We start from the raw sequence: 71,625 nt of genomic DNA on the forward strand, positions 1-71,625 counted from the left end.
CTGATTAACCTTTTTCCAAACCCCTTACCTACCTTTTCCTCTCCTTATAAAAAGGTTGGCTTGAGATGAGATGTTAAGATGAGGTTTGAGGGTACATAACCCACCATCTTCTCAGATCACTGGCATCTGAATAAAGCACCCATAAAGATTCAATCCTTGTCTCTACTTAAGGGTTCTGGTGGTGACAGGCAGCATGAAGGCCAATTTTTCTGGTTTAATATTCTGGCAATGATGGTAAGATACTTTTGAAACTCTCTGGTAAGTCTGGGTATTTGGCAGGAGTCCCATTGGCTGTCTGGACTGGGAGGTCCTGGGGGCCAGATTTGGAGACTCCCGAGAAGCTGCCAGGTGATTTCACTAGAGGACTCTCCAATTCTCAACACTCCCCATTGCCTTCACTTTCAATTGAATTGCTGTGTTTTCTGATAGAATTGCAGTCCCAGGTTACGACTTAGAATGGCCATCAAGAATTAAGGTGCCTTCATTTTAATTAATGCTTATTTCATTTACAATTTTAGATATGAAGCCAAAAAAACTTATAAGACATTTTTATATGCCAATGACCAATATGTGAGAAGTGGGAAAACATTATAGATACATTTAAAAGCTAAATAAAAATATTTTATATAAAAAAAGAATTAAGGTGCCTTTTGGCTTGTGTGATATTACAGAGCTCTGCCTGGGAGAATGGCAGGGAGGGAGCCATCGTTTCAGGAAACAGCCCTTGGGGTGAATTTCTTCTGGTTTGTGTGATAATTAATAGAAGGGTCAGACCAGATTGCTGGGAGAAGGCAGGGGGCAGAGAGAAAACCCCAAGGCAGAACAGAAGGTTAATAGCAGCCTGCTCTCCCTGGAAAGGAGGGGCCTCCAGAGAAGGGAGGCTGCCTGAGGTAACTGAGCAGATCGTGACTCAGCAAAGGGAGCTTATACAGAGCATGTGTGGTTCAGACTTCTGTCCCCTTGATTGATTGCCCTATCGTCACCTTGAGCCATCTGGTATCTTGTGGCTATAAAGTAGCACATGGAAGGCACAGATTTGTCAACAAGCAGTAAGATTTCTTAGTTTGTGCTTGAATCTAGCAAAAGGAGTCTTTTTGTACTTTTCAAAGAAACTAAATCATACCGTCCAGGGGTGTCCAGCCTGCTTGAGAACCGTGGCAGCCACTTGTGAGTTTTTATAGGAAGCTGAAAAGTTTTCCTTGGGACAGCCTATTACCATTTGTTGAACCCACCAACTGTTGAGCCTGCTAAGAAAAAAAATTGTGGCTCACTGCTGGAAGAATGAGCAGGTACCAAGCAATTAAAAACTGTAAGTTAAATCCTGTCTCCCTTCTGGACCCTGACTCGGCCATGCTAATACATGACTGTACTGAAATAATTGATGAAGTTTATTCTAGCAGAATTGATTTAAAAGAGAGTGAATGTGTATCTAGAAGGAAAGAGAACTCTCAAACTCCAATCAAAATGAAATTAAGCATGCAAGAGAAATTTTAAATTACTAGAAGCTGTTCAGGTACCTTCAGAGGCGGCAGTTATGCACTGTACCCCAGGCATCAGAAAGGAGACTGTGAAGTTGCTAAAGGAAACAATCTGGCTGATCAAGCAACAAATGAAGCTGCTAAAGGAATGTTTGTAATGCCTTTTCTAGACGTGTCTCAATTTGACCCTGAATATTCAGCCGCAGACTTAGAGAAAGCTAAGAGCTGAGGTTTTGGACCATCTATATTAAACCATGGCTCACAGGTCCTGGAATTTCTAAAGCCATATGTGCCAAAAGAACAGTCCTAAGACAGATCCTCAACAGAAAAACAAAGGGAAACAATACCAAGGGCAGTACCTATTTGAGGACTGGCAAAAAGACTTTACTCAGATGCTGCAGGCCCAAGGATGGATACATTTGCTAGTCTTTGTTGATTTTTTCAGGATAGGTGGAGGCCTTATCTACTAGAACTTGTCTACTAGAACTGAGAGATCCTCAGAGATAATGAAAGCCCTACTGAAGGAAATAACCCCTCACTTTGGCCTACCTGGCAGCATCCAGAGCAATAATGGACATGCTTTTGTTTTAGAAATTACACAGAAGGTTAGCAAATTTTTAGGACTCAAGTAGAGACTCCACCCAACACAGAGACCTCAGACTCTTGGGAAGATAGAGAAAATGAATCACATTTTGAAGAAAAATGTAGCCAAACTGTGTCAAGAAACTTATCTCCATTGATATAAAGTTTTACTTATTGCCCTGCTCTGGATAAGGGTGGCTCCTCGAAATGGGATTCAGTTGAGTCCTTACAAAATTTTGTATGAGAAGCCATTTCAGGCTGTGATTGAGGTGGGGGATAGGTATGTATATCAAGAAGTGAAGGTAAAGGACTTCCAGCCTAGGTAGATACACATTACCTCTTTGCACAACCAAAGGTGGACAACAACAAATTTAAAAATAAAAAATAGCCAGAACTGCCAGAAAATTGAACCATATCGAAGTCCAACAACCAAGGAGTTAACGAGAAAATTTCACTCAGACTGGGAGGAGGGCGAGACAGGTAGTCAAGGCTGAGAGGATGTGCAGCAAGGTAGCAGCTGGTGGATGGGGGCAGGTAAGGCAACTGTGAGGGGACCAGGTGGTCCCACATTTGTGTGCAGATAAACCAGGAGGATCACCTGGAGAGCAACACAGGCCATGCTACCCAGAGTTCCAGTGGAAGGAAATAAAGCCTCAAACCCTCTGGTTGTAAAAATCTGTAGGGGTTATGGCAGTGGGAGAAACTCTTAGCCTCATAGGAGAGTTCATTGGAGAGAGACCCACAAGGTCCTACAATATACACAAACCCACCCATGGGAATCAGCACCAGAAGGGTTCAATTTGTTTGTGGATAGCGGGGGAAGTGACTGAAAGCTGGCAGAGAGGCGATCAAGCAGTATTGTTCCCTTTGTGACCCCTCCCCCACATACAGAGCCACAGCGCAGTGACATGGGTTGCTCTACTCTGGGGAATACCTAAGGCTCCACCCCTTAAAACATAGTAAGTGTGTCAAGACAAAAGAATATGGCCCAAATGAAAGAACAGATCAAAGCTCCTAAAACAGATCTAAACAATGAAGAGATAGCTAACCTATCACATGCAGAGTTCAAAACACTGGTAAGCAGGATGCTCATAGAAATGGTTGAGTGGGATCACAAAACGAAGGAAAAACTGAAAGCTATTCAAAGTGAAACAAAGAAAAATATACAGGGAACCAACAGTGATGGGAAAGAAACCAGGACTCAAATCAATGATTTGAAGCAGAAGGAAGAAATAAACATACAACCTAAACAGAATGGAGAAACAAGAATTCAAGAAAATGAGAAGAGGCTTAGGAACCTCTGGCAACTTTAAACATTCCAACATCTGAATCATAGGGGTGCCAGAAGGAGAAGAGGTAGAGCAAGAAATTGAAAACTCTTTTTGAAAAACTAATGAAGGAGAACTTCCCCAATCTGGCAAAGGAAATAGACTTCCAGGAAGTACAGGAAGCTCTGAGAGTCCCAAATAAGTGGGAACCAAGGAAGCACACACCAAGAGAGATCATCATTACATTACCCAAGATTAAAATGAAGGAGAGAATTTTAAAAGCAGCAAGAGAAAGGGAGACAGTTATCTACCAAGGAGTTCCCTTAAGGCTATCAGCTGATTTCTCAAAAGAAATATTGCAGGCAAGGAGGGGCTGGAAAGAAGTATTCCAAGTCATGAAAGGCAAGGACCTACATCCAAGATTGCTCTATCCAGCAAAGTTTTCATTTAGAATGAAAGGGCAGATAAAATACTTCCCAGATAAGGTCAAGTTGAAGGAGTTCATCATCACCAAGCCCTTATTATATGAAATGTTAAAGGGACTTACATAAGAAAAAGATGATCAAAACTATGAATAGTAAAATGACAACAAACTCAGAACTATCAACAACTGAACCTAAACAAAACAAAACAAAACAAGAACAAACTAAGCAAAGAACTAGAACAGGAACAGAATCACAGAAATGGAGATCACATGGAAGTTATCAGGAGGGAGGGAGAAGGCAGAGAATGGATGGAAAAAGTACAGGGAATAAGAAGCATAAATGGTAGGTACAAAACAGACAGGGGGAGGTTAAGAATAGTATAGGAGATGGAGAAGCCAAAGGTGTATGTATGACCCATGGACATGAACTAAAGGTGGACAGGGGGGAATGCTGAGGGGGGGCATGCAGGGCAGAGGGGAATGAAGGGGAGAAAAAAATGGGACAACTATAATAGCATAATCAATAAAATGTATTTTTTAAAAAGAAGTGAAGGTAAAGAACTATGTAGAACATTTAAGTCAGACCTTAGCTGTGATTAATGAATTTAGCTGTGTTAGAGATTACTCCCTCACAGGTTTGATACATTTCTTTGAGCTCGGAAATAAGGTGTACTGTGGGACATGAAAGACAGGATCCTCAGAAAGCCCACTAGGAGAAAAATGGACTAGAACCTATGTTGAACAAATTTTCATTTCATGTTTTGTAGGCATTTGTACTCTCCTGGAAACATAATTGAGGACCTATGATAACTCTAAAGGACAGGGACATTTTTCTTTTAAAAAACTCTAATATAGCCCTGGCTGGTGTGGTTCTATGGATTGAGCATTGGCCTATGAAATGAAAGGTTGCTGGTTTGATTCCCAGTCAGGGCACACGCTTGGGTTTTGGGCCAGGTCCCTGTTGAGGATGTGCGAGAGGCAACTGATCGATATTTCTCTCCCTCTCTTTCTCCCTCTCTCCCTTCTCTCTAAAAAGAAATAAAATCTTCAAAAAAAATTTTTTAAACCCCACTAATGTAGCCCCAGCTGGGAAATGTGAAACTTTTGTCAGTTGTGCTGAAAACTGTCTTAGATGAATTGCAACACCACCACTAATGTATCTTATGCATTTAAACACATCCAATTGCCTGCAGGATGGTTTTTAATGTGGAAGAACTTTTTATTCAAACCAAATGATTTTTAAATAATCTTATGTGCTTTTATGTTGTTTTAGTTTGTATTTCTTTAATTAAACTGATCTTATTAAAATAAGATAAATAAAAACTAGCAGAATGATAGGGGAAATCAAGAGTTAAAGATTTTAGCTTCAGTCATAGTTGATAGGCTTAAGCAGTTAATGCACACGGAAAGCTGTTACTCCAGGAACTGGAATGCAGGACCTATGTGACTTCAGGACAACAGCAAACAATTCAACCTTTTTGCCTCAGGGGGTCTGCAAGCAGTGGAGATGGTGTCTGAGCCCTGGTGTTCCAGGGAGTGGATGTCAGTGACACTGATAAAGAATATTGATCAACAGATAAAGAAGTACTAGGAAAATTGCCTCTGGACTGCAACTCTTATCTGATTAACCTTTTTTCCAACCCCCTTAATACCCTTTCTTCTCCTTATAAAAAGATTGACTTGAGATGAGATGTTAAGGTGATTTTTGAGGGTAATAACCCACCATCTTCTCCATCACTGGCATCTGAATAAAGCACCCATAAAGATTCAATCCTTGCCTCTACTTATTTGTTCTGGTAGTGACAGGCAGCACAAATGCTGACTTTTCCAGTTTCACTTTTTTAAAAGATTTTACTTATTTTCTTTTTAGACAGAGTGGAAGGGAGAGAGAAAGAGAAGGAGAGAAACATCAATGTATGGTTGCTTCTTCTATGCCCCCTACTGGGGACCTGGCCCACAACCCAAGTATGTGCCCTGACTGGAAATCAAACCAGTGACCCTTTGGTTTGCAGGGTGGCACTCAGTCCACTGAGCCACACCAACCAGGTAAGTTTCACATTTTCAGACAATTCACCCAGCAGAAGCAGTGTGTTGCTATAGCAAATTTCACCTCAGATTCCACTTGGAAGAGCTGAAGCTTAATTACTAGAAATGTGTTTTACTTTGGTTAGGGAGAGGGATTCTTACCTGAGAATGAAAACTGCTTTTTATTGCAGTAAAAAGGGGGGCATAATCTCCTATACAAAGTTATCTTGAAATTACTCACCTGTTAGTGTCTCAGGTTATCTCCTCTGCTGCATAAGAATAGTGGCTGTTATCTCACAAATTGTGTTTCAGTCAGGATCCCTAAAGGGAACAAGCTACACTCAAAATGATTTGAGGAGAGTTTGTTTTTATTTTTAAAATTTTTATAGGAGTTTATTTGTGCCAAACTGACAACATATGATGGAAGTAAGCTCTCAAATGCTCCCAAGAAACTTTATTTTTAAAAGGCCTAATTACAAATGCCTGCACAGGGACAGGGACCCTTACAGGACAATGTGGAAAAGTAGGGCTTGCAGCAGCAGAGGTTTTTTTTTTTTAATTTGAAAAATAATATTTATTTATTTATTTAATTAAATTTTTAAAATATGTTTTCTTGATTATGCTATTACATTTGTCCCATTTCCCTCTTTCACTCCCCTCCACCCTGCACACCCCCTCCCACTCACATTCCCCACCTTTAGTTCATGTCCATGTGTCATATATATGTTCTTTGGCTTCTACATTTCCCATACTATTCTTACCCTCCCCCTGTCTATTTTCTACCTACCATCTATGCTACTTATTCCCTACACTTTTTCCCCTTCTCTCCCCCTCCCACTCCCCTGTTGCTAACCCTCCATGTGATCTCCATTTCTGTGATTCTGTTCCTGTTCTGGTTGTTTGCTTAGTTTGTTTTGTTTTTGTTTTAGATGTGGTAGTTAATAATTGTGAGTTTGCTGTCATTTTACTGTACCTATTTTTTATCTTCTTTTTCTTGGATAAATCCCTTTAACATTTCATATAATAAGGGCTTAGTGATGATGAACTCCTTCAACTTGACCTTATCTGGGAAGTATTTTATCTGCCCTTCCATTCTAAATGAAAGCTTTGCTGGATAGAGCAGTCTTGGATGTAGGTCCTTGCCTTTCATGACTTGGAATACTTCCTTCCAGCCCCTTCTTGCCTGCAAGGTCTCTTTTGAGAAATCAGCTGACAGTCTGATGGCAACTTCTTTGTAGGTAACTGCCTCCTTATCTCTTGCTGCTTCTAGGATTCTCTCCTTCATTTTAATCTTGGGTAATGTAATTATGATGTGCCTTGCTGTGTTCCTTCTTGGGTCCCACTTCTTTGGGACTCTCTGAACTTCCTGGACTTCCTGGAAGTCTATTTCCTTGGCCAGATTGAGGAAATTCTCCTCTATTATTTATTCAAATAAGTTTTCTACTTGTTGCTCTTCCTCTTCTGGCACCCATATAATTCAGATGTTGGAACGTTTAAAGATGCCCTGGAAGTTCCTAAGCCTCTCCTCATTTTTTAAAATACTTATTTTTTCATTCTTTTCTGATTGGATGTTTCTTTCTTCTTTCCTTCTGGTCCACACCATTGATTTGAGTCCTAGTTTCCTTCCCATCACTATTGGTTCCCTGTACATTTTTCTTTATTTCACTTAGTGTAGGCTTCATTTTTTTCATCAAATTTGTGACCAAATTCAACCAATTCTGTGAACATCCTGATTACCAGTGTTTTGAACTGTGCATCTTATAGGTTGACTATCTCTTCATCACCTAGTTGTATTTTGGGGGGATCTTTGATCTGTTCTTTCGTTTGGGCCATTTTTTCATCTTAGTGCCTGTTACGTTGAGAGACAGAGACTTAGGTATTCACCCAGGTGGGGTATCCCATGTCACTGGGTTGTGACACTGTGTGGACAAGGGGTCTGAGAGGGAATAATGGCACTTGCTCCTCTCTCTGCCGGATTTCAGTCACTTCCCCTACTATCCACAAGCAAATTGAACCTTTCTGGTGTATATCCCCATGTTGATGTGTTTGTGTACATTCTAGGACCCTGTGGGTCTCTCCAATGAACTCCCCTGTGAGGCTGGGAGTTTCTCCCACAGCAGCAGTTTTTACCACCTTTGGGCCCAAAGGGATAAGAAGAAGGAAGAGAGGTTACCAGAACCTAGAAGGGGAAAGCCTTGTGGATCAAGATATCTTAAGAGAACAGTGACATTTTGTCAGGTGCCTGTTGTGGGAGTATGTTTTGGAATGGGTGCAGGTCAGCCTTCAGGGGAGAAAGCAAGATGAAGAATGGTGAGGAGTGAGTCCGGAGGGCCAAACACAGGATTTCAGCACAAGCTGTTTAGGAGGATGAAGTGAATCAGTGCTTCAGAGCATTCCTTGCACGTGGACAGTACCATATACGGGTACTGTTACATCAACCAGCAATATTATGTCATTTTGTTTTAGATGCATTTTGTTTCTTGAGCTACTCTAGTGGTTTTTCCTTTTAAAAAGAAAGGTGATCCCATTTACAATTTATTGTTATAACTTCTATGTTTGGTCTTATGTTATCTTGTTTAATATTATAACTTCTGTGCTGTATGATTTTTTATGATTTCCTTTGTCTTCTCTTTTTCAGTATACAAACTATTTTGTTTCTTTTGTTTTCTCCAGTGTTTTCCAAGTTTTATGTCTTACTTTTAAATACTATTGGTGGTTATTTCTAAGTTTCCCAAAAGTGATCTTTAACCTACATTTGTCTAAAGAGCGAACTCAAGTATGAAGTAGGAAACACACGGCTGATTACTGACCCAAGAGAAACATTTGATGCCTCCAGCAATTTGTTGCTGAAACAAAGGAAGGGAAAACTCCCACACCTGGGAACTCAAAGGGGGTTGTTCCAACAATACACAGGAAGATTCTAGTTTCCTTGGGTTTTTCAGTTGGTACAGAGTTAGCCCTGTGTCCCACTATCATTGCAGCAAAACACAGGTTCCCTCCGTCTTTCTGCCTTCTTAGTGGAAAGTATTCCCACAGGCAGCCCCACAAGGCAGGGTCAGTTCAACTGCTCCTGACAAGTGAACACTGAAGAACACAGAGCAAACCAGACATCATTAGTGAGACCAAGCACGGCTCCAGGAGCTACTGATAGGCTATTTTAATACATAGTCATAAGAATCAGGAAAAGAAGAAGAAAATTTGAGTGAGAAGAATTTTTTAGGAGTAAAATGTGAGGAGAAAGGTAACAGGAGAGAATAGGTACATAAAGGAGTGCAGGAAATAGAGTAACTAAGGAGGATCAGCCTTGCCTGGACAGTCTTCCTAGATACTGCTTTCCTTTCAGCAAAATGAGAGCGTGTTCACTTTGGACAATTATTCCCTTCCTGTTATCGATTAGTCAGTCCACAAGCATTTTCTGAGCACCCACCATGTATGAGGCAGTGGGCTATAACTCAGGAACCACTGGGAATGGATGGACATTCCCAGTCCAAAAGCAAGGACTCATGTAGTAACAAGAGATACCATTGCCTAAGCTGCAAGCAGGTTAAAATGATGAAAGAACATGCAAGTTCCAACTCATCTTGGAGGTCGCTCTGATACCCAAGCAACCTCTTACCTGTCGGCTTCATTCCTACTCTGGTAATTTTTCTTTTTTTAAAAAAAGAGTTTATTTACTTATTTTTTAGAGAGAGGGAGGGAGGGGGAAAAAGAGGGAGAGAAACATCGACCAGTTGCCTCTCATACTTGCCCTGACTGGGGACCAATCCTGCAAACCAGGCATGAGCCCTCACTGGGAATTGAATCGGGATCCTTTCACTTTGCGGGACTATGCCCAGCCAGCTGAGCCACACCGGTCAGGGGATGGTTATTTTTCATTAGCAGGTCCCATAAATTTCTGAACTTCAGTGATTGCATCTTTTATCAGAAAACAGGGTAAAAAGAGGCTTCCGGGTGGTACTCTCCTGGCGCGTTCTGGAAGCACAGTGGTTGCCATGGAGGTACTGGGCGAGTACGTAGGCTTGGACGGTCAGCGGCAGCAGCTACGGGTGCCTTGTGAGGCGCCGGGCGACGACGCCGACCCTTTCCGGGGCCTATTGTCCGGCGTGGCCCAGATGAGAGAGCTGGTGGCCGAGCTCTTGGGCCCCCTGGAACAGCGGGAAGCGCGGAGCAGGGTGGCGGTGGCTCCAGACGAGGCCTTGGACGGTGATGATGAAGATGATGCAGAAGATGAAAATAACATTGATAACAGAACTAACTCAGATGGACCATCTGCAAAACGGCCAAAACCACCATCTTAACAATAGCTTTTTATGAGTTTTAACAGACTGCTGCCTTGCTTCGGCAGCACATACACTGAATTGGAACAATATGAAGAGGATTAGCATGGCCCCTGCGCACACAAATGCACAAAGCGTTCCAAAAAAAAAGACTGCAACTCTATCTTAGTTATCACTGACATTTAAGGAAGACTTCTGTTTTAATTTGTTTTGTTTCCCTGGGACACTTTTGTTAAAGAAAAGCAAACTTTATTCTGTTTCCAGCCAAGAAAGATACAATAAATGTTTAGAAATCAATCTGTTTTCTTGAATAAATTTCAGACCATGGAAATAATAGAGAACACTTTCTAATGTAAAAAAAAAAAAAAGAAAAAGAAAAAAAGAAAACAGGGTAAAAAGAAAATGGGATAAAGAGGTCCTGGGCAGATAAAACAAGGGACATCCAATATAACAGTCCCCAGAGTGAGGCCACCCTTTCTCCCATGAGTGCTCAGGCTTCAGGGGAAGGATGCCCGTTCCATAGTTTTGATCATTCAGTGACCAAATACATGTGAGATGTCTATGTGAGATGTACATGTGAGATGTTTAAATTCAAAGCACTTGGAAGGCACAGCTCCCCACCCCGAGCCCGCCCCTGCTCTGCTGTCTCTAAATTGTCGGAGCTGTAGTACAAGGGTCATGATCACTGAATTTTGCTGCCATGACTCAAAAACAATGTTCACCATAAGCACCATGTTTCAGTACAAATGTGGTTGGTGTGCTGAGGCCAGCTTTTGAGAAAAGTAGGTTGAAAGGCAAAGAAAGACCTCTGGTTTTGGAGTCTTCTAAGAGATATGGCCCCACCTCCAAGTGAGGGTTACTGGCCCTCCACATGGGCAGAGCCATGCTGGGATACGTCAGCACTGGAGTAGAGGTGACTAAGGTCTTCCAGTGGCCCAGACGTAGGCAGACCTGCAGATCTGTCAGGGTGAAAGAGGGAGGAGCAAATTGCTGACGATAATATGGGGACTGTTACATATTCTTGCTTGTACATAGGATAATTCCCACTATAGTCAATCACCTGACTGTAAACCCTTGAACCTGGGGTTCCCACTTGGTAGGCTTGCAGGCCCAGGGCTTCAGGTCAATTGTGTGGTCATTCCACAACAAAATGCAGATTGTCAGCTTAATTTTCTAAGAGCTGTTACTTCTCCAGAAACTGGTCACCACAAATGCCTCACAGGGAGACAAAAAGTCTCTATAAGGAAGTGGAGAGCATGAGTCCTTGTCATGGGCCTTCAGTCAGGACTGTGACACGTTGCAAAAGAAGGAGGATTAGCAATCTCCTTGGTGCCCCACTACTTCTCCCCTGGTCTGCAAAAGCTAAAGGCAAATGTACACTTTTATAAACAGAAAAGTTAACATATACAGAAACATAAAGAAGAGACAACATTTATTCTTGTAAATTGCTGGAATCCTTCCCTCAAATAATTCAATACCCTTACAACACAATAAAGTACAGAACTCTGGTTTAATTTACTCTAGAATATAAGCATTTTACTGAATGCCACGTTTTTTAATAGTTGGGTCATGATTTTTCCTTTTATTGAATATTTTTGGGTGACATTGGTTATTAACATTATATAGGTTTCAGGTGTAGAATTCTATAATACATCATCTGTAAACTGTATTGTGTGGTCACCACCCTAAGTGAAGTCTCCTTCCATCACCTTTTATCCCCCCGAGACCCACTTCTACCTCTCCCCACTCTCCGCCACATTTACAAATATAATTCCCACAACCTTTTTGAAATGTTAGTTTAGCAAGTATTTGGACAGCAGAAACAACTAAAATAGCACCACATATATGTGCAGCAGGACACAATGGCTGTGCTCAGTGTAACGTACATACCCTTCCTCCCCAGAGTATCCCCCATCAGGATGTTCAAAGTCCCAGGGTCCTTGGCGTGGATTAGGAGGATAAAGAAGGTTTATGTTCCACCCTTCTAAGTCATCTTAACAAAATATTAGCCCAGAAAATAAACAATTCTTCTGAAACCAACTGAGGCACAAGTGATACTTAACCTATAAAGAATAACAAGAAAACAAATTTAGTTATGAGATCCTGAAACTCAGAAAGGGCATGAGACAGAGCAAAGATATGCTTGCTCAAGATCAGCTGTGACTAGAGGAAAGGTGTCTACGCCAGAAGATGTCCCTCTGGGGGGAACACGGCCGCATTGGGGTTCCCTGCACTCTGTGGCAACCATCCTAGGAAAAGGCAGGGCATAGGCTCTGGAGCCAACACATCCGGATCCAAATCCCAAACTTCCTACTATATAGCCATGGCACTTGGAGCAATTCACTTAATCTTCTTCCCTCAGTTTCTTTATCAGTAAAATGGAAACGATGTGAACAGTACCTATGTCGCAGGCACTCTATGACCAAATGAGATGGTCCCTGAGATGGGCCTGGCATTGGTAAGCACTAGAAAAATGTTGGTTATTCTATTAACACATCTGTCTCCATCTATCAACGTTCCATGCAAGTTCTAACAATTTCCAGGGCTCCTTCAGTGGCAGCTGCCCCTGGTGTGGCTGCCCCACATCACTCCTCCCTGGCCTTATCCTGACCCTCGGCCTATTGTTCACTGTGCTACTTTGTGGCAGCTGCATCAAGGACTACCACAGAGGCCAAATAGAGGTCTGCATTGCAATGGACATCTCAGTGCAATAACCATCTCCCTGGTCTTAGTGCCTGCTCATGTCCTTCAGTTTGGCACCAGTTCTTTCTGCAACTTCGTCTCTCTGAATTAGCTGCTTTGAAACTCAGAAACTTCCATGGACACCCCCTGTAACCGCTCCACAGTTTTAGTCCAACCTACACAATGCTGAAAATTCTTCTTGGGTGAATCTGGTTTTGTGGTGTGTGGTATTGCTGTACGGTAGAAGTCTGATGCCACCCCATACCGGCCTCTGGAGGAGGGGGAACTCTAAGTGGAACTCTGAGACATATGCTTTCCTTGGGCCATGCCTTCTCCGTTCCTGAAGAGTAACCACAGAGTGCTTCCTGCAGCCAAAGACTCTGTGCCCAAGTGCTGCAGTCCTCGTGCTCCCTCTCCACTTGTGCTGGGAGCCTCAGTTTCGCCTCCTTTATGGAAACATGATGACAGGCACACTCCCTCTCTTCTTACAGCTGTTTCATACCAAAATTTTATATTACTTTCTTCCTTCAAAAAAAAATCATTAGGACCCTGACTAGTGTGGCTCAGTAGGGTGGGTGTCATCCCGCAAACCAAAAGGCCATGGGTTCAATTCCTGGTCAGGGCAGATGCCTGGGTTTTGAGCCAGACCCCCAGCTCGGGGCATGAGAGAGGCAACCAATCAGTTTTTCTTGCTCATCTGTTTTTCTCCTTCTCTTTCTTCCTCCCTCCCCCTCTCTCTAAAAAAATAAAAATTGAAAATAAAATCCTAAAACATATCATTAGGTAGACTATATAGAACAAAATAAAACTGTGCATTAGTGGTTTTCCCATTCCCAAACAGAAACCAAACAATCTTATGTTTAAAACACTGCCTTTGCCTTAGACATGCAAGCAAGCAAATAAACAAACCATATCTGAAGTCTGTGAGATCAGTAATAATGACAACACTAACTAATCCTTCTGGAAAATACCTCTGTTCTGGGCTTTGTTCTAAGCACTTTATAGGCATAAATTCATTTAATCTCCACAACAGCTCTATGAGTTAGGAACTTCTATTAACCCCACTACACTGACAAAGAAGCTGAGGCCCCAAAATATTAGTTACTATCCTGAAGTTACACAGCTAGTAATCTGCATAGCTGGGATTCATTTCTGTGGAGTCTGGCACTGGGGTTGCTTCTGTAACAAAGCAATTGAACATATGCAGTCCTGTACCCTCAGGATAGAGGCTGGCTCCACACAAGACTTCTCTTTTAAAAAATCTGAAAACTGGGATGGACCTCAATGTCCAGGTTGTAAGATGTGAAATCAGGAGTGCTCTCTTACCTTTTCTAGAAATAAGATGACAGCCAGCTGACAAAGCTGACACGGAGGAAAGCAGAGGGGTAGCCCAGGTAATAAGACTCCTTAATGAACTCATGCTCAAGGCTGGGTAAGATGATCAGATTGTGATGAAAAAGATGTTCTCACCTCAAGTAGCAAGGGTTCCTGGCTGTCATTGAATCTGTGATCGAAAACAATTCCAGTCAATACATAGAAAGCTTTGGGATCCTGAATTATGTAACTTTCAAAGGAAGGCACTGAACAATAGCCTAGAACTAACAGAGAGAAAAATCCAATCAGTGAATGGCTGCAGGGAGGCAAATGCTATACAACTAACCTTTTTCTGCCTAAGATGATGTAAAATTGCAGTTTCTCAGCTAAGGGGTGGTGGATCTCATTCATTTACTCATTCATTCTGCACACATATGAGCACATCCAAGATGCCCAGAGTTATGCTAGGCAGTGGGAATACAAAGTAAATGGTAATGGTCTAAATCTCTTTGCAGTTCTGAAAGGTCTTGTATTCCCATCATTTTTAGCTAGGTCACACACTTAGGGCTACAGTAGATGGAACACAATAATTGTCTATGTTAATGAGGAAATTGGCTATTGCTCCATTTCAGCCTTCTCTTCATAATCATAGCAACCTAAGGTGGGGAATAAAATGATGAAAAAATTTAGATAATTTGATGGGAGAAATAATTTCTACAATCAACCGCATTCATATTTGACTGAAGATTTAATCCTTTCTGAAGATAATTCTTCCTCAGAATGTCAAAGGCATTACAACATAATTTAATGTGCAGTGTTGTTGGGTGTAATGTCTGATTCCTTGTTGGTAGAGTTTTCCTTCTCTAAAAGCTTATAGGAATTCTAGTCTTGGATCCCTGGTTCAGAAACGTCATTAAGCCCTGGCCAGACAGCTCAGTTGATTGGAGCGTTGTCCTGATGCACCAAGGTTGCGGATTCCATCAGGCGTTAGGGCACTGACAAGAATCTATCAATGAGTGCATAGATGGGCGGAGAAACAAATGGATGTTTCTCTGTCACTTTCTCTCTCCCCTTCCTGGCTCTCTAAAATCAACAAATTAAAAACAATTTTAGAAAAAAGAAATGTCATTAATATGTATTCAAGTTCACCCTTTTTCATTTCCCTGCTTGGAACTAGTAATCTGGTTCAATCTGAAAATATAGATTATTTTCAGAAATCTTTTCTATATTGTCTTGTTTTCCTCCCCTCAGTTGTCTCTCATTCTTCCTTCTAGAAATCCTAGTAGATGAAGGTGTGGTTTCCAGATATGACCTTCATTGTCTTTCATATTTTCCATTTCTTTGTCCTTTTGCTTTGCATTCTCATAGGCTTGCTTGACTTTATCTTCTAGATCATGAATTGGACTTTAAACATGTCCATTCTATTATTTATATGACAGTTATTTTGAAAATCACTTTTACTTTCTAAGTATTTTTTCTGTTTCTTTCATTGCTTCCTTTCCGTGGGAGTTTGGTTTTGTTTTGGAGTGGCAATATTTTCTCAGATGTCTCTGAATATACTAATGAGAATTTCTTATTAACTAGATTTTTAAAAGAGGGCGTGCATATGGTAAAAAATTCTAATGATACTAAAGGTTAAACAGTGAAGAGTCATTCACCTACCACAGGCCCCCAATTCCTTCATTATGACATAATCCTGTAAGCCAATTTCTTGTGTTTAAAAAAAGGTCTATAATTCATGCTTATGGCCATGATGGAGTAATGGAGACTGGATTTATCATTCTACTATACATAACAAGAAAACTAGACAAAAAAATTAAGTTTTTAAGGTAAGGGACAATAAGTAGCCCAGCATTATGATTCTTAAGAAATGAAAAACAAACAAGATGACCACTGATTGCCCTGGTTTTCTGTCTGAGGGCATATTTCAGACCACAGAACAGGAAGGGGAATCCCACACAGAACACAGATCTGTGGCTGAGCTGATAGACAGAGATTAGAGTTCAAAGTGTCTGAAGTGGTTTAAAGTGGCAGGGCAGAGTTCCAAAGAGGAGACGGTGATGTGAAGAAATAGTTGTAGAAATCTGCATAGGGGACCCCTTTAATGAATACTAAGACACACCACTGCCTAGGGTGACCAGGAAGGTATGGTGCCCAGAGTCCAGGAGGCATTTGATATCTGACCAGCCTGTGTGGAGAGTCCTTGGTGACTTGAGACATTCAGAAGAGACCCCAGAAGAGCCACACCTTAGCAGTAGGATAAATTATCTTCAAAGTAAAAGTTATTCACCTTCCTTCCAAAAAAGGTTAAAAACAAGTCTTCAAAGGCTTGTTGATGAGCCAGGCCATGTCTCTTAACCCCTCTTCCATATTTTGTCTTTTTATCTCTTTTCATGTTGCATTCTGAAACTTTTCTTCAGGTCTATCTTCCAGTTCATTAGTTTTAGCTTCAGCTGAGTTTTTACATTTTAATTATTTTATTTTTCATTTCTAGAAGTTTTATTTGTTATTTTTATAGTGACATGCTATTTACAAACACTTTCAGGCTGTCTTTTGTTTCTTTAAATCAAGAGAACAGTTATTTTAGAATGTGAGACTAATTCTATTATCTGAAATCTTTCTAGTTCTATTTTCTGCTGTCTATTGTTAATACTTATCACCCTTCGTGCCTTATTTCCTAGTGTGCGCTCATTAGTGTGTGATGCAATTGCAATGGCCCTTCCTTTGAGATACAGAATGATGGTTATGTTCCTCCAGAGAAGATTTACATTTTTGTCTGATAGTCCAAGTCTCACTCCGTAGCTTGAAAGGGTTTTGTTTTTGTTTTGACAATCAGGTGATTGGAATTTCAGCTACAAATCTCAGGGATGGGAGACCTTGCCACTGTGCCCACTTTCCCGGCAGTCCCTCAGGGGTGGAAGTGAGGCATGTTTTCTTCCTAAGCCTATAGGCATTCGGGTCCCAGCTTTAAGGGAAGATAGTCTCCTGTGAGATGTCCCACCATGAAAAAATGAGCCTTAACTTTTTCTTTTTCCCTCTGTGCCTTACAAGGCTATGAAAACTATAGCTTAGTTTTCCCTCATACGATGCGTGTTTCAGCAGAAGCAGTTTTGAGACTCAACTGACATCTTTGAATTATTTCCTTCACCTAGATTTCTTTTCATTTAGGAAAATATCCAAAACTATGGAAATATATTAACAACATAGTAAGTAAAAATCAGGCTACAAAATAGTTCATAGAGGATGCTCCTATTTTTGTTTATTTACATGGTTGGAAAAAGGCAGGAGGAGTATATACCAAGATTTTAAATACCATTTATATCTGGGTGATAAGATTATGAGTGAATTTTCCTTTTTTCCTATATACGGGTTTGTCATTGTTATTGTTGTTGTTTTGTTTCTTTAGCCTTGTTTATGTTTCTCCTCTCTCTCTCTCTCTCTCAGACACGCACACATTTTATTAAAATGTGAAAATATACATACACAAAGGTATACAAACACAAATGTTTAGATTAATAAACAATTTTAAAATTAACATCTATGTAATTACCCTTTGGATCAAGCAACGAAATATTTTTACCCTAGATTTTTAAATCTATTATCCTTATCATCTATTTAATTCTTTAATGTTTTCAAGAAAAATGTTTTTAATATATATCCAACACTTGTTTTGCAACAAGAGGGTTAGTCTAAATAATCTAATCTGCCATGTTACCAGAAATGGAACAGCAATAATCTCTTTCCCAGAAATTCCCAGGCAAAATCTGTGTTTCCTTGACTCTTATTGAGTTAAGTGTCCTCCCTGAACAAATCACTATAACCAGCAGACTCTCAAGTTCAGGCTGGTGTAGACACAAGTTACATGAACTATCCTGAGCCCAGGGTGGAGCCATTATGGACTGAAAGTAGGGGAGGGATCGAGACCCCAGGGAAAAATAAGCCCCCAGGTTGTGCATATATCAACAGGGTGAAAAGATGCTTGGAAGAAAAAAATAGAGTCTACCACAGTTTGGAAGGGACTGTTAAATTACTGTTTGTCATTGCTTCTGGGGTACAGGATTTGCTTAGAAGAATGGCATGAAGAGGCAAATTTAATTTTTTTTTCATGCCATTAAGTTTATTTACAAACATATCTAGTATGTTGAGTTCAACAGTTTGATCCATTTTTTCAAAGAGACTGCACCACTTAAAATGCTCTTCTTCATATCTGTTTTATGGATTAACTAAAACATCCTTATTTTTTAAGCAGTTGGTGTCTTACAATAAGGAAAGGTGCAGCAAATCCAGATCCAAAATACGAAGTCATCATAGCTAGTAACCGCCACTTGTTTTCCACCGAAAACGGCAAATTCTTCCCTGGACCTTCCTCATAGTGGCTTCTACGGACCACAGAGGTTGTGAATCTCCGAGTGCTCTGTCCCAACATTTTGCTGTTGGAAGCCCAGTCCGGATGAACAAGTCTACTTCAACTTCTTGGCTGCCCGACTTCCATTCAGATAAATCCTCTGCCGGATTTGGGTGTTATTCTGATTGTAAATTATTGTTGTAAATTATTGTTTTTCTAATCTTGGTTGTACGAGGAGGTACGGTACGTCCATCTATTCCTCCATCTTGCCAGAAGAGTCGCAAATTTAATTTTAATTCGTTATCATTCTACATTGTTTGAAATTGTCAATTCAAAAAATTCTTGTATTTATTGTAAGTTTTAAGGGGTTTATTGTTAAATGTTTAAATTCCAGAAAAATACATTCCAAATCATTAACAAAGAAATTCTTCTGGGAAGTGGAATTTGGGATGGGAATTTCAACCTTTTACTTAAACATGGTACTGTTTTCATGTATCATTTTGTAATAAGTCAAGAGAGAGCAAAGGAACACAGGGAGCTGTTTGAGGACAGGAATCACTCTTCCAGAGAATAGCCAGAGAAGAGACTGCAATGGAAACAGCAGGGAGGTAGAAATAAAGATTGTGGTATCACAGATCCAAACTACAAGAGATTTCCAAATAGGTAGATGAAGACATCCCTGTTGCAGTGGGAGAAATAGAATGAAGACTGTGAAGAAAGCATTGGATTTGGCAATTAGCGAGTCATTAATTTTCTTAGCAGGTATCAACATAGTACCGAAGGAAGAACATAGATCACAAGTTAAGAAATGAGTAGGAAGTAATATAATAGAAACAAACTTTCAAGACATTTATCAAGAAAAAAATTAAATTGCTTGAGGCAGAATCTTAAAGGGAAGACAGAATAGGAAACATTTTCTTTTAAAATGGAGGTGATTAACAAAACAAACAAACAAGCAAAATATAACCAGACACTGAAATAGAGAACAGTTTGACAGCGACCAGGTGGGAGAGGGGAGGGAATTTCAGGGGAAAGGGGGAAGGGTTTACACGAATAAAGGACACATGGACAAAAACAAGGGGGGCGGGTAGAAACGGGAGGGAGGTGGGGAGGGCTGGGGGGGTGGGCTGAGATAGGAGTAAAAGGCAGAAAACTGTACTTGAACAACAATTAAAATAAAAAAAATTAAAAATAAAAACATTTTAAAAAACAAAGTGGAGGTGATTGAAAGTGAAAAAATATTCAGCCCAGTAGGAAAGACTGAATGTTTAGGGAGAGGGAGAAACTACTGATTGAGAAAGAAACAAAATAGGCAGGAGGGCCTTTGACTAATCATTTCTCATGCCAAAATTTATCTTGAATTCATCTACATATTCCCATCTCCCTAATTCAAGCCATCATTATCTTTTTCCTCTGGAATATCTGCAAATATACCGTTCCCATCATTCTTCCAGAAAATAGCCAGAGAAACCACTCTCTCTTTTTTATATATATTTTGTTTTTGCTATTACAGTTGTCTCAATTTTTCTACCTTTCCCCCTCTTCCCAGCCCACTTCCTATTCCCACAGTCAATCCCCACCATTGTCCATGTCCATGGGTCATGCATATATGTTTTTTGACTAATCCCTTCACATTTTTTTACCAGTCCCCACCCCCAGTCCTCCCTTCTTACAGCTGTCAGTCTCCTTCATGTTTCTATGCCTCTGATTATATTTTGCTTGTTAGTTTGTTTTATTCATTAGATTCCACTTATAAATGAGATCATATGGTATTTGTCTTTCACTGACTGTCTTATTTCACTTAGCATAATAGTCTCCAGCTCCATCCATGCTGTCACAAAAGGTAAGAATTCCTTTGTTGTTGTTGTTTTTCTGTTGCATAGTATTCTATTGTATAAATGCACCACAGCATTTTTATCCACTCATCTACTGATGAGCACTAAGGCTGTTTCTAAATCTTGGCTATTGTAAATAATGCACACCTATAAACATAGGTGTGCATATATTCTTTTGAATCAGTATTTTTGGGATTCTTAGGATATATTCCCAGAAGTGGAATCACTGGGTCAAAAGGCAGTTCCATTTTTAATTTTTTGAGGAAACTCCCCACGGTTTCCCACAGTGACTGCACAAGTCTGGATTCCCACAACAGATCAGTAGGGGTCCCTTTTCTCTAGATCCTCGCCAGCACTTGTTCTTTGTTGATCTACTAATGATAGCCATTTTGGCCTTTGTGAGGTGATATCTCAATGTGGTTTTAATTTGTATCTCTCTGGTGGCTAGTGATGTTGAGCATTTTCTCATGTCTATGGGCATCTGTATGTCTTCCTTGGAGAACTGTCTCTTCAGGTCCTTTGGCCATTTTTTGTTTGTCTTCCCAGTGTTGAGCTGTATAAATTCTTTATATATTTTGGAGATTAAACCCATGTTAGATGTATCATTAGCAAATACAGATGTTTTTGCTAGATGTTTTACAGTGGGTTCCCTTTTCATTTTGATGATGGTTTCTTTAGCTGTGCAGAAGCTTTTTAATTTGATGTAGTCCCATTTGTTTACTTTTTCCTTTGTTTCCCTTGCTCTAAGGGATACATCAGCAAAAATATTGCTATATGAGATATCTAAAATTTTACTGCCTATGTTTTCTCTAGGATTTTTAAAAAGATTTTATTTATTTTTAGAGAGAGGGGAAGGGAAGGAAAAAGAGAGGGAGAGAAACATTGATGTGCGAGAAGTACATTGATTGGTTGCCTCTCGCACACCTAGGAACATGGCCCACAACCCAGGCATGTGCACTGACTGGGAAATCAAACAGAGACCTCTTTGTTCACAGACCAACACTCATTCTACTGAGCCACACCAACCAGGGCATCCTCTAGGATTTTTATGATATCATGACTCATAGTTAAGCCTTTTATCCATTTTCAGTTCATTCTGGTGTATGATATAAGTTAGTGGTCTAGTTTCATTTTTTTCCAAGTACTAGTCCAGTTTTCCCAAAAACATTTTTGAAAAGACTGTCTATGCTTGTTGTATGCTCTTGCCTCCTTTGCCATATAGTATTGACCATACAGATGTGGGTTGATTTCTGGGCTCTCTATTGATCTATGTGTCTGTTCTTATGCCAGTATCAGATTGTTTTTATTACAGTGGCCTCATAGTGTAGTTTGTTATCAGGTATTGTGATCCCTCCAACTTTGTTCTTTTTTTCTCAAGAATTCTGAGGCTTCTTAGGGTCTTTTTTGGTTCCACATAAATTTTTGAAATATTTTTCTAGGTTTGTAAAATATGCCATTGGTATTTTACTTTCTTTTATTTTTTTACATTTATCCTTATTTATTTTTTACTCTTAGAAGACCTCATTTTTGGCTGGACTCAGACTTAGAGGTAGAAGCTCTCAGAAAGGACAGCCTACATCTCTTGGTAATTTGTTCTTGGCATTTTTCTTTGGCCTCCTTCATACTCTAAGCCAAAACTTGAGCATACTCTGCAGCCTCTTCCTTATTTTTCTTAGTACATTGCTTCTTCAGAGCAACATGCCGATGTTTGTGTTACAGGCCACCTGGAGTAACAAGACTCTGAATCTTAGGTGCTTTTGTTCTAGGTTTTCCTACCTCTCCTGTTTAGGGGCTTTCTCACAACATATTGGTGGACACCATCTTCTTTAGAGAGGCTGGTTAGTTTGTGGATTCTGCTAGCTCTTTTGGGCCCCAGGCAATAAGGCACAGTAGTATTGTAGGAGGGTGCAGCCAGAGGGTCCCCAAAAGAAGGATTTGTAATGGGGTTCAGAACTCAAGGTATCCAGGAAATATTAGAAAGATACATAGGATGTCCTGACCCTCCACCACAGGTGTGAGCTGGGGGAAGGGACAAATGGAGCAGGGCCATTGAGAGCTGTTTCCCATAGCAACAGCCTTGCAGCTACCCTCTGGCGTGGTCATTTAACATATCTATGGACTTTGGCTGGTTACATAAATATGTTAAATAGCTGTGGCCAAGCTCTGAGCCAGGGGAATGGAAGTAACTTCCCCCCAAGACGTAACTGGGGGGCAGGTCCCCCAAGTTACAGTGCCTGCGTGGGAGCTTGGAGATAATTGGCTCCATGACATGGGGCCTCAACTGTCCAAACCCACAATGGCAGCCCAGTAAACCTGGAAGGATATAAGTTCTGGCATGTGAGGCCAAGTGTGGGAGGAGTCAGAAATGGGGCTGCAGAGGAAAATTGGTGCAGGGATTTAAACCCCATTGGAGAGAAGCATGTGACTGTAGCCATGTAAGGAGGACCACGCACTTTTGGCACAGGGGACCCCCCCCCCCCCCCCCCCGCAGCCATAAGAAAAATCACCATGTAGCTTTAACAGAGAACCACCACGTGGCTTTAGCTGGAGATCCCGGCAACACAGCTGGTGGTGCTGACAACTGAGGAAGGCCTACTGGCTGAGCAGGGATTACTGGCAAGAACCGGGAGCCGCCTAAGCCATGGACTTCTATTTCTTTCCCTGAGATACGCTACCCCATACTGGGCAAAGGGGGGAAGGAAGGACTGTGTGTTTGTGGGTGTTTTAAGGGATTTGGGGATTTTGATGAAGACATTAAGTCATTACTCTTAAGTCTGTATAACTTGAATAAATAATTCCTTTCCTTTTCACCAAACCCTAACATGGAGAGCTATAATTCTCTGGCAAAGGGAAAGGTGAACCTAGTACAGGGGAACCCCAGGAGAAACAGGGGTCAATTCGGTAGCATTGTGGGACCCTCTTCCCTGGTGGCCAATTGGGGAGGGTCATGGGAGACTACATGAGCAGTAGCTTTAAAGTAATGCAACTGAGGATCTAAGATGGAGGCATAGGTGGTCGCACTGTACCTCCTCGCACAACCAAAACTAAGGACAACAAGAATTTACAAACAAAAAACAACCAGAACAGAGAGAAATGAACCGAACGTATGTCTGAATACCATACATCCAGTCCGGTAAGGAGGGGCGGAATCGGAGGCCTACGGAGAGGGGTCCAGGGGTACCGGCAGGAAAAACTGGTGGCTGCCAGGCACGCGCGCACAGGGCACAGACTGCAGTTGGCAGACTGGTGGCAGACCCTGGGCTTGGGAGGCAACAAGCAGACCCAGTGAGGCGCACAAGGCAGCTGGCTGTCCGCAGCCGCACGTTTGCGTGCAAACTGAGAACGAGCAGCACGACACAGACCGGCAACCCAGGGATCCAGCGCCAGGAAACAAAGTCTGAAGGCACTGACTGAAAACACCTGTGGAAGCTGAGGCTGGGAGATTCTCTCAGCCTCACAGGAGGCTCCTTGGAGAAACCCACAGAGTCCGAGAGAGTGCACAAGCCCACCCGCCTGGGAGCCAGCACCAGAGGGGACCAATTTGCTTGTGGGAAGTGACAAGGGGGACTGGAGTCCTGGTGAGAGTGGAGCGGGCGCCATTGTTCCCTCTCGTACCCCGCCCCCACATACAATGTCACAATCCAGGGACTGAGGTGCCCCGCCCTAGTGAACACCTAAGGCTCTGCCCCTCATATGTAACAGGCAAGGCCAGACCAAAGGAAAAAAATAAAATAAAATAAAAAAGATGGCTCAAACAGAGTTAAAAACCCCAGAGCCAATTTTTTTAAGCAACTAAGAAATAGCGAACCTATCAGATGCACAGTTCAAAGCACTGGTCATCAGGATGCTCACAGAATTGGTGGACTCTGGTCATAAATTAGATGAACAAATGCAGGCTACAATAAGTGAAATGAAGAAAAATGCACATGGAACCAATAGTGATGGAAAGAAAACTGGGTTTCAAATCAGTGGAAGGGACCAGAAGGAGGAAAGGAACAACCAAACAGAAAAGAATGCAGAAACAAGAATTCAAAAAAATATGAGGAGAGGCTTAGGGACCCCCAGGACACCTTTAAACGTTCCAATATCCAAATTATGGGGGTACCAGAAGGGGAAGAGGAAACACAACAAGTGGAAAAGTTATTTGAACAAATAATAAAGAAGAACTTCCCTAATGTGGCAAGGGAAATAGACTTCCAGGAAGTCCAGGAAGCTCAGAGAGTCCCAAAGAGGTTGGGCCCAAGGAGGAACACGCCAAGGCACATCATAATTACATTACCCAAGATAAAAATGAAGGAGAGAATCCTAGAAGCAGCAAGAGATAAGGGGACACTTACCTACAAAGGAGTTCCCATCAGACTGTCAGCTGATTTCTCAAAAGAGACCTTGCAGGCAAGAAGGGGCTGGAAAGAAGTATTCCAAGTCATGAAAGGCAAGGACCTACATCCCAGATTGCTCTATCCAGCAAAGCTTTCATTTAGAATGGAAGGGGAGATAAAGTGCTTCTCAGAAAAGGCCAAGTTAAAGGAGTTCATCATCACCAAGCCCTTATTATATGAAATGTTAAAGGGACTTACCTAAGAAAAAGAAGATAAAAAATATGAACAGTAAAAAAGACATCAAACTCACAGTTAGTAACAACCACACCTAAAACAAAAGCAAACTAAGAAAACAAAGAGAACAGGAGTGGAACCACAGAAATGGAGATCACATGGAGGGTTAGCAACAGGGAAGTGGGAGGAGGAGAGAGGGGGAAAAGATATAGAGAATAAGTAGCATGGACAATAGGTAGAAAATAGACAGGGGAAGGGCAGGAATGGTGTGGAAAATGTAGAAGCGAAAGGACTTATGACACATGGACATGAACTAAAGGGGGGACAGGGGATAGGAGGGGGTGGGAAGGGGGGAGGGGAGTGAAGGGGAAAAATGGGACAACTGTAATAGCATAATCAATAAAATATATTAAAAAAATAAAGTAATGCAACTACTTGTACATGCACAGTAAAAGCCCACCAAAACTAGCCAGGAAGGATCTGCCCTATAAGAATAGAGTCCCTCCAGCCCATGAGGTCAATCTCTGCTTGGAGTTGGCCTGCTCCCATGTTCTCTGCTATAAACTCTGGGTGTTCAGTCCAATTCTTTGCCCCAGTCACTAAGAACCTGGTTACCTGTGCCCACCTGTGACAGTATCAGTGAGACCAGGAATATCTTTCTCCCATTTTTTTTTTACAATGACCAAGTTGAGAACACTGAGATTGGCATCCACAATGCAACCCCAAACTTATTTGCACTTTTGCTCTCCAGTCCTCCTTGGTCTGTAACAGGAATGCCCCTTGCTCAACAGCAGGCAGACACAGCCATGGGTCAAGATACCCTGCTTCATGGGGAAACCTTGTTTGTTGTTCCCACCACTGATTTGAACAACATAACCCTTCCACTCTTCACCCAGAGTGTCAGCAACAACCTCTGTGGCCATATGCTTCTCATAAAAGGTACAAAGTTTGCATTTGTTGTCTACTTCAGTGACTTTCTGACGGCCAGTGGCTAGGAAAGAGATGTTCAGCTTCATCTTGAAGGAGCCAACCACCTCCAAGGTGCCATTGAAAAGAGGCCATTGGTATTTTAGTAGGAATTGCATTGAATCTATAGATTGCTTTGGGTAGTATGGACATTTTAATGATGTTAATTCTTCCAATCCATGAACATTGTATATGCTTCCAATTATTTGTATCCTCCACAGTTTCTTTCTTCAGTATCTTGTAGTTTTCTAAGTACAGGTCTTTTACCTCCTTGGTTCAATTTATTCCTAAGTACCTTACTTTTCTGTTGTTGTTGCAATAGTAAATGGGTTGTTTTCTTAGTTTTTCTTTCTGATAGTTCATTATTGGTGTATAAAACTGCCTTTGATTTTTGAGTATGGATTTTATCCTGCCACTTTGCCAAATTCATTTATTAGGTCTAGTGGCCTGTAGGATTTTCTATGTACAATATCATGTCATCTGTGAATAATAACAGTTTTACTTCCTCCTTTCCAGTTTGGATTCCTTTTGTTTCTTTTTCTTGTCTGATCACTGTGGCTCTGATTTCCAGTACTATGTTGAATAAGAGTGGTGAAAGTGGACACCCCTGTCTTGTTCCTGATCGTAAGGGAAGCACTTTTATTTTTGCCCAATGAGTATGATGTTGGCTGTAGGTTTTTTGAGGCCAATGAGTATGATATGGCCTTTACTATGTTGAGGTAAAATCCCTCTATTCCAACTTTGCTGAGTATTTTTATCATAAATGGGTGATGGATTTTAATCAAATGCTTTTTCTGTATCTATTGATATGATCATGTGATTTTTATCTTTCAGTTTTGTTTATGTGATATATCACTATCACATTTATTGATTTGCAAATATTGTACCATACTTGCATCCAGGATAAATCCCACTTGAATATGGTGTATCATCTTTTTAATATATTGCTGGATCCAGTTTGCTAATATTTTGTTGAGGATTTTAGCATCTATGTTCATCAGGGATACAGGCATATAATTTTCTTTCTTTGTTGTGTCTTTACCTGGTTTTGGAATTAGTATAGTACTGGTCCTGTAAAAAGATATTGGAAGTCTTCCCTCTTCTTAAATATTTTGGAACAGTTTGAGAAAAGGATAGTTGTTAGCTCTTCTTTGAAAGATTGGTAAATTCGACTGTGAAGCCATCTGCTCCAGGACTTTCGTTTGCTGGGAGTTTTTTTTATTACTGTTTCAATTTCATCAGTTGTTATCATTCTATTCATGTTTTCTGCTTCTTCCTGATTCAGTTTTTGGAATATTGTATGTTTCTAGAAATTTATCCATTTAGCCCAGGTTGTCCATTTCTTAGCATATAGCTGTTCATAGTGTTTTCTTGCAATCCTTTGCATATCTGTGGTATCAGTTGTTGTTTCTCTTTCATTTCTATTTGGGTCCTCTTGCTTTTTTATTATGAGTCTGGTTATAGGTTCATCAATTTTGTTTATCTTTGCAAAGAACCAGCCACTGGATTCATTGATCTTTTCATTGTTTTTTTTTTTACTCTGTGTTATTTATTTCCACTCTGATTTTGATTATTTCCTTCTTTCTACTTGCTCTGTGCTTTGTTTGTTATTGTTTTTCTAGTTCTTTACAATGTAGGGTTAGATTGTTTATTAGAGGTTTTTATATCTTCTTGAAGTAGGTCTGTAATGCTATGAACTTCCCTCTCAGGATTGCTTTTGCTGTGTCCCATGGGTTTTGGGTTGTTTTGTGTTCATTTACATTTGTCTTCAGGTACTTTTTGACTTCTTCTTTGATCTCATCGATGACTCATTCATTATTTAATAACCTGCTATTTAGCCTTTATGTATTTGAATATTTTTGATTTTTTTAACTGAGGTTGATTTCTAGTGTCATGCCATTGTGATCTGAATTGAAATTATTTCAATTATCTTAAATTTGGTAAGACTTATCTTGTGTTTTACTGTGTGGTCTATTTTTGAGACTGATCTATGTACACTTGAGGAGAATATGTATTCTGTTGCTTTGCAATGGAATGTACTATAGATATCAATTAAATCCATTTGGTTTAAGGTCTCTGTTTCCTTGTTTATTTTTTGTCTGGAAGATCTATTCATTGGTGACAATGAGGTGTTAAAATCTTGTACAATGACTATATTGCTGTTGATCTCTTCCTTAAAGTCCACCAAGATTTTCTGTATATGTTTACAAGTGTTATAGACTCTTGTTGGATTGATCCCTTTAGCATTACCTAGTGACCTTCTTTATCTCTCATTATGGCCTTTGTCTTAAAGTCTATTTTGTCAGATATAAGTATTACTTATGTGGACACTGGACCCCAGTGTCCGTGGCATTATGGATGAGATGAGACAAATTCACAGTCCATTCACATGGACTACCAAGTCCTATGGAGAAAAGGGATGGCACAGCTACTCTCTCAAGGGGACGAAAAGCCTCCAAGCGCCTGGGCCACTCTCTCAAGAGGAGAGCGCCCCAACCCTTATCTTGACAGGCTGTTATTGGGTTTAATTTGCATAGGAATACAGGGTGTATATGTAAAGCTCATCAATCATTGTCAGGCAGAAAAGATTAAACAATAGATAACATTCAAAGAACTCTGAGGACTTATTCTGAGTCAGGTTCAGATAGCTAAAGGGCCATAAAACTTTGAGGGACAAATTCATTTTATGCTTGGACCCTTATCATTTAAATTGAGGGTATTAGCAAAGTAGGTTTCATAGGATTTTATGCATTCTTTCTTAGGCCTGATCGCCCTAGGGAACCTGCCATTTTCAGCATAGGGCCCACCCACTTCTGGCATGATTTCAGGCTGAAGGCATTGTTTCAGGCTTAAATCAGGCAGGGGAAGTAAGGCAGCCAAGAGATTAGGAGACTTCTGGCAGAAGGACTCAGGTTATGCCAAAGCTAAGGGGTGAGGGTCCATCACCCCCTTTTTCTATACCCTTTCACGTCCTTCCCTGAGGGCCCATTCATGACCATACCTGTCTTATGCCATCCCTCCTTTGAGGAATCTTACCCATCATTGGCTAAACAGTCATCCGCCCGGGGCCGAACAGGGTGAAGTGAAAGGGGGCAGAGGTGGTGCCCCTACAAAGAAGATAAGCTTGGTCTCCTAAGTGACTTATGGTCCCAAGGTCTTTTTACTCAAGCCTTAGCCATGGGGGATTACAGCTTCTGAAACCAGGCAGGGCAGTTGCCAACATATTACTTTTTTTTTTTTTGCCTCCATTTGCATGGAATATTTTTTCCATCCCTTCACTTTCAGCCTTTGTAAAACTTATATTCTGAGGTGGGCCTCTTGTACAAAGCATATATATCGGTCATGTTTTCTTATCCATTCAGCTACCTTATGTCTTTTGATTGGAGCATTTAATCCACTTATATTTAAGGTTATTATTTATAAGTACTTATTGATTGCCATTTATCCCTTTATCCCTATGTTCCTCTCTCTATATATTTCTTCTTCTTAAAGCAGTCCCTTTAACACGCAATGCTTGCAATACTACTTTGATGTTAATTAACTCCTTTACCCTTTTTTTTATTGTCTGGTGGCTCTTTACTTCACTTTCAATTTTAAATTATAGCCTTGCTGGATAGAGTAGTCTTTGTTGTAGGTATTTGCTTTTCATTACTTTGAATACTTCATGCCGATCCCTTCTGGCCTAAAGTGTTTCTGTTGAGAAATCAGCTGACAGTCTTATTGGAACTCCCTTGTAGGTAACTGGCTGTTTCTCTCTTGCTGCCTTTAAGATTCTCTCTTTATCTTTAAACTCTGACATTTTACTTGTGATGTGTCTTGGTGTGTCTCTTTGAGTTCATCTTTTTTTAAAGATTTTACTTATTTTCAGGGAGAGGAGAAGGGAGGGAGAAAGAGGGAGAGAAACATCCATGTGCAAGAGAAACATCAATTGGTTGCTTCTTTCATGCCCCCTCTGGGGACCTGGCCACAATGCAGGAATGCACCCTGACTGGAAATTGAACTGGTGACCCATTGGTTCACAGTCCAGACCCTCAATCCACTAAATCACACTAGCCAGGGTTCTTTGGGTTCATCTTGATTCAGACTTTCTATGCCTCCTTAACTTGTATGACTTTTTCCTTCACCAGTTAAGGAAGTTTTCTACTATTATTTCTTCAAACAGGTTTTCTATCCCTTGTTCACTTTCTTCTCCTTGTAGTATCCCTGTGATGCAGATATTACATTTCATGTTGTCCCAAAGTTCCCTTAAACCATCTTTGTTCTTTTAAGTGTTTTTTCTTTTTGTTGCTCTGATTGGGTGTTTTTTCTTCCCTTGTCTTCCAAATCATTGATTCAAACCTCTGCTTCATCTAGCCTGCTTTTAATTCCTTCTAGTGGATTCTTTATTTCAGATATTGCATTCTTCACTTCCAACTGATTCTTATTCATACTTTCTATATACTTTTTCATGCTGATGTAGTTCCCATTAAGTTCCTTGTAGTTGCCACTAACTTCCTTGAGCGTTCTTACAATCATTACTTTGAACTCTATGTCTGATAAATTACTTTCTTCAATTTCATTTAGCTTTTTTCTGGGGATTCCTCCTTCTCTTTCATTTGGGGATTATTTCCTTGTCTCTCCATTTTAGCTGACTCTTTTTGTTTGTTTCTATGTATTAGATAGATCTACATTGACTCCCTGTCTTCATGAGGTGGCCTTATGTGGTAAGAGTCCTGTGGGACTCAATGGTGCAGTCTCCTTGGTATCCTAAGCTGGATGCTGTAGGAATGGCCCTTGTTCAGGTTATGTGTGCTCTCCTGTCGCAAATGAGTTTTGATTGTTGGCCCATTCATTGGTGAGATATCCCCTCTGGCTGACTGAATGCAAGACCCAACCCCCACCACATCTTGTATGCTGACAGAACAAAACAAAATAAAACACACACACACACACCAAAAAAAAAAAAAAAACAGAACCAAAACAAGAGAAAAAAAAAATCCCAACAACAGCAAAATCAATGACAAAAGAACAAAGAATAGTAAAATTGGAAAGAGAAATAGAATAGTAAATGAAAAAAACTATATGAGAAGACCAAATGAAAGAAAAATGATTATGAGAAGAGGGAAGAAAGAAAAACAATAAAAGTAAGGAATAGAAGGAAGGATTCACACCTCCCCAAAAAAGGACAAAAAAAGGGAAAGAAGAAAAAAATAAGAAAAGGTAAGAAGAAAAAAACGGAGTAAGAAACAGGAAGAGTAAAATAAGAAGTATGAAAAAATAGAGAAAAAAAAATGAAGGAAAAGGAAAAATAAGAAGAAGGCTATGCAAAAGAAAAAATAATGAAAAAGAATGAAGTGAAATTTGTCCCAGCAGGGCTTAGTGCTTACCTGCTGGATCTCCCTGTGGCTCTGATGTTGTCTGAAGTTGGAGTTAGATGTTGTCCACGTCTAGCCTGTGGCACACTGTTCAAGGCTATAAGCAATCCACAGTTTGTGGCTGTTTCCTCCAGGCTTGCCTACACCTGAGATGGGCCACGCTGTACTGCAAGGCTGGCTTTTTTTCAGCACAGGGCCAGGGGTGGGTCAGCAAACAAAATTACCACAGGATCCACCTCCATCTGCCTCTGCCTGCCGGCCTGCTGTCAGTCTTAGTCTAGCTGCTGACCTGACTATTTTTGAGAGGGCTTCTGGCAGAGTCAGGAGGATGGGACCCCTGGATGTCCCACAGGAGGTGCCCTTCACACTTCAGGGAAGATAGCGAATATGTTTTCCTCCTCCCCATCCCACATGTCTGAGTCTTCCCTGGATTATTTCCCTGAACATGACAGACTGGAGCCCTTAGTAGGAAAGCAGGTGGGGCCTCAAGAGCCGAGTTTGGGTCTGCTAGAAACCAGGAGTGTGTTTCCATGGCTCCTCCATGAGGGGGAAGCACCAGTCTGGTTCCCAGGACAGTATGGAATGGCCATGCCCTAAAGTCAGTCTCTGACACCCCCTGAGTCTATGTTGCTGTCTCCTCAGCAGAGTTGATAGGGGACTTAAGACTTGGAAAATTTTAGCTTAAGGTAAATAGCCATAAATCTAGCAGGTAATATGTATGTTAAGCTTTCATTTCAGAAACTACAGATAAGGCCCATCCTGGTGCCTGGGAAAAGCAGCCGACCTTCTGGGGCATTGGCTAGAGATTACGGCTTGGAGACGTCCGTATCAGGAAAAAGCAGGCTACTACCCCTCCCCCTTAGAGATAGCTAACTGCCCAGGACAGGAATGTTGCAGCAGCTGAAAAAAAAAAAGCCCTTACTGCACATTGTTTGTCCTTCCCCACCCCCCTTATAAAAAGATCTGGCCAGGAAAGAAAGAGAAAGATGGTTTGTTAGGGTATGAGCCCGCCATCTTCTCAGATCACCAGCCATCTGAATAAAGCGCCCATAAAAGATTCAATCACTGTCATTACTTATTGGATTTGGTAGTGACAGGAAGCCCGAACGCCAGTGTCTTTTCCCGTTACAGAGTTAAGATGCAGGGTGGGGAAAGTAAGAAATAAAAGGATACAGGGTAGGGCAAGCAGGATTCCAGAGGGTGGGGCAAGCATTTTCCCCAAGGTAGAGTCATTATTTTTCCCCTGGGAGGGGCTTGCTCTTCAGAGAAGTCTCTTTTAAAACAAATTACATCATATAACCTCTCTTCTTAAAACCTAAGTGGCTGCTTCTTCTTCTTCTGCATATACAAGAAAACACAAACACTTGAAGAGGGCCCACAAGGCTCTGGATTCAGTGAATCCTACAGACATTTTAAACCTCATTTCAAACCACTCTCTCAATTTGTAACAGGGTGCAGCCAAGAGGAGGACCCCAAATAGCAATTTGGAATGGGGTCCAGAACTCAAAGTGTTCAGGAAATATTAGGATGCCCTCACCCCCCACCCTCACAGGTGTGGGTTGGAGGAAGGGACAAATGGAGCAGGGCCTTTGAGAGCTGTATTGCATAGCAACAGCTTTGCAGCTAACCTCTGGTGTGATCATTTAACATATCTATAGCCTTTAACTGGTTGCATAGATATGTCAAATAGCTGTAGCCATGCTCTGTGCCAGGGGAATGGAAGTAATTCCCCCCCAAGACATAACTGGGGGGCAGGTCCCCCAAGTTACAGCGCCTATGTGGGAGCTTGGAGAAGATTGGCTCCATGACATGGGGCCACACCTGCCCAGACTCAGGATGGCAGCCCAGTAAAGCTGGAAGGCTTTGAGAGTACTGGCAGGTGTATCTGAGTGTGGGAGAATCACGCGTCTGGGGCAATGAAGAGAGAACCACTCTATCTTTAGCAGAGTGGGGACTCCCACAGCCCTACGAGAAAGAATCACCATGTGGCTGTAGCAGAGAACTGCCACTCAGCTTTGGCAGAGTGGCGACTCCCCTCCCTGCAGCCATTGATGGGGGAGAAGCACGTGGTTTTGGCTGAGTGGGGACTCCCGTGGCCCTGGGAGAGAGGACCATGTGGCTGGAGCAGTGGAGAGAGAATCTCGTGCCTTTGCCAGAGTGGGGATCCCCGCAGCTTTAGAAGGGGGAACCACCACCCAGCTTTAGCAGAGATCCTGGCAACACAGCTGAGGGTGCCGGGAACCGAGGGAGGCCTCCCAGCCAAGCACAAATTACTGGGAAGATCTGGGGGCTGCCTGAGCCAAGGACTTCTATTTCCTTTCCTGAGATGCGGTACCCCAGGCTGGGCAAAGAGGGAAGGAAGGACTGTGTCTGTCTGTGGGTGTTTTGAGGGACTTTAGGATTTTGGTGAAGACATTAGGTTACTACTTTAAGTTTGTATGGCATTAAATAAACATTTCCTTTCCTTTCCATGAATCTCTGGCATTGAGAGGCGTCTTTCCTATAGACGGCGGACATAACGGACCTAGGGGTTCCTTTCAGTAATAGTATATCTGTTACAGAACAAATGAGGAGGGGCCTGGGATGATATACTATTACTGAAAGAAGCCCCCAAGTCCGATACATCCGCCGCCAGAGGAAAGACATCTCTCAATGCCAGAGATTCGTGAAAAGGAAAGGAAATGTTTATTTAATGCTACAAAACTTAAAGCAGTGACCTAATGTCTTTATCAAAAATCCTAAAGTCCCTTAAAACACCCACAAACAGACACAGTCCTCCCTTCCTTCCCCCTTTGCCCAGTCCAGAGTATCGTATCTCAGGAAAGGAAATAGAAGTCCATGGCTCAGGTATTCTTCTGGTTATTCCCAGTTAGTACACCACCTCGACTAGGAGACCTCCCTGGGTTCCTGGCACCCTCAGCTGAGTCACCAGGATCTCTGCTAAAACCAGGTGGTGGTTCCCCCTACTAAAGTTGCAGGGGTCCCCACTCCTCTCTCCCAGGGCCACGGGAGTCCCCACTCAGTCAAAACCACGTGCTTCTCCCCCTGCACAATGGCTGCAAGCGGGGGGGGGGGGGGGGGGGGGTCGCCACTCTGCCAAAGCCGAGTGGCGGTTCTCTGCTAAAGCCGCATGGTAATTCTCTCTTGCAGGGCTGAGGGAGTCTTCACTCTGCTAAAGCTGCGTGGTTCTCTCTCTCCAATGGCTGTGATCCTCTCTGCACTTCCACAGCTGCATGGTTCTCCCTCCCCCAGGGCTGCGGGAGTCTCTACTCTGTCAAGGCCACGTGGTTCTCTCTCAATGGCTGCCGTGCCTGGGTTTAAATCCCCGCTCCAATCTTCCTCTGCAGCTCCATTTCCGACTCCTCCCACACTCGGCCTCACATGCCAGAACTCATATCCTTCCAGTTTTACTGGACTGCCATCATGAGTCTGGGCAGGTGTGACCCCATGTCATGGAGCCAATCTTCTCCAAGCTCCCACGCAGGTGCTGTAACTCGGGGGACCTGCCCCCCATTTACACCTTGGTGGGGTAGTTACTTCCATTCCCTTGGCTCTGAGCATGGCTACAGCTATTTAACATATCTAAGCGACCAGCCAAAGGCTATAGATATGTTAAATGACCACACCAGAGGTTACCTGCAAGGCTGTTGCTATGAGAAATGCGAAACAGCTCTCAAAGGCCCTGCTGCATTTGTCCCTTCCCCCAACCCACACCTGGGGGGTGGGGGTGAAGACATCTTAAAATCTCTTGGACACCTTAAGTTCTGGACCCCATTTCAAATGCCTATTTGGGGTCCCCCCTCTTGGCTGCACCCTGTAACATATCGTCCCAGGCCCCCCTTGTTCTGTAACAAATTTACTTCAGCCTTGCTTAATGACTTTCAGATCCTTAAACACCTCACGGCCTGGCCACTTGCTATCCTACCCCTAGATAGCCCCTGACTCCTGAAACCTACCAACCGCCCTCCCATTTCACACCTCGTTCTTTATCACCATGTCTTAGCTACCTTATCACATTAAGAGAGATTTCTCTGTTTTCTTAAAGTTTTGTATTCTCCTATTTGTAAAAGGTAGCTGAATTAGATTGGTATTTTAAGATAGCTAGGCAAGGATCAAGCACAACTTTCAAAATGGTGGTTCCCACACATTTTAACACTGAGGGCCTTTAAAGAATTGTCCCCATTGAGTGGCACTCAAAGCTGGGAGAGGGGGACTCTTTCTTTTTAATTCCTACCTTATGTATTATTAGAATACTTTTACAAATGCATTTATTACAATTACAGTAATTTGAAAAAATTACTACAATTATACTAACTTGAAAAAATTGAAAAAAAATGTGGAGTCCACCTTCTGTGAACTCCACATTTTTAAATTTTTTATCTACCTAACTGTATTAATTCATTCAATAAATATTTATTGTGTTCCTACTGTGTGCCAGGCACTGTAATAGGCTCAGTGATGAAGAAAACAGACCTGGCCCTCTGTCCTCATGCAACTGGAGCCTAGCAGGGAGAGGCACACAATGCACAGAAAGCAGTGAGTGACAATGTAATTAAACATTTATCAAAATGCTATTCACATATCCAACAGGGATCTATGAAAGAGAAAAAGGCAGAAGTTAGAAACCTGTTTGGCTGCATTTCTATGGGCCATTTCAACTGAAAGCTGAAGGATAAGAAGGAGCAACCCACAGCAAGGGCTAGGGCAAAGCTTTCTGTTAGAAGGAAGGAAAGGCTCAGAGATTCTAGGAACTGAACAGTGGCAACACGCCCAGAGTCTGGGAGCTCAAGGAAGAGTGGAAATAGATAAGACTAGAAAATAAGAGGAAGCAGGGCCAGACCCTACAGAAGGGTCTAGTTGACTCAGTACAATGGGAAGCCACTAAAGGGGCTTAAGCAGGGGATGCTGCTAAACTTTTAAAGATCTTTCCAGCTCCATATAAAAACTAGATTCGAGTGGGACAAGAGGAGAGGAGAGAGACCAGTTAGAAGGTGAATTCAGGATTTCTGAATGTATTTGATACAGGATGCAGCCAGGTGGCCCCCAAATAGGGATTTGTAATGGGGTACAGATCTCAGGGTGTCCAGGAAATATTTTTTAAAAAATATATAGGATGTGGATTGAGCTCAGGCTGCGAACCAAAGCGTTGCAGGTTCGATTCCCAGTCAGGGCACATGCCTGGGTTGCAGGCCATGGCCCCCAGCAACCGCACATTGATGTTTCTCTCTCTCTCTCTTTCTCCCTCCCTTCCCTCTCTAAAGGTAAATGAATAAAATCTTAAAAAAAAAAAAAAAATATATATATATATATATATGATGTCTTCACCCCCACAAGTCTGAACTGGGGGATGAGACATGTGGAGCAGGGCCACTGAGAGCTGTTTTGCATAGCAACAGTTTTGCAGCTAACCTCTGGCATGGTCATTTAACATATATATAACTTTTAACTGGTTTCATGATTATGTTAAATAGCTGTGGCCATGCTTTGAACCAGGGAGATGGGAGTGACTTCAACCCACAACAACTGGGAGGCAACTCCCTCTGGTTACAGCAAAGCCTGCATGAGACCTTGGAGATGATTGGCTCCATGCTACAGGGCCACACCTGCCCAGACTTACTATGGCAGCCCAGAAAAGCTGGAAAACTATGGGAATGCTGACAGGTGTAGCTGATTGTGGGAGGAGTCAGAAATGGGGCTGCAGAGGAAAATTGGCCCTGGGATCCAAATCCAGGTGCAGCAGCCATGCTAGGTTGGGACCATGCAGCTTTGGGGTGCTCCTTTTGCCACATGGTTTAGGAAGCAGGAAAGACCTTTCCAGGAAGAAAAGGGGTGAAAGGACTCCTGCTGGTAAGCCATGAGAAGGTGCCACATGGTTTTGGATTAATTGGAGATTACAGCAGTGACACAGCTGATGGTTCTGAGAACAGAGGGAGGCCAGGCAGCCAAGTGTGGATTGCTGGCAACCAAGGGGCTACCTGAGCCACAGACTCCTATTTCTTTTCCTGAGCTATGGTACCCCAGACTGGGTAGAGGAGAAAGGAAGGCCTGTGTGCGTTTGTGGGTATTCTGAGGGACTTTGGGATCTTAGTGAAGACGTTAAGTCATTACTCTTAAGTTTGTATAACTTTTGAATAAATAATTCCTTTCCTTTTCACCAATCTCTAGCATTGAGAGACAATTCCCTGGTGGCAGGCAAGGCAAACCTAGTACAGGGGGATCCCAGAAGATGGGGGGATCCATTCGGTAGTAGTATATTATTCCCCCTCTCCACAGGTCTGTTCTGTAACATTTTCATTTTTTAATAGTCAGAAACATGTTATAACTGTGAATCAGAGCTTCTGATTAATATGCAATAACCAGTGTCAACTGTAGTGAGTTAAAGACTAATACTTAGTAGTTGAATTAGCCTTGAAGCTAATATACAAGTCCCCAGTATGTTGTTTGAAATAATAAAAAATACCCCATGAACTACTTTCTCCCAAAAATCACCTCTGCAAACTCTAGAATTTGGAGGCCCCAGATTTGGAATCTACAAGAATTCTCAGGAAAAAAACTTCAAACTATATTTTATAAAGTGCCCTCCCTATCCTTACCCCACCTTTATGTCTAACCTTCAAACTCAACATCAAAGTTTTTTTCCACCATTTCAGTGATAGCCATCAAAGTTTCACTTTTGGAGGGAATATAAATGAGTTGAAATCTATTTTCAGAGGAATATTATAGAAGAATTCTGGCAGTGAAGTGATATCAATGGGACAGTGGTTGGTAGGAGGTCTGTTTTTTGGCACACTACTGAAACAAAAATACATTACAAGTGTAGAAAATAGTGATGGTGTCAAGACTTGAAAGATGGTTATCAGAGTCTTCCACTTCTAAAACAAAAATGAAAGCTATGTGTTAATCCAAAATAGAGCACTGGCATAAGTAGCTACATGGTGAATGTTATGAACCCTTTCATTTCTCCCAGACTCCCTGCACAACACATGGAAAGAAAAAATAGATTGAGAATTAGCTAGAAACATCTCTTTTTAGCTTTTCTACAACACAAATAGCTAGAAATCAGTAACAATGATGTCATCTTTAATAATTAAGGTTAACAGAATTACAATCGAAGCATGGTTCATTTGCATAAAAGAACCCCTTTGCAAGCAAAGTTTTTATTTTTTTCTTCAATTCATTATTAGAAATCAATTTCACTTAAACATTCAGTTCCTCCCAAGGAGACTCACATTCTCCCTACAGATAACCACACCCACCTTTAAGATGAAATTCTTCCAGAGAAGAAGTTTTAAGTTCCTAAACATTGTCATTTTCTAGCCGAAGGGGAGGGGTCACCACTAGTTGGGAAACAAATAGAGGAAACATGCAAAATACAAAAATGTTGAGTTACTCTTTCATCCTTAAAAGGTTTTCTTCTCTTGAACTTGAAGAAAACTGTGATAGACTAGTTTTCCTCCTTCCTTTTCAGCAGTTCCTTCTCAGTCTCTTTTTTTTCCTTGATAATTCCTCCTCCTCTCCCCAACCACTGAATATGAAAGTGCTCCAGGGCTCCAACTGTAGACTCTTTTGGTAACACTCACTCTGTAGGTGATACCACTCTGACTTTTGGGTTTAAATTCACCTCAATGCTGATGAGTTCTAAATTTACATCTCCAGCCTTGACCTTACCAGCCTCTAACTTTAGACCCTAATACCCAATTGCCTGCTTGGCAACTCCACCTGACATGTCCAAACTGGTCTACTCATTTTTTTCCTAAAAATCTTTCTACAGTCTTCTTCACTTTGATTAATATCAGTTCCATTCTTTGAGTTACACAGAATTATTCCTGACTCCTCTCTCTCTCTCATATTCTACATCTTATTGGCTCTACTTAAAAAATATGTGCAAAATTCAATCCCTATTCTTAGCACCTTGGTCCAACACAGCCTCATCTCCTGCCTGTATTTCTGCAATAGCCTCTTCAGTAGTATCAATGTGTCCACCTCTGTCACCCTGTGATCCATTTTCCATGCAGCAACAGAATGTTCCTGTTCAAGTCAGGTCATGCCCATTCCTCTACTTAAAACTCTAACGGTTCCCATCTCCAAACCAGAGCTAAGCCTTACAGTGACCAACAAAGTCCCTGTTGGCTTCCTCATTTCCTTTCATCAACTACTTTAATTCCCCTCCTTCTCCATGCTCTTGTGTCACAGACCTAACTGCTGACCTAGAACAAACAGAATATACTTCTGCCTCAGAACCTTTGCAATTGCTGTTTTCTCTGCTGAGCACACACTTCCCTCATGAATTGACATGTCTTGCTCTCCTACTTTTTCAGATTTTTATTTAAGAGTTTGCTTTTTCAATGAGGTCTTAATCAACTCATAAAATTACAAAAACACTAAATAATTTGTATCAATCCTCTCTGTTTGTTTTTTCTTCTTAGCACTTTTAAACTATTTAACATCCTGCTTATTTACTTATTTATCTTATTTAATCTGATTTCCCTACTAGAATGTATGCTCCCTGAAGGAAGGGTTATTGTTCTATTTTTATTTCACCACTGAATCCCCAAACATAAGAGCAGGGCCAGCACATGGTAGTCACTCAGTAGATTTTGGATGAATAAAATAATTAGAGGGTATGAAGTTCTTATTGGGTATGGTTGGAGCAGACATAGTTGTGAGAAAAGAAAAATACTTTTCATAGCAGCAAGTTCCTTCTCTTTTTGCTCTTTGTTTCCCAAGTGTAAAACATGCTTTAATTTTTAGATACTACTACAAAGAGATTTTCATTTCCAGAAAAACTTTTTTTTTCCTCAGGTTAAAGCATATCTGACGTTGCACGTAGAAACCAAGCACTAGCCTATGAATTGAAAGGTCTCTGGTTCAATTTCTGGTGAGGGCACATGCCTGGGTTGTGGACCACGTCCCCAGTTGGGGGGCGGTGTGGGAAGCAACTGATGTTTCTTTCCTTCTCTTTTCCCTCCCTTCTTCTCTCTCTAAAAATTAAATCTTTAATAAAGAAAAGAGAAACCAAAGAAACAGCATGCTGAATATATTAAATACCACTAAATTATACACTTTAAAATGGATAATTGTATGTTATGCAAATTTCACTTCTTTCCTTATCTCTGCTGCTGGCCTAGTCCAAGTCATGAAGTTAAATGGATATACCAGATAAGAATTCTTTCAGTTACAAGTACCAGAAGTCCAATTCAACCCAGCTTAAGCCAAGAAATAAAATAAAGGAAGACTTTTTGCTCAAATAACTGGAAATCCAAAGTGGATTAAGCTACAGAAACAGCTGTCCACAAGATCCAAGATAGCAGAGGAGTAAGTGGAAGCTACACTAACCTCCCAGGTCCAATCTGGAATTACAACTAAATTGTAGAGAAGTTATTCTGAATAACCAACCAAAAAGAAGCTTTATACTAGCTGGAAAGAAGCCTTATAACCAAGGAAAGACAGAAGAAACTACTTCACCACAACAAGACTGGTGTGCAGTGCAAAGGAGGTGCAAGAGGGCTGGCTGTGTTCCAACGGGGAGCAGCTGATGTTCTGGAGGGATATATCAGTGGCCAGGGGGTTCCCTCTGAAGTTTGGGGTCTAAACCCAAAGCTGGGTTCCCCAGCCTACAGTACCAGAACCAGAAAGGAACCCAGGTAACATCCAGCTGTGAAAACCAACAGGGTTTCTGTCTGCCAGGGAGAGACAGCAGGAGATGCGGAGAACCTCTTACAGGGCCAATGTACAAAATTTAATTTGCTGTCACACACAATGGGCTCTGGTAGAAGGAGAACAGAGTGGACTAGAAATGCTTGAGAAGTGCCTAGGCTTATTGGCTCTGGGGAGAGAACTAAGGGAACAGCTGCCTAGATCCCTGTGCTGAGTCATTTCCCATACTGCAAAGCACTCCCCTCCAAGTGGCATCAGCCTGAGGGGAAGCAAAAGCTCCTCCCTGCAGAAATTACTCTGCCTCATCCTGTGGAGCTTAAGCCATGGGCTGCTGATTACAGCTTGATTAGTTTAACAGCTAAAGTGGAAGATACAAAGAAGCAGACAAAATGAAAAGATGAAGAAATGGACCCCAGATGAAAAACAAGGTAATTCTCCAGAAGAACTAGATAAAATGGAGGCAAGCAATTTATCAGGTAGAGAGTTTAGAGTAATGATTATAAGGATACACAACAACATGAAAAAAGACACAGAAACCATAAAAAAGGACCAGTCAGAAATAAAGAATGCAATATCTAAAATAAATAATACACTGAAAGTAACAATAGGTTAGATGAAGCAGAGGATCAAATCAGTGATTTGGAAGACAAGGTAGAAAAAAAACACCCAGGCAGTGCAGCAAAAAGAAAAAAGAATTTTTAAAAAATGAGGAGTTTAAGAAATGTTTTGGACAACATGAAGCATAACAACATCTGCATCATGGGAATACCAGAAGGAGAAGAGAGCAAGCAAAAGATCAAGAACCTATTTGAAGAAATAATGACCACAAACTTTACTAATCTGGTAAAGGAAACAGACACAAGTCCAGAAAACTCAGAGAATCCCAAACAAGTTGGATCCAAAGAGGCCTACACTTAGACACATCACAATTAAAATGACAAGGCTTAAAGAGAAGGAGAGAATCCTAAAAACCTCAAGAGAAAGGCAGGTAGTTACCTATAAGGGACAACCAATTATATTGTCATCTGATCACTCAACAGAAGCATTTTAGGCCAGAAGGGAGTGACATAAAATATTCAGGGTGATGAAAAACCAGGATCTACAACCAAGGCTACTTTACCCAGCAAGGTTATCATCCAAAATTGAAGGAGAAATAAGGAGTTTCCCAGACAGAAGAAGAAGAAGAAGAAGAACAACAACAACAACAACAACAACAGCAAGAACAGAGGAAAAGAGTCTAACAATAAAATGGTATCAATAATCACCTTAAATGTAAACAGCTTAAATGCTCCACCCAAAAAACATAAAGTACCTAAGTGGATTAAAAAAAAAAAAAAAAAAACAAGGCCCATATATATGCCGCCTCCAAAAGACATCTCAGATCAAAAGATACCCATAGACTAAAAGTAAAGTGATGGAAAAAGATGTTTCATGCAAATGGAAAAGGAAAAACACAGTTGGGGTAGCAGTACTTATATCCAACAAAATAGACTTTAAAGCGAAGGCTATATATAGTAAGAGACAAAGAAGGGACACTACATAACAATAAAGGGAACAACCCAACAGGAGGCTATAACCCTAGTAAACATTGATACACCCAACGTAAGAGCACCTAAATATGTGAAGCAAATCTTGATGGACATAAAGAGAGCAAAAATCATAGCAAAAATATAGTCATAGTCAGTGATTTTAACATCCCATTGACTTCAATTGATAGATATTCCAGACAGAAAATCAACAAGGAGACAGCAGCCTTAAATGACACATTAGCTCAAATGAATTTAATTGATATATTCAGAGTGTTTCACCCCCAAGCAACAGAATATACATACTTTTCAAGAGCACATGGAATGGTTTCTAGGATAGATCATGTATTAGGACACAAAACAAGTCTCAATAAACTTAAGAAGATATAAAATCACATCAAACATCTTTTCTGACTTCAATGCTATGAAACTAGAAATCGATCACAAGAAAAACACTGAAAAACATGCAAAAACATAGAAACTAAATAACATGTTATTAAACAATGAATGGGTCAACAACAAGATCAAAGAAGTCAAAAGATAGCTTGAAACAAACGAAAATGAGACCAAACAATCCAAAATCTGTGGGACACTGGGGATGCAATCCTAATATAACAGGGTGCAGCCAAGAGGGGAGCCTCAAATAGGGATCTGTAATAAGATCCAGAAAAGCCTGGAGATAATTGGCTCCACACCACAGGGCCACACCTGCCCCGAATCTGGCAGCTGTAGCCAATTGTGAGAGGAGCCGGAAATGGGGCTTCAGAGGAAGATTGGCTCCGGGATTTAAACCAAGACGCAGCAGCCATTGGGGAGGGGGGGGGGAGGGGAGGGGAGGGAGGGGGAGGGGGGAGGGGGGAGGGGGGAGGGGGAGGGGAGGGAGAGGGGAGGGGAGGGGAGAGGGGAGGGAGGGGAGGGGGGAGGGGAGGGGAGGGGAGGGGGGAGGGGAGGGGGGAGGGGGGGAGGGGGGAGGGGAGGGGAGGGGGAGGGGGAGGGGGAGGGGGAGGGGGGAGGGGGAGGGGAGGGGGAGGGGGGAGGGGGAGGGGGGGAGAGCCATGCGCAGCCCTGCAGGAGAGAACCCCACAGCTTTGGCAGAGTGAAGACTCCCTTGGCCCTGAGAGGAGAAGGAGAAGCACGCGGACTTGACGGAGTGTAGACTCCTGCAGCCCTGAGAAGAGAACCACGCGGCCTGGCAGAGTGGGGCCCCCACAGCTTTAGAAGGGGGAACCACCACCTGGTTTTAGCAGAGATCCCGGTGACTCAGCCGAGGGTGCCGGGAACCCAGGGAGGTCTCCCAGTCGAGAGGGAGTACTAACTGAGAAGAACCAGAGTACTACCTAAGCCGTGGACTTCTATTTCCTTCCCTGAGATACGGTACTCTGGATTGGGCAAAGGGGGAAGGAAGGAAGGACTGTGTGTTTGTGGGTGTTTTAAGGGACTTTGGGATTTTGGTGAAGACATTAGGTTACTACTTTAAGTTTGTATATAGCATTAAATAAACGTTTCCTTTCCTTTTCACAAATCTCCGGCATCGAGAGACGTCTTTCCTCTGGCAGTGGACATAACGGACCCGGGGCCTTCTTTCAATAATAGTATATCATCCCAGGCCCCCCTTGTTGTGTGTTCTGTAACACAAGGACCTGCACCCAAGATTGCTCTATCCAGCAAAGCTTTCATTTAGAATGGAAGGGCAGATAAAGTGTTTCCCAGATAAGGTCAAGTTAAGGAGTTCATCATCACAAAGCCCTTATTACATGAAATGTTAAAGGGACTTATCTAAGAAAAAGAAGATAAAAAATATGAACAGTAAAATGACAACAAACTCACAACTATCAACAAATAAACCTAAAAGAAAAGAAAAGAAAAACAACAAAAACTAAGCAAACAACCAGAACAGGAACAGAATCAGAGAAATGGACATCACACAGAGGGATTTCAGTGGGGAGGGGGAAGGGAGGAATAGGGAAGAAAAGGTACAGGGTAGAAGAAGCATAATTAGTAGGCAAAAAATAGATGGGGAGAGACAAAAAATGGTATAGGAAACAGAGTGTAACAGGGTGCAGCCAAGAGGGGAGGCCCCAAATAGAGATTTGTAATAGGGGCAAGAAGAGCCTGGAGATAATTGGCTCCACACCACAGGGCCACACCTGCCCAGAATGCAGGCAGCTGTGGCCAATTGTGAGAGGAGCTGGAAGAGGGGCTGCAGAGGAAGATGAGCGCTGGGATTTAAATGGAGGCACAGCAGCCATTTGGTGTCTCTCTTTTTGGGTCCATGCGTCTTTTTAGGACCACATGGCTTTGGTGTCTTGGTTGGGACCATGAGGCTTGGGTGAGAGTCAGGACCACGAGGCTTTGGAGGTGCTCCCTTTTGCCACGTGGAGGGTGCTGGGAGGACTGTGTGCATCTGTGGGGAACTTTAGTTTGTGTTATTTCAAATGAATAATAAATTCCTTTCCTTTTCACTGATCTCTGGTATTAAGAGACATCTTTCCTCAGGCAGCGGGCAAAACGAACCCAGATAGGTGGGGAGGAACCCCCTGTAGACTGTACCGAGAGGACTCAAAGAACTTATATGTACAACCAATGGACATGAACTAAGTGGGGGGGATGGACACTGGAGGGTTAGGGGGGGGCAGGGCGGAGGGAGGATAAGGGGGAAAAACTGGGAAAACTGTAATAGCATAATCAATAAAAATACTATAAAATTTAAAAAATGAAAGGGGAGAAATAACAACTGACACCAAAGAATTGTAAGAAAATATTAAGAACAAATATATGCCAACAAACCGGACACCTGCATGTAATGAGTAAATTCCTAGAAACATACAACCTTCCAAAACTAAACCAGGAAGAATCAGAGAATCTGCATACACAGATTACACCTAGTGAAATTGAAGCAGTGATCAAAAACTCCCAACAAACAAAGCCCTGGTCCAGATGGCTTCACAGGTAAATTTTACCAAACATTCTGAGAACTAACACCGCCCCTTCTCAAACTCTTTCAAAAAATTCAAGAGGAGGGAAGGTTTCCAAACTCCTTTTATGAGGCCAGCATCATCCCAATTCCAAAACCAGATAAAGACAATACAAAGAGAGAAAATGATAGGCCAATATCCCTGATGAACGTAGGTGTTAAAATCCTCAACAAAATATTAGCAAACCAAATACAGCAATGATCAAAAAGATCATAAGCTATGATCAAGTGAGATTTATTCCAGGAATGCAAGGTAGGTACAACATTCACAAATCAATAAATGTAATTCATCACATAAACAAAATGAAGAATAAAATCCATATGATCATATTAATAGTTTCAGAAAAAGCATATAATAAAATCTAGCAACCATTTATGATTAAAACTTCCAGCAAAGTGGGATTAGAGGGAACACACCTAAACATACTAAAGGTCATATATGACAAATCCATTGCCAACATCATATTCAATGGGCAAAAAGTATAAATGTTCCCATTAAGATCAGGAGCAAGACAGGGATGTCCTCTTTCACCTTTCTTATTCAACATAGTACCAGAAGACCTAGCCATCGGACTAGATCAGACAGCCAGCAGACAAGAAAAAAAAAATCAAAGGCATCCAAATTGGAAAGGAAGAAGTAAAACTGTCATTATTTGCAGATGATGTGATACTATAAAAAACCCCAAAGATTCCATGAAGAAACTACTAAAACTGATAAATGAGTTCAGCAAAGTAGCAGGATACAAAATTAATATCCAGAAATCAGTAGCATTTTATATGCCAATAACAAACTTACAGAAAGGGAAATTAAGAAAACCATCCCCATTCACCATTACTACAAAAACAAACAAGCAAAAAAATACCTAGGAATAAACCTAACCAAGGATGTAAAAGACCAGTACTTGGGAAATTATAAGACATTGAAGAAAGAGATAGAAAATACAAATAAATGGAAGCACATACCATGTTCATGCATAGGAAGAACTAACATCATTAAAATGTCCATACTACCTAAATGGATTCAATGCAATTGCTATGAAGATTCCAATGATGTATTTCACAGAAGTAGAACAAATATTTCAAAAATTTATATGGAGCTACAAAAGGTCCCACATAGCAACAGCAATCCTGAGAAAGAACAAAGTTGGAGGAATCATGCTACCCAATATGAAACTATACTATAGGCCATAGTAATCAAAACAGCATGGTACCAGCATAAAAATAGGCACATTGATCAGTGGAACAGAATAGAGCCTAGAAATAAACCCACACCTTTATAGTCAATTAATATTTGACAGAGGAAGCAAGCACATATAATGGGCTAAAGATAGTTTATTCAATAAATGGTGTTGGGAAAATTGGACAGATACTTGCAGAAAAATGAAACTAGACTACCTTCTCACACCACTCACAAGAATAAACTCAAAATGGATCAAAGACTTAAATGTTAGACATGAAATCATAAAAATTATAGAAGAAAACATAGGCAGAAAAATATTGGACATTGCTCATAGCAATATTTTATCAAATATATCTCCCGAAGCAAGGGAAACAAAAGAAAAAATAAACAAATGTGACTGTACCAAACTAAAAGGTTTTTGCACAGCAAAGGAAATCATCAACAAAATAAAAAGATAATACACAGAATGGGAGAACATATTTGCCGCAATATCTGATAAAGGGTTAGTATCCAAAATTTATAAAGAACTTACAAAACTCAACGCCCCAAAATAACAATCCAATTAAAAAATGAGCAAAGGACCTGAATAGACACTTCTCCAAAGAGGACATACATATGGCCAATAGACATACATGAAAGATGCTCAACATCACCAATCATCAGAGAAATGCAAATTAAAACCACAATGAGATACATCTCACACCTATCAGAATGGCTGTCATCAATAAATCAACAAACAATAAGTGCTGGTGAGGATGTGGAGAAAGGAGAACTCTTTTGTACTATTGGTAGGAATGTAGGTTGGTGTAGCCAGTGTGGAAAGCAGTATGGAAATATCTCAAAAAAATTAAAAGTGAATTGCCTGTTGACCCAACAATCTCACTTTTAGGAATATGTCCGAAGGAACCCAAAACACTAATTTGAAAGTGCATAAACACCCCTGCAGCATTCATTGCAGCATTATTTACCATTCCAAAGATATAGAAGCATCCCAAGTATCCATCAATAGATGAGTAGATAAAATAACTATGGGACATTTACACAATGGAATACTACTTGGCCATAAAAAGAAAATTTTACCCTTTGTGACAGTATAGATGGACCTGGAGAACATTACGCTAAGTGAAAAAGCCAGTCAGAGAAAGACAAATACCATACGATTTCACTCATATGTAGAATCTAATGAACAAACTGAACTAACAAGGAAAATTGGGACAGACTTATAGATGGAGAGTAGGATGACAGCTAATTGGGTGGGGAGGAGAGGGGATGAAGGGATTGAACAAAAAGGAAAAAGGATTCATGGACATGGACAACAGTGTGGTGATTGCTGGGGGGAGGAGGTATAAGGGAACTAAATGTTAATGGAAAAAATACAATAAAGATTACATTTTAAAAAATAAAGTCTATTTTGTCTGACATAATTATTGCTACCCCAGCTTTTTTTCATATCCATTTGCATGGAATGTCAAACATCAATCAGTTGTCTCTCAGACCTTCTACTGGGGACATGCCCACAACCAACCCAGGGATGTGCCTTGACCACAAACTGAACCAGAAACATTTTGGTCCACAGGCCGGCACTCAATCCACCGAACCACACCAGCCAGGGTGAAATATCTTTTTCCATACCTTTACTTTTAGTCTGTGTGTGTCTTTCAATCTGAAGTGGGTCACTCTGTAAGCAGCATATGAACAGGTCTTGTTTTTTTGATCCAATAGGCCATCCTATGTCTTTTGATTGGAGCATTTAGTCCATTTACATTTAAAATAATTATTGATAGGTATGAAGTTATTGCCATTTTATTCACTGTTTCTGATTGTTTTTGTAGTTTTTCTCTTTCTTATTCTCTTGCTCTCTTGAATGTTGATCACTTTCTTTTTTTATGATTTTATTTATTTATTTATTTTTAGTGAGAGGGGAAGGGAGGGAAAAAGAAAGGGAGAGAAACATCACCGTGTGGTTGCCTCTCACGCGCCCCTACTGGGGACCTGGCTCGAAACTCAGGTATGTGCCCGACTGGGAATTGAACCAGCATCCCTTTGATTTATTTGCAAGCCAGTGCTCAATCCACTGAGCCACATCAGCCAGGGTGTTGATGACTTTCTATAGTATTGTTTGAATTCCTTTCTTTTTATTTCTTGCATATCTCTGGTAGATTTTTGGTTTGTGGTTACCATGTACTTTATGTATAACAAGCTGTGTTTATAGCAGTCTATTTTAAGTTGATGGTTGCTTAAGTCCAAACATAATCTATTCACAATCTAACACAGTTTTTACGTATCCCTCCACATTTATGATTTTCTCATTATTTAGTTACTTCTGTGGCATGTGTATCCTCTATTTTATTGTTGTAGCTACACATGATCAATCTACTTTTGCCTTTTAAGCTTTGTACTAGCTTTATAATTGGTTGATCCACTGCATTTACTATGTCTTTGTCTGTAAGAACTTTTCCTTCCTGTATCTTCTTATTCATATTTTAATCTTTTCTACTTAAAGAAGCCCCTTTAACATTTCTTTTTTTAATATATTTTATTGATTATGCTATTACAGTTGTCCCATTTCCCCCCTTCTCTCCCCTCCACCCTGTACCCCTTCTCCCACCCACGTTTCCCCCCTTTAGTTCATGTCCATGTGTCATACTTATGAGTTCTTTAGCTTCTACATTTCCCGTACTATTCTTGCCCTCCCCCTATCTATTTTCAACCTACATTCTATGCTACTTATTCTCTATACCTTTTTCCCCTCTCTCCTCCTCCCACCCCCCTGCTGCTAACCCTCCATGTGCCCTCCATTTCTGTGGTTATGTTCCTGTTCTAATTGTTTACTTAGTTTCTTTTGGTTTTGCTTTAGGTGTGGTTGTTAATAATTGTGAATTTGCTGTCCTTTTACCATACATGTCTTTTCTTTATCTTCTTTTCTTAGATAAGTCCCTTTGGCATTTCATAAAATAAGGGCTTGGTGATGATGAACTCCTTTAACTTGACCTTATCTGAAAAGCACTTTATCTGCCCTTCCATTCTAAATGAGAGCTTTGCTGGATAGAGCAATCTGGGATGTAGGTCCTTGTCTTTCATGACTTGGAATATTTCTTTCCAGCCCCTTCTTGCCTGTAAGGTCTCTTTTGAGAAATCAGCTGACAGTCTGATGGGAACTCCTTTGTAGGTGACTGTTCCCTTATCTCTTGCTGCTTCTAGGATTCTCTCCTTCATTTTTACCTTGGCGTAATTAATGTAATTATGATGTGCCTTGGTGTGTTTCTTCTTGGGTCCAACTTCTTTGGGGCTCTCTGAGCTTCTTGGATTTCTTGGAAGACTGTTCCCTTTGCCAGAATGGGGAAGTTCTCCTTTATTATTTGTTCAAATACGTGCTCAATTTGTTGCTTTTCCCCTTCCCATTCTGGTACCCCTATAATTCGGATGTTGGAACGTTTAAAGGTGTCCTGGATGCTCTTAAGCTTTTCCTCGATTTTTTGAATTCTTATTTCATCATGCTTTCCTGCTTGGTTGATTCTATCTTCCTTCTGGTCCACTGTATTGTTTTGAGACTCAGATTCCTTCCTTTCACTATTGGCTCTCCTCCGTGTATGTTCCTGCATCTCTTTTATGGTAACCTACATCCTTTCATCTAAATTGCGCCAAAATCAACCAATTCCGTGAGCTTTCTGATCACCAGTGTTTTGAACTGTGCATCTAATAGATTGGCTATTTCTTGGTCGCTCAAAAGGATGAGTCCTGGGGGACTGATCTGTTCTGTTGGAAACATATCTTTCCCTGTCTCTCCTTTTTTTTCCCCCCGGTCTGGTCACTCTTGTTACAGTGGGGGGCAGAGCCTTAGGTGTTCACCGGGGCTGGGCACCCCAGTTGCTAGATTGTGACGTTATATGTGGGGGCGGGGGCGGGAGCGGGGACGGGAGGGAACAATGGCAGTAGTTCCGTTCTCCTGGGCTCAGACCCTTCTCTGGGATCCTGGGCTGTGAGCTCTGCCCTGGTCCACGATCGCTGCCTCACTGGGTTCACCAGCCGCAGCTTGCATACTCAGGGATCACCGCTGCGTTCTTGTGCCCTGGATGGCTGTCGCGCCAATTTCGCGCCAAATTTTCCCCGACCTCCGCGCGCCGCTGACCCGCACCAGCCCCGTGCCCACCCAGCTCATCCTCTCCTACCAGTCTGATGTACGGGTCTACTTCAACTTCTTGGCCATCCAACTTCCATTCAGTCAGTTCCTCTGTCAGTTCCGAGTGTTATTCTATCTGTAAATTATTGTTGTTCTAATCTTGGTTGTGCGAGGAGGTACGGTACATCCACCTATTCCTCCATCTTGCCGGAAGTCCTTAACATTTCTTATAATACTGGTTTAGCTTTTTCTTGTCCGGGAAACTCTTTATCTCTCCTTTGATTCTAATTAATGGTTTTGCTAGATAAAGTAATCTTCATTCTAGGTCTTTATTTTTCATCACTCTGAATATTTCATGCCACTACCTCCTGGCTAGCAATGTTTCTGTTGAAAAATCAGCTGATAGTATTATGGGAGCCCCCTTTTATATAACTAACTGCTTTTCTCTTCCTGCTTTTAAGAGTCTCTCTTTGTGTTGAACCTTTGGTAATTTAATTATGATGTGTCTTGGGATGGACCTCTTAGGTTCAAATTGTTTGGGACTGTCTGTGCTTCCTGAACTTTTATGTTTATTTCCTTGATCAGGTTAGGGAATTTTTCAGTCATGAGTTCTTCAAACATATTTTCAATCCCTTGCTCTGTCTCTTTTTCTGGTGCTTCTATAATGTGAATGTTGGTCCACTTGGTGTTGTCCTAGAGGTCTTTTAAACTATCTTCATTTTTTTAATATTTTTTTTCTTTTTGCTGTTCCGACTGGGTATTTTCTGCTACCTCATCTTCCGGATTGCTGATTGAATCCTCTGCTTTATCTAGTCTGCTGTTGAGTCCCTCTGATGTACTCTTTATTTCAGTTATTATATTCTTCATTTCTATTTTATGCAATCTATCTCTTTGATAAAGTTCTCACTGAGTTAGTCCATTCCCCTCTAAGTTCTTTGAGCATTATTACAACCAGTATTTTGAACTCTGTATGTGGTAGATTGCTTGTCTCCATTTTGTGTAGTCTACTTTCTGGAGTTTTGTCCTGTTGTCATTTGGGACGTGTTTGTTTGTCTCATTTTATCTGACTCCCTGTGTTTGTTTCTGTGTGTTAGGTAGGACTGCTATGACTCCCAGTCTTGGCAAAGTTGCCTTATGTAGTAGAGAGGCCCATTGGTGCAGTCTCCCTGGTCACCTGAGCCAGGTGCTCCAGGGGTGTCCTTTGTGTGAGTTGTGTATGCTCTCCTATTGTAGTTGAGCCTTGATTGCTGTTGGCACATCAGTTGGTGGGACTGGCTGTAAGGCTGACTGAGGGCTGGCCATGACTACAGTGGACAAGTTGTTGAGCAAGGGCTGACCCCATGGAGGAGGAGTAGTTTAGCAGGGCTCTAGTGGCAGACAAGTCTGCCCTTCAGGTATGTCATTTGTGGAGCTGGTTGGGTGGTACTTTGATGTGGTCTGAATCCAGCCACCAGATGCATTGGTTCTAGAGCTTCTTGGAAGGCACTCTGGTAGAGACAAGTTCAGTTTCCATTTGTGCCTGGCTTTGGGTGCTCTGATAGGAGCTACAAAATGATCTGTGATTGGTTTCCATTTGTGCTGGGCTTGGGGGTGCTTGGGAGAGGCTATGTGGTGAACTGAGCATAGCTGCCAATCCTAGTGCTTGACTTGGAACGCTTTGGTGGTCACCATGATGTGAGCTGAGGTCAGATGCCACTTGTGCCAGGCTTGTGGTCATTTAGCTATTGCTGTGTGCCAAGTCAACCCTGGCTGGAGCTCATGCCAGGCTTGGGACCACCTGATGAAAATTACAATGCAAGTTGAGACCAGTTTCTAGTTGTACTGAGCTTGGGACTTCTTAGCAAGAGGTAGAGGGCACACCAAGGCAGATGCTCCTTGTTTGGAGTTTATGGACCTTTGAGAGATTTTGGGCAAGTCTGTAGGTCTGCGGCTTAAGCTGAGGCAGGCCACTTATATGAAAAACCCACTGGGAGAAGCTCAGGCATGGCACATGAGTTGGGTGGGGATGTAATCTTAGAGAATCACCAGGGTGAGTCAAACAGTATTAGCGAGATTAATGGAGAACTCATATTTGATGTCTGCCTGCATCTGTGAGCTGAGTGGGAAGTGGGCTCAACAAAGGAACAATGGCACCTGCCAGGGCTCCCATCACCTGAGAGAACTGTCCTGATCCCTGTCCTCCAACCCTTGCCCTGAAGCTAATCAATTTAGTTCTCTGTTTATCTCTGGCACTTTCAAGCTGCTACCCCTTCCCTGGAGCTTGGAGAGAGCAAGTTTGTGAGTGAGTCCCTGTGTGGAACTCAAGAGGAGTGCCTGGACTCCAACAGCCCCCCATATCACTCAGATGCAATTCCTGCTGCTTTTCCCAGCCAAATATTATGGAGGCTCCTCTTCCTGGCACTAGGGCCCTTGGGTGGGAAGTTGGGATCCCTCACTCTTGAGGTGTTGGGGGGGACCTCTGCATCCAAGGTATCCCTCCTGATTCTTATTCACCAAACCTGTGTGTGGAACCTGACTAATCCATGTGTCTGCCCCTCCTACCAGTTTTCTCATGGCTTCTTCTTTATATTCTTGGTTATACACTTCTGTTCAGCTACTGCTCAGGTGGTTCTCAATGATAATTGCTCTATAATTTAGTTATAACTTTGAGGTGGTCATGGGAGCAGGTGACCACAGCACTTACCCACTTTGCATCTTGACTGGTAGCTCTGCAGTGTGTATCTTTTTTTTCCTTCACCCAAGAATATTTTTTTTCATTGGAGAGAGAGAGAGAGAGAAAGAGAGAGAGATTTGTTGCTTTCTTGTATGTGTCCCAACCCGGAATTAAACCCTCAACCTCTGCAGTATCTTTTGTAAGTATCAACAAGCTGACACTAAAATCCGTATGAAATGGCAAAGGAACTAGAATAATCAAAATTATTTTGAAAAAGGAACAAAACTGGAGGACTCCTACTACCTTGTTTCAAGAGTTACTAAAGACACTAACCAAGACAAAATGGTATGCTGAAGCACAGGCAGATAAGCTGGCCCATGTATCAAATTCACTACCCTATTTTCTATAGCCTCTAAACTAAGAATGGTTCTGACAAATCTTAATGGTTGAAAGAACTTCCCATAACCACTATTACTGAATATTGAATAGCTTTTGAAGTTAGCTTTTACAGTGCTGATAAGCGAAATATAGTGTGATATAGTCATTTTGATGACAACCAATGTTGTTTGAATCACAAGCAATGGCAAGCTGCTTTAAGCACTTCCCCTGAGGTCAGAAGATAAAACAAGGAATGAAACTTCCATTCCCACACAAACTTGCAGCAGAGATATCTTCCAAGCTCAAACTATAGTTCCAGCAGCATTTTTTCAGACCCTGACTTAAGTGCAAAGAAAATTTTCATATTTCAAATTCCATTTAACTGTGCAGTTGAGGAGCTTCCACATAACTTTCAATTGGATGTGATTAATTTGTAATGTAATGACTTGTTTAAAAGGCAGAAACCAGGAAAATAATCTAATAGAATTCTGTCAATGGTTTTCAAGCCATAAATGCACTCAATCAATAGCATATCTTCATGGTGAAATACACAAAATCTCATTACAGATCAGCATTAACAGTTGAACAATTACAATCAATTTTGATGATAGGGAACACCGTGAATCCCAGCTAAGCAGTATGCTATCCCATAAAAAAGAACTCCATTTCTCTCATTAGTAAATATGTAGTACAGCCCTGGCTGGTGTGGCTCAGTGGACTGAGCGCTGGCCTGCCAACCAAAAGATTGCCAGTTCAATTCCTGGTCAGGGCACTTGCCTGGGTTGTGGGCCTTATCCCCATTTGGGGTGTGTGATGTTTCTCTCACACACTGAAGTTTCTTTATCTCTCTTTCTCCCTCTCTTCCCCTCTTTTTAAAAATAAATAAATAAAATATTTAAAAGCAAAGAAAACAACCCAATTTGTTAATGGCAAAAGATACCTGAAGATGCTTCACCAAAAAGGATATATGATTGGCAAATATCACTATGAAAACATGCTCAACATTGTTCATTATTAGGGAAGTGCAAATTTAAACCACAATACAATACTACTACATAGCTAATAGGACGGCTAATTTTTTTAAGTACTGACAAAGATACACAGCAACTGGAATTGTTATACATTGTCATTGACAATGCAAAATGGTACAGTCACTTGGGGAAATAGTTTGGCAGTTTCTTCTACACCTAAACATACACTTCTATATGATCCAACAACCCCATTCCCAAGCATTTACCCAAGAAAAATAAAAACTTTTATTTTCAAATGTAAAAATTTTATTTTTACTCAAGAACCTATGCACAAGTAGCTGTAGAAGGCTTTACTCATAATCTCCCCCAAAATGGAAACTGGGCCCTTACTAAGTGCCAAGCACTTTTCTGAGTAATTTGTTCTGATGCATCAAATTCTCACAACAATCCTTTGAGCTGGGAACTATATGATCCTCATTTTACACAAGCAAACAAAGGCACAGAATGGTTAAGTAAAATGTTAAGATTTGAGATTCAATTTGAGGCAGTGTGGTCAGATTCAATATTGGGCTTTAACCACTACAATATAATACCTCTCAATCACTGAGTGAAGGGGTTAGTGTACAGTCATTGGTCTAGAACTGATCCCCAATTATAACATTGTTCCTATGAAAACAGTCAGAGAAGTCCTATTCTAAAATTCTGTATTGAATACCAGCAACTTGGATACTGCTAAACTATATATATATTTGGATAGATAGATATAGATAGATAGAAAGAATTTGTGTCCCTGAAAAGGAAATAGGAGCTCACATTGGTTTCACTTTTAAAAGGCATATGGCATGGATATGGATATATCTATATATGTCAGCCCACTATTGTAATGACTAAGTTTACTGCTTTTTGTAAAGCCATAAGAATTTTTTGAGTGTCATCAGCCACATTAACTTTCGCCATCAATCTTGAGAAATGTCTTAGCCACGGTAACCCCCAAGGAGTATGCCACGGAATCTCTCAGCACATATTCACAAGTGTATGAATGTAATTCCCATACCATAATGTTAACGAGCCCAGGAACCTGAACATCTGGGTTCCAGTCTCAGCTCTAATGTGTGACTTTGAACAAATTATGACCCTTATCTGGGCCTCCAGGTGGAGGGAACAGACTAGATGGAGCAGCTAAGTTTGCCTTCTTTTTTCAAGCGTGGCCCTGAGCAGAAATTCGATGAATTTTTCGGTAATCGCTCAGGAGCACCAGAAGTGTCTAGTCCTATGTAGGCAGTTCTTTTTGAGCAGGAGTCCAGAACCTGAACTCTTCACACATAATCTTCCTTTACCAGTGACCTTCATGCTAGTCACACATGACCCTCCTGATCATGATTACAATTCATTACCATAGCAGGCACCCTGACATGATTAAGAACAAAGCTTTACAGTGACTACTCTTTGCGACTGTGTCCTGATGTGTGTGGTCATTCTGCTTCCAGAACCCGAACCCTCATCTTCCATCTAGGGGAAATGCTGAGTCAGCCAGCTCTGGATTGGGGTGTGCAGACCCAGGATCAGATCTGGAAAGAGCTGGAAGATAACTGCAACGTGTAACCAGTCTAAGTTGGAAATGGCAAAGATTGGTTTTTGAAAGAAAAAATATTGAGTGAGGAAGAGGCAGAGTGAAGAAAAGGACCAGTTGGCCAGGGTCATAGTTTTCTGTTAGACCATTTGGTTGGGAGGAGGGGATGCAGTCTGGGAGGACTCATAGGGAAAAATAGTTTTTAAGATGTTTGCAACACATTAATAATATACTCTCTACCCCTCCTGTAATTGTATTCAACTATTTTTTTCTTTTCTGCATATGCATTACAAAGATGGGGCTATGTAAGTCTAGTTGTGCTCACATTATACCACCACTTACTTGGCATTTATGTGTCAGGCATTGTAATAGCACTTATGCATTTTCTCATTTAACCCTAAAAAATACTTTTGAGTTTGGCATTATTACTACATTATTTTAATATTTAAGGTTAGAAAATTGAGGTTCAGAAAGGTAAAATGATATACCTACTTGTTAAGGGGTCAGGTTAAGATTTAAAACCAGGTTTTTGTGACTTTTCATTCAACAAATATTTACCAAGTGCATTCTCTGTTCTAGGCATGTTAGCACCCCGAGATGCAGCCATAAACTAAACAAAATGCCTTTCCTGTCTACAGCCATACCACCCTGAACTCACGGATCTCGTCTCATCTTGGAAGCTAAGCAGGGTTGGGCCTGGTTAGTATTTGGATGGGAGACAAAATGCCTTTCCTTACTAAGACCACCTTGTGGTGAGGGAGACAGAGCTTAGAAAGGCAAACAAATACGTGAATACCATTTCTGATAATAAAAGGTGCTATGAAGAAAATCAAGTGGGACATTGAGAAGCCCCATCACTAATCAATATTCAATATCAATAAGGAGTCTTCCGGTGGCAGGAGGATAAACCTGATTTGGGTCAATATTTTACAGTGCAATCAGTTGCATGCTCATCCCAAAGGCACACTGGGAGCGGAGCCTGTCTAGTCAGCAGGCGGCACCACAGGTGCTGGCCCACCTGCTGTGGCCCTGAAACCGCTGTTCTTGCCAGAGGCTGGCCGAGTGGCCCCCCTACGGGTGTGCCTTGGGGCGCTGGAGGATCCTCAGTGTCCTCGAGTTTCTTGAGACCGAGACTCTAGTGGGCCAGGCTGCGATGACTGTTGGCCTGTGCCTTCAACAAACAGTCTCGCCCAGGCTACCCTTACATGACCCCAACCATGCCACCAGACCCTCCAGCCCCAGGTGTGCTCAACCAGGCCTTGGAACCCTCTCTGCCACAGGTGACCTTCGCCCTGTCCGGTGACTCCTTCCCGCATAGGTGGTCCCTGCCCCTGCCTCGGGACCCTACCATTCCCAAGGGGCACCGAGCCGAGGTCACCACCCTTCGGTCTAACCCGACCCTTGACCTTCCTGCACAAGGTGCCCCCAATTGGCCTTGGAACCCTCCGGTCCGAGGTGGCCCCAACCATAACCTGAGACTCTCCTGCCTGAAGTGACTTCGATCCGATCTCAGGACCGCCTGGCTTCCCCGCTCAACAGAACTGCACCTGATTACCGTGGTCACATCCTGAAATGCCCAGACATACTGCCCACCCCTACAGCCGTTTTCAGACAGTTCCTCACTCTCCCAGGGTCGACACAAGAGACTGGCTGCCCACTAGTGGTGAGTGAGGCCCGCTCCCTCTCCGTGAGGATCCAGGGGTGGGCAGGCACCGCACCCAACAAGAGACAGTGCTGAAGAGGAAATGGAAGGAGTCCTGAGAAGGTCCAGGTTCCGGCGAGGACTGCGGCAGTGGCTTCACAGCACCTATGAAAAACACGATTCTCAAGGGTCCCAACCCTCGATCACCCCAGGTGTCCAGCGCCACCTGCAGCCTTGGCCCTAGCATTGGGCACTGCGCAGGCGTGAGCGGGGTTGAGTGGCCAGAGGATGGGTGGCACCCGCAGGGGCCGCCCACTACGCATGCGCGAGTCGGACTGCGCGCCCCCTGCAGGATCTTGAACCGCCAGGTGTGTTCGCGTGTCACTGGTTGCAGGCGCCCCCCACCCCGCGGTGGTGGCGGCCTAGTATCTGTTAGCACGGGCGGCTTCCGCGAGGTGGGAGCGGATCCAGGAACTGTAGGAGTGGACCCTGCGAGAAGGCAGCGCGCTGGCCGCCCCCGCCCGGATGCCGAGGGTCGGTGAGTGCAGTCGGGACCCACTGCCTGCCGGCGCGCAGCTGCGGGGCCGCTTCCCTGCCCCGGCCGCCCCCAGCCCTGCTGACCTGCCCCGGACCCCCGCCAACCCGCACTGTCCCTGCTTAGCCGTCGCCCATCCCCACGGGCCCAGCAGGTGCATCGGGAGGGGCCTCCCTAAGGCTTCTCCAACGCTCCAGCCTCTGGGCGTGTCCCCATCCCTGTAAGCAGGTCGCTAAAGCCACAGCCCTCAGAGAAACGTAAACCTTCCCAGAGATAGAATTACTGTGGAATCCTTTATACAGAGCCGAGATAAGACCCGCCGGCTTTCATCCAGCAGGCACTCAGAGCATCTTCTGCGTCCCAGGCTGGGCAGGCTGGGCAGCCAAGGCAGGGCCCCCAAGGATGCTGCTGGCTCACTCTCGGTGCAGAGTCACAATGTGGGTGGGAACCCTTCCCCACACTGGAGTCCACCTTGCTCCTAACCTCTCGGTTCCAGAATGGGGGTCCCGTGGGGGTCCAGGGGTGGGAGTTGTGTAGGGCATAGCAGAAAGGAAACTCCTGGTCCAGGCAGAGGGGGCTGCAACAACCCTATGTAGAACCTCTGGTGTCCATGGTCAGTCTGGATTTGGTATGAATTTGTGTTTACACGGGTATCTGTTCTCACAGAGTACACTATACGCTTTATGAGGGCAGGTTCTGTCTCCTGCAGAAGAGCTTAGGGCAGGTGGCAGGTGTATATTTGGTGCATTTTTGGTTCATGAATGCATGCCCTCTCTTCACTTCCTTGGACCTTGTTTAATTAAAGCTGTTGCCTTATAGGATTATTTGTGTTTGTTTGCCCCTTTGCCTCCTGAATTGTGAGCTCCCTGAAAGTACGGATTGGATCTTGGCAAGGCTTCCACTCCCAGCACACAGTCAGTACCCAGCCCGTGACAGGCACTTAGAAATGGTTGTGAAATGAGTGGCTGAGACCCTGTAACAGAGTGGAGACCCAGGCAAGGTGCAAGTGAAAGAGTTATGCTCTTTACTCCGGAGCAACTGTGTCATTTTATTCAGTACATTTTGATGCTGCCTTTTGTAAACTGGAAAAGATGAAGGCTGTTTTCCTTTAGGAAGTTTGCATCATGGGAAATGTAAGAGAAAGGAAAGATAGGTAAAAATGGATGCCCTGAGAATGTCTCCCTGCCTTTTGCCTTTTTTTAAAGGCAAAATAGGCAACTTCTTTGAAAAATACTTTTTTAATTGAGGCACTATATATATTTGGCCATCAAGATGGCATTGTTCCCTTTCTAAGGTGATCTACCACCATGCTGACAAGAAAGCCATTTGGAACAAGAGAGGGTAGCTCAGGTTTTTGTTTTGTTTTTAATAAAGATTCGAGCTCTCCATGGTGCGTGTGCCAGGCAGTCTCATAGGAACCTGTTGTGACTTAGTATAAACTGGGAAGGCCCAGGTAACACTCCCTGGTTAACAGTTGCTTCTCCACACCAGCTTCCTGAGACAGCAGTCGACTCTCTGTTATTGAGCCTCTCAAGGGGGAAAGATTCTAGAATTCTGAGGAGAATGATGGGCAAGGCTCTGTGAGTGACTGAAAGACTTACTGGACATGGTTCCTGCTCTTGGGGACCTTAGGGTGGAGTTAAAGAGGTGATTTATTCACAAGTAACTGTGGCATAACATAGACTAAGGAAAGCTGCTGAAGGTGTCCAGAGGTAGAGGAGGGATGACTTTCAACAGGAGAAGGTCTCAACTCTGGCTGTACATTAGACTCAGTTGGGAAAGAGTCTCATGCCCAGAGCAGAGCCCAGAATCCCCAGAGATGGGCCTCAGAGGTCAGTTTCTGCCTTAAACACCCCCAGAAGATTCTGCTGTGCAGTCAAGAGGAAGAACCTCTCAACCAGGGTTATCAGTGGCTGCTTCACAGACGTGCTAGGACTGGGCTGAGAAAGTGTAGGATTTCAGAAGGTGAAGATAGATATGGTGGGTGATATTCTAAACCAGTAAACCCACAGAAGGCCCAGACACCCGTGGAAAAGTATAAGGTGTGTCAGTCCCATCCTGGGGGACTCAGGGGCAGTGTGTGAATGGTACAAAGTTATTGGCACATTTGAAGAAATTTGGAGTCAACAGCAGGTAGGAACCTTTGCAGCAGCTGAGTAATGAGTCTGTTGCCTCGCTCCTTACAGAAGACCTATGGTTACCTCTCCCTGGAGCTTCTCAGTTGCCCCATTACCTCATTTTCTACACCTAGAGAGGCAGATGGTCTAGCAGGACTGGGAATGGCACCGAGGGCACAGCAGGTTTTAGAAAAGCAGTCAGACACAGATTTCATAGAACTCTCTTAGAATCACCTTTTTTGGGCCACATCTTTGGCAAAAATATACCCTACTGACTCCCACCACGAGCTTTAGTGTAAACTCAGAGCCATGTAATCCTGAGGAGATGGACACTGCTGGCCCTGAACAGAGCTGGCCCTGAACAGTGCTGAGTGTGAGACCAGCAAACTAGGTCTCCACCAGAGCCTCTCAGTGCAAATGGCCACAGCCTCAAACCAAGCCTGGGTGGCCCAGAGCGGGTGCTCTAGGACAATGACTGAGCCTCGTGGATTTCTTCCCACCTCAACCACGCCAGGACCACTTGTGTAAATAAGTTGCCTAAAAACTTTGTTCTTGTACCTTCTTATGTAAAAGAATTTGAGAGGGGCCCCATATATTATATCTGTTTATAAATTATAGACATATACTACTGTCCTGAATGTTAGGGACATAGAAATACAGGGTGGGACAAAAATAAGTTTATGGTTGTTCATATGGAAAATAATACAACAATTAATGAATAATAATAATAATACAAGAATAAACTCTGTGTTTCACATGCACACTTATAAACCCACTTTTGCCCCATCCTGTCTACACAAATAGAGAGCTTTAAAAGGGATGAGAGGAAAAGTGAACATGATTAAATTTTGTCAATGTACTAATGGTACAAAATCTATCATACCAACATAAGTTGTCTTTAAAACAAAGCCACGTGACCAAGTGAGATTGTGTTCTTTATCTTAATTAGTGTATCCTTTGTTTCTAACTGGATCTTTTTTATGCTGCTGAGGTCCTCACTAAGTTCCTTGAGCATCCTCATAACCAGTGTTCTAAACTGCATCTGATAGGTTGCTTATCCCCATTTTGTTTAGCTTTTTCTGGAGTTTTGATCTGTTCTGTCACTTGGGCCATGTTCTTTTTTTTTTTTTAAGGATTTTATTTATTTATTTTTAGAGAGGGAAGGGATGGAGAAAGAGAGAGAGAGAAACATCAATGTGCAGTTGCTGGGGATCATGGCCTGCAACCCAGGCATGTACCCTGACTGGGAATCGAACCTGCGACACTTTGGTTCGCAGCCCGCGCTCAATCCACTGAGCTATGCCAGCCAGGGCCTGGGCCATGTTCTTTTGTCTCCTCATTTTGGCAGCCTCCCTGTGTTTGTTTCTATGTATTAGGTAGAGCTGCTATGACTCCAAGTCTTGGTAGTGTGGCCTAATGTAGTGGGTGTCCTGTGGGGTCGAGTGGCACAGCCTCCCCAGTCACCCAAGGTGGGTACTTGAGGTGCACCCTTTGCGTGGGCTGAGTATACCTTCCTCTTGTAGTTGATCCTTGGTAGCTGTTGGCAGATCAATGGGAGGGATTTACCAGGCTAGTCAGTTGCAACGACTGGCTATGACCACTGACCACCAGCCTCCACCCTCCGTGGAGGATGAGCTGTGCAGGGACAGGGTGGAGGTGCTCCAACGTGGTCTGTAGCTGTCCATTGAGTGTGCTGGCTCTGGGGTTTCCCAGGTGGTACAGGCCAACATCAGCTCCTACCTGTGTTTTAACTGGGGGCACCCTGCCTGAGTTACAAAGCAATGTGAGATGGCTGCTACTTGTGCTGGATTTGGAGATTCCCAGGCGAAGCCAAGCTGTGATTCTAATCTGGCTGCTGCAGTGTGGGGCCTGGAGCTCACTGAAGCCAGGTGTTCCTTGTTTGATAGGATTTAGGAAGTTATGAAGCATGATCCAAGACCAACCATTCATACGAAAAAAGCAGCTTGTGTGGGCCTGTAAGTTGGGTGGGGCAGTCTCTGGGGATCTCCAAGGTGGGTCAAACAGTGTTGGCCAGGTTGATGGAGTCTCAGATATGGCACCAGCCTACCAGCTCTGTGGGGAGAAGGTTTAGCAAAGAGACAATGGCCTTTGCTCACCCTGATGCCAAACACTTCTGGTCCTCCCCATATGCCCCTGGTGCCTTTCAAGCTGCTACCCTGGTGCTGGAGCTCAGAGGGAGTAAGTCTTAGCAGGTGAGTCTGTGTGTGGGTTCTTTAAGAGAAACTGCTTGGGTCTCCAGATATTTCTTCCACTGACTCAATCCCTGTTGGTTTTGCAGCCAGAAGTTGTGGTGACTTAACTTCCTGACCCAGGAACCCTGGGCTGGAGGGCCTGGGGTGGGTCTGGGACCCCTCACTCCTGAGATATCCCTCCTAAATTTTTATCCACTGGAAGTGGGTGTGGAACCAGCCTGTTCAGCATTTGCACCCCTCCTACCAGCTTGATGAATCTGTTTTCTTTAGTTTCATAGTTGTCAGACTCAATTCAACTCAATTTCTGATGGTTCTAAGTGATAGTTGTTCTATATTTTAGTTGTAATTTTAATGTGGTTGTGAGAAGAGGCGAGCCATGTCTGCCTATGCCGCCATCTTGACCAGAAGTCCTCTTTGAGTTCTTACTCACAAGATAACCAATGAACCTCTGTGTCACAAAAGATCTTCACAATTATTCTTGAGTCACTGCAAAATATTGTGTTACTTTGGCTATTTGCGTTTCTTGATTTTGTTTTGTTTTTAACTGACTACAACCATAAGATCTTGAAGCATGTAATTCCCAACATGTCTGAGAGACTTAAAGTAAACTGGTGCCCCATGTCATGAAACTTGTCTTCCTCCATCAGGATGCCGTGGCTGCTGCCACACAGGCCAACAAGGGTGCCTGGGTCTCCCCATGTATTAAATATTAGTAAAGTCAATTTCTCCTCATTTTTAAAGAAAAATATTTATAGTAAAATTTCTCACCATTCCATTACTCCAGCAGATCATCTTGCTCACCCCACTTGGAGTCCAGTAGTGGGGTTCCCTGGCAGGGACCATACTCTATAAATGTACCTGCTAGTTTCAGCCTGTACTTACAGTGTTTATTGGTATTTGGACATTTCATCTACAGAATCCATTGAATTATATATTTTCACATATTTACTGTGCACTCCACCCCCCCAGAAAAGGATCATGTACTGGGTAAAAGATTAAGCGAAACAAAACACCCTCAAGCAGCATTGCTGCACATTCGGACACCCTCTGCCTCCATGCCCCAGCCCAGCTCCCTTCTTGGCACAGCGTCCAAGCCCTTGCTGGCTCCCCTTTCTGGTTCATTCCCTGCTGCTCCTTCCCCACCACTCCAAACTACTTGCTGTTCCCCACACGCACTCTCACTTCTCTACAATCTTGTAGAGATTGCCCTTCCACCCCAACTAACAAGAAACTTGAGACCAGTCCATCATGTAACCTCCTCCTGGGAGCCTTCCTAGAGTTCTCTTATAAGTACACACACCCCAAATGTGGTCTTTTCCAGAATCTCATGATGCTTTTATTTGGCTTCAGTTTTAGCGATTACAGTACATGCAGCATTCACAGACTGTGAACTCCTTTGATTAAGAACACTGGGATTTTTATTTCCAAATCCTAGTACCTGGTACATTTGCCCATTACACAGTGAGCACTTACCAAATGTTTGTTGGGTAAATAAATGCTTTTTTGTCCTGAAAAGCCACAGATTCTACCAGCAAAAATTAAGTATTTGTCATGCCTTCTTCAGTGTGTACACATGTAGACCCTTACTACTGCTGACTGTTGTGGACTCCCTGTATTGAAAAGGAAGTGCTTTCCTAGCTGAGATAGGTCCTCACCCACCTCTGTCCTCAGGAAAGGTGCTGAGTCCTGGCCAGGACCATGGACAACCACCGTGGTTGTCTGTTCTCTGCCTGATATTGGGAAGTACAAATGTGGCCTTATTGAGACCCCTTCCTTCTCCCCCTGCCTCCCCGCACGCCTGTGCAGACCAAGGCTCCCATGGAAGGATATGTACTGAGCCTGGGACATGACAGGAACACAGGACATAACAGGGTGTGTGCCTTGACCACTTCTGCTCACTGGTCTTGAGGCCCGCTCAACAGTGACCTCTCTAGAAGAATTAACACCATTCCATTCTGTATATGCAGAAATAAAACTTTTTTTTTGGCACAGGCATATAAAAATCAGAGGACATATTTAAGCCCGCAATTTAAAGAACCGACAAATTTAAAAGCGGGTGAATCTGGACTCCTCAGCATACACTAAAGAGTGCTGCTGAGCAGGGGGCCCTGAGCACCTGGGCGCCTGCGAACTGACATGGCCCCTTAGCTCTTAAACTGATGAAAGCTGCTGGAAAAACCATGCTTATTTTTTTTTTAATTTTATCTTTTTAAAAAAGATTTTATTTATTGACTTTTAGAGAGAGGGGAAGGGAAGGAGAAAGAGATGGAGGGAAACATCAATGTGTGAGAGATGCATGGATCAGTTGCCACTTGCGCACCCCGAACCGGGGACCCAGCCTGAAACCCAGGCGTGTGCCCTGACTGGGAATTGAACCTGTGACCTTTCAGTCCACAGGATGCTGCTCAATCCACTGAACCACACCAGCCAGGGCAAAATTTTATCTTTATTATATATTTTTTCCATTACCATTTAGTCCCCTTACAACCCTCCTCCCCTCAGCAGTCCCCACACTGTTGTCCATGTCCATGAGTCATTTTCCTTTTTGCTCAATCCCTCTACCTGCTAACCTCCTTACCGCCCCCTGCCCCACCCCCCCAGCTAACTGTCATCTGTCCTCCATCTATGAGTCTGTCTCTGGGAAAAAACATTTTCAGAGGAATTGTATGTGCCATCAAGAGACTTCTCAGAAATTAGCAGCCCACAGTATGCACTCACTCTGGACCAATTCAGTTACTCACCTAAAAAGCAAATACTGAAATACTCAACAATTTGTGTAATGTTTAATATTTTAACAGTAAGCAAACAAGCCTTTTAGCAGGGACGGGGGTGGGGGGCGGGGAGAAGCCTTCCCTGCCCTTCCTGGCTCCTCTGTCCCTAGAAAAGTGAAGTGAGCCTCTGCAGGGGAAAGTCCTCAGGCTTGCTCTTCTGGGACGGAGGTGGCAGCTTTGCAAGTGGCCAAGTGTTTGCCTTAGAGTAGAACCTGCCTGGGCTAGTTCTGGATCAAGGTCATATCCACTTCTGGGGACTCTTGGTGCTACCAGAGTTAAGTGTTTTAAGGAACTTGAGCTTCCTTTTCTCGTGTACATTTGCTTTTGTAACCAGAAAGCCTTCCCGATTTTGTAATTCCAGGAATCTCCTTTAAATTCTTTGCTACTCAAACAGAACAGATGCAAGTATAGTGTTCGGCGAGACTTTGGATAATGTCCCGCATGTACAAAGCAACAAACTGGGTGCTACGGGAAGACAAAAATAAATAAAATACTTACTAAAGTGGTAGGATCAAGGGACATATTTTCTTTTGGTTTCTAATGTTAGGTTCTGGGAGCAACATATACAAATTTTATAAAGATGTTTACTGCTTTTAGGATACAGAAGGATGTAGCAGTGCAGTGGTTAAAAACACAGCCTGAGGGGTTTAGATCCCGGCTCTTTGGCTTTCTTGCTTTGTGTTCTTGTGCCAGACTTTTCCTCTTGGTTTCTTTGTCTCTAAAAGGGTGTTGATATCAGAAGCCAGAGCTGGATTAGGAGGCTGTGTAAGTATAAAAGTATATATAATATAAAAGCTTCTTATCTTTTAATGCCGCAGAAGAGAACAAACAGCCACCCTAGCAGTCTGGTCCCCGTTTTCCTAAATCCATATTTCTTTGTTATAAGGTCTGTTTTGTTCTAAGTAACATACTTGTAATCTATTTTGCTCTTTGGTTTTCTGACTTGGTGAGGGGTGCTTCATGATTACTTTGCAAATTATGCCTTAGCACACTCCATTTGCCTCAAGGTGCCAAAGAGTCATGCCAGCGAGCAGTGAGCCCCTCCTGATGTCCCAAGAGGTGGCGGTGCTCCTGATCTCCAAGGTTACCCTGCCAGCCCCACCCCAGCGCCCTCCGCGCAGGGCTGCCTCCTTTCGGCCAGTCCTCCAGTAGCACCGGAGGGAGACTGCAGCCAGGAGCCTCTCCCAGGACTCAGGTCAGTTCCCAGACACTGCTGTGCAGCCTCATCGGAAGGTACAGGGTCTGTCTTTCTGCTCCACTGCCGCCCTCCTGCCCCCAGGCCTAGAGAGAGGATTAAGCATGGTGATACTCCTTCCTTGGACAGATTTTTCTGTAAAAGGAAGTCGTAAACTTCTCTGAGCAGAAGACTTCTGAGAACTGTGATCTTTTTTACATTCCTCTCTTGAGATAGAGGAACAAAGTTCATCTTGGCCAGGCCAGATGACCAGGAAACAGCTGGCTCCTACTGGAGGCCCTGTCTTCCCCTCTTAGCCTAACTCACTCACAGCAACCTTCCAGAAACCACAGGCCTCCATGGGTATCATTTAAGTCACTGCTCTCTTGTTACCTGTCTACAGCTGATTTTTAAGACAGTTTTCCACCTTGCTAATTTTAAAAGAATTGGGATAATTTATTATGTTGCCACTTAATAGCACTTTATACATAAATTTTAGCTTTAATTTCTTCATGTCATTAACTGAAAGCCATATTTTAAATTAACTAATAACTTTTTGCAATTGTGTTGTCTACAAATATTTATTGACTACTTTTTATAGCATAAATTTTGAGTAACTATTATTACACTGATATGAAACACAACTTTTCTAAAAGACTTTTTAAAAGTTTTTATTTATTTTTGGGAGGGAACGGGAGGGAGAAAGAGAGGGAGAAAAACATCTACGTGCAAGAGAAACATCGCTTGGGTGCCTTTCACACGCCCCCAACTGGGACCTGGCCTGCAACCCAGCATATGCCCTGACTGGGAATCGAACCAGTGACCTTTCAGGTCACAGGCTGGCACTCAATCCATTGAGCCACACCAGCCAGGGCTGCACACAACTTTTCCAAAAAAATAAAAATGCAAGAGCTTAGTTTTAGAATGGGGCTTTAATGGAAATTATTTTCAGCTGACTGAAGCCAAAAGTGAAACTAGCCATTTTAAAAAAGAAATAAGCTCTCACTGTGCATGCGCTGGGTGTCAAGGCAGGTCATTTGGGCAGCAGTGTCAGCTTGCGTTCACTGATGGGTGACTGACTAGCCGTTTGTCTGAGTCTTCTGGGTGATCTTTACCCACTTAATAGATGGCATTAGGTTAGTATCAGCCTGAACATGGAGCCAATGCATTGAACTCAGAACCCTGCCCCTGTGAGTCACGGAGGTCTCTCCCCACTTAAAGGACTGCAAGCTGTGAAGGGTCCCTCTTGCTCCACCTGCATCCTTGGTGCTCGGACAGAGACTAGGAGCTCTCTGGGGCCTCCCCTCCTCTGCCATCCTTGCTGCCCACCTTACGTCTGAGCAGCCTGGTCCACGCTTCAGCCTCCATGCCTGCATCTTCTGGAACGTGGTGCCTCCATGTTCTGGGCATTTTGGGGTCTTCCTGAGCTAATTCAGACCACCTTCTTCTCTAGCAGGTAAGCATCTAATGAACTCCAAGCTGTCTCTTCTTCTCACACCTGAAATCTAGGGAAATGGTTTTCCCTAAATTGTGAGAGGCCTTTCTAAACCTCCACTCTGGTTTCTGCTGCCTCTTGCATGTGATAATCTCTCAGCAGACTTCCCCAGTGTATGTGCCAGATTTAAATATGACATTCGTGGAAACAGAGGGTAGATTTTCTTTGGAGGAAAATGACCACTCATGGGGAGGCTCAATACCAATGCTCAGAGTTAAAGCAGAAAAAAGTGCTCCTCAGGGTTCACGGAAGGAAAGCACGCTCCACCGTCCCACCCGTGTGTGTGCCTACCTGCGTCCTGCTTCTGGGTCAGCAAGGGCCCCCATCCCAGATGCTCCCCCTTCCTCCATAGCGCTCTCCAAGCTTAGAAATCAACCCCCCACCCCCAAAGCCGGGATAAGTTGAGTTTCCTTTTACTGGTTCCATGTTGGTCGAGAGTAGAGCCAGTCGGGGAGAGGAATTCCGTCAACCTGAATATTTTGCTAAGAAACAGGACATTCGTATGAACTGAAGGAACATGTGAATAGTGTTTATCAAACGATAAATAGCACTCTAGCAGTCAAGTTGCGTATAAAAGCCTATTGTTGACCTCAAGTTTCAGGAGGAAATAAGGTCAGTTTCCTAAAAGAGTGCATTTTTTTAAACATAAGGAGTCAAACTGTTATCTCTCTCTCGTGTGTGCTAGTTTGAGTTAAGATAGTACAAAAGAAGGCCAAGAGAAACATGGAGGGGAGGGGAGTATCCTAAGACTCAATCTTCACCCCTGCCCCTGTGCTGTCTTAAACACAAAGCATGTTTTCACAACACACCCTAACTTCTTGTTTTCCGTCTGTAACTAGCGTTGAGGGCCCCTCCCAGTGAAAAGATGGCAGTGCTCAGGCAGCTGGCACTCCTGCTCTGGAAGAACTACACTTTGCAGGTATGTCCCACTCCTGGGGGCACGGCAGGAAGAACCGTGTACCCGCTGTGTGGGCGCCTTGGGAGGCGGGGCTCAGGGCATGAGTGAAGCTTGAAGGAGAGGGTGTCTCCAGGGGACAGGGCTCTACAAGCCCGCTCCGGTGCCTCTCGATCCGTCAGCACATGATTTCATTCCTCTTGCAGAAGCGGAAGGTCCTGGTGACGGTCTTGGAACTCCTTCTGCCCTTGCTGTTTTCTGGGATCCTGATTTGGCTTCGCTTGAAGATCCAGTCGGAGAACGTGCCCAAGGCCACCATATACCCCAGCCAGTCAATCCAGGAGCTGCCCCTGTTCTTCAGCTTCCCTCCTCCAGGAGACACCTGGGAGCTCGCCTACATCCCATCCCAGAGCGACGCTGTGAAGACCATCACAGAGACGGCCAAGAGGGCACTGATGATCAACATGAGAGGTGAGGTGTCCTGTGAGATCCTTCTCTCTGTGGGGCTCGAGGCCATTCTCCAGACCTAGCATCTCATCTCATTGGCTGTGTCACCAGGGTGAATCCCTCAGCTCTGTCATGTCTTATTATAAAATGGGGACGAGAGTTGTGAGGGCCAAATGAAGTGACATGTGACAGCTTGAGCGGCTCATACTCAGAGAAAGCTCTTTAATCACGTACAAGGGTAAGATGCGGTTTGAGAATGCAGTGCCAAGAACCTTTCCGGGGTGTGGTTTGGGAGGACAGCTCTGAAAATGAGCCATTAGAAAGCCTGCTGAGGGACACTCCTGGTAAACACGTTCTGGTCGCCCTCCTAGCTCTCTGCTTTCAGGATAAAAAGTATTACTCCTTTTTTTCTCCTCTAGATTTTGGCGTAGACCTCCTGTGGCTCTTCTGATTTAGTGTAGCAAACACTTACGGGAAGATCCTGGGTCCCTCACTGAGTGATCACACTGAAACCCTTTGTATGAAATGGGGTCTGGATGACAGAGAAACATTTAATAGGCTATATGTTAGTGTCTACTAAAATTTTTAAGCACACTGCAATGGCTAGGAGAGACGCTAACCCTGGCAGTGGAACCCAGCACAGGGGGGCCGCCACATGCAGCAGGTTATGGACCTGGCGTTGCTGCCGGCCCTTCCTCCAGTCTCACCAGAAACCCAGGGCCGGCTGTGATTGCGAGGTTCTGCTTGTCTTCACAGCAGCCCGCCTCTCCGCCAAAAATAAAAACCTCCTCGAGTCTTAGGAAAGGTTTACACAGCCCTAGAGAAACCTGTAAGTTTTAAGCCTTTTATCTGCAAATAAACGAACTGTCCAGATTTTTCAAGTGGGGCAGGTAACTGGGCAACTCAACTGCATTGCTTCTCACAGTCCGCGGCTTCCCCTCGGAGGAGGACTTTGAGGACTACATCAGGTACAACAACCGCTCCTCCAACGTGCTGGCTGCTGTGGTGTTCGAGCACTCCTTCAACCACAGCAAGGACCCGCTGCCCCTGGCGGTGAGGACTCAGCCCCACAAAGCCAGGTCCTTCCCCACTTTCCCACCTCCCAGCTAATTCAGCCCACAAGAGCACGCTGCCTGCCTGGGAGTAAACATCTGACTTTCCCTTTGGGTCCAGTATTGCCATCTCGGTCCCCACTGACGGAGTCCTGGGGACGTTTTAGCCCATCAGGCCAGAGCAATTTAAAAACCTTGCCTGCTTGAAGAAAGCAGCCTATGAGCCGTCACTGTAGGCCCCTTTATGTCCTCTCATTTCATAAAAGGTGTTTTACTGGTCTCCAGGCCGCTTTGGGTAGAGTCAAATAGGATAGACCAGAAAGCAGCAGATACTTGAGACTGAAATATGATGTGGCATTAGCATTTCAGTTATATATTTTAAACAAACCAAAAAAAAATTATTTTTGCTTGCCCAATGGCATTAAGACTGGGAAGCCATCAAATATCTCTCTAGCATTATTTTGAGAGCCCTCCACTCACGTGTGGAGTTTATGTGGGTAGACAGCAAGAGAGGAATGGCAAAGAACACCCAACGCGCTCCTGAGGGGCTCCCGGCTCCCCCAGCCTGCCCCGGGGCAGGGCCACTGGCTCTGACATTCAGAGACCACGTGGACACTGGCGGGCAGGAGTGGGCTGTGAGGGTGACAGGTTCACAGGATAACAGAGTTCCCTTACCTCTCTCACTTGATCTAGCTGTTTGCTCCTCTGTCTGGATCCCTCAAAGCAACTGGTTTTCTCCTTGTTTCCACAGGTGAAATATCACTTACGGTTCAGTTACACACGAAGAAATTACATGTGGACCCAGACAGGCTCCATTTTCTTGAAAGAGACAGAGGGATGGCACACCAGCTCCCTTTTTCCACTGTTCCCAAACCCAGGACCGAGGGAACCCGCATCCCCTGATGGCGGAGAACCTGGTGAGAAGCACCTTTCAGGTTGTGTCACCCACTCAAGGTGCTGACTGGTGATAACCACCTGAGGAAAGCCACTTTGTATTTCTCTGCAGAAATACTTTTTAATAATATTTGATCTTCTTTGTAGGAGAAAGGAAACATCTAGTTAAACTGTCTTCTGTAAGGCTAAAATAATCTTTGCAAATGGCAAAGGCTCTCTTCCTATTTCTCAGAAGACACATACTCTTTTTTAAAAATA

General features: G+C 42.9%; 3 protein-coding genes and 2 pseudogenes across 6 annotated transcripts in view; 3 read left to right on the forward strand and 2 right to left on the reverse strand.

The window, feature by feature from the left end:
* Nucleotides 1–9,726: 9,726 nt before the first annotated feature.
* Nucleotides 9,727–10,351, forward strand: LOC114506781 (EKC/KEOPS complex subunit GON7-like). Its single transcript, XM_028524661.2, has one exon. The coding sequence runs from the start codon at nt 9,770–9,772 to the stop codon at nt 10,073–10,075; it is 306 nt and encodes a 101-aa protein (XP_028380462.1). The 5' UTR covers nt 9,727–9,769; the 3' UTR covers nt 10,076–10,351.
* A 2,134-nt stretch (nt 10,352–12,485) lies between these two features.
* LOC114508920 lies at nt 12,486–13,240 on the forward strand (annotated as a pseudogene).
* A 5,018-nt stretch (nt 13,241–18,258) lies between these two features.
* LOC114509221 (cytochrome c oxidase subunit 7C, mitochondrial-like) lies at nt 18,259–18,501 on the reverse strand. Its single transcript, XM_036020040.1, has one exon. The coding sequence runs from the start codon at nt 18,474–18,476 to the stop codon at nt 18,285–18,287; it is 192 nt and encodes a 63-aa protein (XP_035875933.1). The 5' UTR covers nt 18,477–18,501; the 3' UTR covers nt 18,259–18,284.
* A 3,215-nt stretch (nt 18,502–21,716) lies between these two features.
* Nucleotides 21,717–25,815, reverse strand: LOC114509713 (annotated as a pseudogene).
* Nucleotides 25,816–58,093: 32,278 nt separating this feature from the next.
* Nucleotides 58,094–71,625, forward strand: part of ABCA3 (ATP binding cassette subfamily A member 3) — a 51,619-nt gene continuing 38,087 nt past the window's right edge. Inside the window, exons 1-8 of one of the 4 annotated variants that reach the window (XM_036021018.1) lie at nt 58,102–58,312; nt 66,418–66,605; nt 67,806–67,826; nt 67,891–68,040; nt 68,926–68,998; nt 69,181–69,445; nt 70,347–70,474; nt 71,225–71,390. In XM_036021018.1, coding sequence (XP_035876911.1) covers nt 67,982–68,040; nt 68,926–68,998; nt 69,181–69,445; nt 70,347–70,474; nt 71,225–71,390 — 691 coding nt within the window. In that variant the 5' untranslated portion in view covers nt 58,102–58,312; nt 66,418–66,605; nt 67,806–67,826; nt 67,891–67,981. Of the gene's footprint in view, nt 58,313–66,397; nt 66,606–67,710; nt 68,041–68,918; nt 68,999–69,180; nt 69,446–70,346; nt 70,475–71,224; nt 71,391–71,625 lie in introns of all 4 variants that reach the window. The other 3 variants (XM_028508976.2, XM_036021019.1, XM_036021017.1) reach the window with 3 other exon arrangements.

This window comes from Phyllostomus discolor, chromosome 3 (assembly GCF_004126475.2).
Source record: "Phyllostomus discolor isolate MPI-MPIP mPhyDis1 chromosome 3, mPhyDis1.pri.v3, whole genome shotgun sequence".
Taxonomy (NCBI): Eukaryota; Metazoa; Chordata; class Mammalia; order Chiroptera; family Phyllostomidae; genus Phyllostomus; species Phyllostomus discolor.

What these genes read in the sequence shown, in the direction of transcription:
- LOC114506781 (XM_028524661.2), top strand. Translation starts at nt 9,770, where the DNA reads ATGGAGGTACTGGGCGAGTACGTAGGCTTGGACGGTCAGCGGCAGCAG.
- LOC114509221 (XM_036020040.1), bottom strand. Translation starts at nt 18,476, where the DNA reads ATGTTGGGACAGAGCACTCGGAGATTCACAACCTCTGTGGTCCGTAGA.